At 35.1% G+C, this 72,089-nt stretch overlaps 3 protein-coding genes and 1 non-coding gene across 5 annotated transcripts; 1 reads left to right on the forward strand and 3 right to left on the reverse strand.

Moving 5' to 3' along the window:
* Positions 1–28,634: 28,634 nt before the first annotated feature.
* Positions 28,635–28,727, reverse strand: LOC145056213 (small nucleolar RNA snR60/Z15/Z230/Z193/J17). Its single transcript, XR_013685744.1, has one exon. It is a non-coding gene; the product is annotated as a small nucleolar RNA snR60/Z15/Z230/Z193/J17 (small nucleolar RNA).
* A 7,788-nt stretch (positions 28,728–36,515) lies between these two features.
* LOC145053771 (protein LIKE COV 1-like) lies at positions 36,516–39,172 on the reverse strand. Its single transcript, XM_079001867.1, has 7 exons — positions 38,898–39,172; positions 38,319–38,371; positions 37,909–38,018; positions 37,631–37,798; positions 37,456–37,553; positions 37,241–37,367; positions 36,516–36,728 (listed from the first exon to the last, which is right to left on the reverse strand). Exons 1-7 carry the CDS (start codon positions 39,036–39,038, stop codon positions 36,634–36,636), a joined length of 792 nt encoding a protein of 263 aa, XP_078857993.1. The 5' UTR covers positions 39,039–39,172; the 3' UTR covers positions 36,516–36,633.
* Positions 39,173–47,598: 8,426 nt separating this feature from the next.
* LOC145053773 (uncharacterized) lies at positions 47,599–48,231 on the forward strand. Its single transcript, XM_079001871.1, has 2 exons — positions 47,599–47,883; positions 47,952–48,231. The coding sequence occupies exons 1-2, from the start codon at positions 47,746–47,748 to the stop codon at positions 48,090–48,092; spliced, it is 279 nt and encodes a 92-aa protein (XP_078857997.1). The 5' UTR covers positions 47,599–47,745; the 3' UTR covers positions 48,093–48,231.
* Positions 48,232–48,721: 490 nt separating this feature from the next.
* On the reverse strand, positions 48,722–52,260 carry LOC145053772 (uncharacterized). Of its 2 annotated transcripts, none has more exons than XM_079001869.1 (4): positions 51,459–52,260; positions 50,559–51,153; positions 49,628–50,475; positions 48,722–49,478 (listed from the first exon to the last, which is right to left on the reverse strand). In XM_079001869.1, the coding sequence occupies exons 2-4, from the start codon at positions 51,148–51,150 to the stop codon at positions 48,858–48,860; spliced, it is 2,061 nt and encodes a 686-aa protein (XP_078857995.1). In that variant the 5' UTR covers positions 51,151–51,153; positions 51,459–52,260; the 3' UTR covers positions 48,722–48,857. The 2 variants fall into 2 exon arrangements, with proteins under 2 accessions (XP_078857995.1, XP_078857994.1); XM_079001868.1 differs by having other exon boundaries at positions 50,541–51,153; positions 51,459–52,257.
* Positions 52,261–72,089: the final 19,829 nt, after the last annotated feature.

The following is a 72,089-nucleotide window of genomic DNA, read 5'->3' on the forward strand; positions in this document are numbered from 1 at the left end:
TCATGAACTAAATGATAATTTTTCTGTTGCAGGATCTGAAAATGAAGATATATTTGAAGATGCACCATTGGAATTTGATCCTAATTTTCCACCACTTGAGAAATGGACAAGAAATCATCCAAAAGATCAGGTAATTGGTAATCCACAAGATGGTGTGTTGACAAGAGCTCAAATTCGTGCAAAAAATGAGGTACTGAATGCGAACCAAGAACTATGTATGTTTAATGTCTTTATTTAGAAAATAGAGCCAAAGACAGTGAAGGATGCTATTGAACACTTAGATTGGGTTGTTGCTTTGCAATTTGAACTGGCTGAATTTGAACGAAACAAGGTTTGGAGATTAATTCCTAAACCTTCTAAATTTTCGATTGTCGGATTAAAATGGATTTTTAAAAATAAAACCGACAAAGATGGCAATATTATTCGAAATAAAGCTAAACTAGTGGTTAAAGGGTATTCGCAACAAGAAGGAATAGACTATGAAGAAACATTTGCTCCTGTTGCAAGACTCGAAGCTGTTCGCATATTTTTAGCATATGCAGCACACAAAGACTTTGATGTTTATCAAATGGATGTTAAATGTGCTTTCTTAAATGGAGAACTTGAAGAAACAGTGTATGTTGAACAACCACTAGGATTCTTAAACGAGGAACATCCTAATCATGTCTACATTCTTGACAAAGCTGTTTATGGGTTAAAACAAGCACCGAGAGCCTGGTATGCAACTCTTACAAATTTCTTGAAACAATCTAAATTTAAACAAGGATCAGTTGACCCCACTTTGTTTAGCAAGAAAATTGGGAATCATCTTATGCTTATTCAAATTTATGTTGATGATATTATTTTTGGCTCAACTGACCCAGCATTGTCAATTGAATTTGAAAATATAATGAAAAGTCAATTTGAAATGAGCATGATGGGAAAGATTAATAATTTTCTTGGATTGAATATAAGACAGAACAGGGATGGAATATTAATCAATCAAGAAAAATATACGAAGACTTGCTTGAAAAGTTTGGAATGACAAATAGCACGAAACTAAGAGTACCAATGGCAGTGGGTACAAGATTAACTCCTTCGTTAGATGCTCCTGCTGTTGATTTAACATTATATCGAAGCATGATAGGGTCTTTATTGTACTTAACTGCAAGTAGACCTGATATTATGTTTTCGGTTTGTAATTGTGCTAGATATCAAGCTAATCCCAAAGAACCTCATTTGACTGCAATGAAAAATATTTTTCGTTATCTTAAGGCTACAATTTCGTTAGGACTTTGGTATCCTTCGAAATCTGGATTTTTCATTCAAGCTTTTTCAGATTCAGATCTAGGAGGATGTACTTTGGATAGGAAAAGTACAAGTGGTGGATGTCAATTGTTGGATGGAAAGTTGGTAAGTTGGCAATCAAAGAAACAAACTTGTGTTGCAATTTCAATTGCTGAGGCTGAATACATTGCTGCTGCTGCTTGCACTTCGCAAATCATTTGGATTCAGAGTCAACTTCATGATTATGCAATCAATATGAAAAAGATTCCCTTGTATTGTGATTCGCAAAGTGCAATTCGCATTTGTCATAATCCAGTACAACATTCAAAGACAAAACACATTGCTCTTCGATATCATTTTATCAAAGATCATGTGGAAGATGGGAATATTGAAATTCATTTTGTTAAAACAACTGAACAACTTGCTGATATTTTTACAAAACCTCTTGATGAAAAATCATTTGTTAGAATTTTAGCAGGGTTAGGGATGATTGATGCGAATTCAGTTCCAAACACTCAAGCATGAAAGTCTCGTTCAACAGTTATGAGTCAAACTTGTTCAGATGTTACTGTTCATCCAGAGGCTTCGCATGGCTTCGCATACACATCTTTTCGCATTTGCGATCATAACAACTAAGGTTAGGTTTACAATTCATTTTGTAGTTTTTAATTTTTGAAAAATCAAAAATCCAAAAAGATTTTAATTTTTTTTTTGTTTTTGAAAAATTAAAAATCCAAAAAATTTTTATTTAGTTATGTTTTTAATTTTGAAAAATTCAAAAATCACAAAAAAAAAAAATTTTGTTGTTCTTTAAATATTGTGTGCTGAGAACTTAGTACAGGGCTTAATGTGAAGAGGTCATGCTTAGGTGTTTCTACGGGAAGGTATCAAATTTTTTTTAAAACTACTTAGGATGTCCTTAGAAGCATGCTGCTGTATGTAGACCAAAAGCCTCAACAAGACTCTATGTGTGAGAAGAGAAATCCTTAATGAAATTATCTCATGAAAATTTCTTCACAAAAGGCTTATATTCGCATAAGTCAAAAGAGCTACCTTACTCTTCTCAAATGAGTTAAGAGTTTTCTGTTTTGTTCATTATAATAGAGGTACACTTCGATTCTTAACCAATATTTTTATACCAAACAATTCTTTCAATCCGAATTTTCGAAGAGATTTGTCCTTGAGGTCTTTGATCAAACCAATCAAAACCTAGACAAATCACAAGTCTGTTTTTATGATCTAACATCATGAGACCGTGATGGAAGTGAAACCTAAATATCATAAACCTTCAGGAATTGACGGGGAACATCGTTCCAGATTTTAACGAAACCTTTGTTTCTGTATCAAAATTTCAAAACTCCAAATCATATTCAATTCGCATGTGTGGTCTTGATCAAACATTCGCAACCCATGATGTTTGTTACCCAACAAGATCCAGTTAAAAAAATTTTTTGAATATGATTTCTATGTGAGTTTTATTCGCAAATCCTAGTCATGATAAATATTTTCAAAAGCCAACTTGTCACTGACTACACTGGTCAAACAAGTAATTTCATTTACAATTTCTCACCTTATGTTAAGGCTGATATGTAATGAAATTTGAAATCAACCCAAAATATCTTTTAAAAGAAGCCCTTTGATACTTATCAACAAGTATTCGATTGTAAATCACGGGAAACTACACAAGCTGTTGATTGTCTCTCTTGATGATTAACGAAGCAACCTTTGCCTGGGGTTTTACTGCATTCATGTCAAATTAAATTTTTGACATCACAGAATTCCAAATTTTTTTTTGTTTCTCATCTTATTTTGTTGACACAATGCACACACGAAATCCTTGAGGTTCTGAGTAAAACCAACTCAGGCTGATGATTTCGCAAATCTGGCATATGACTTCACTTTACGTCCCAAAAGTGAAAGAGCCTTGCCTCCATGCGAAGGGTTTTAACGGTTCAGATTCTATAACGGGAAACTTGATAGGCTGTGTACTCAAGATGGTTGGTATTCTATCTGGTTTTCAAGGAGATGGGACAGTTACTTTTTACAGCATGCTTATCTTTTACAGTATTGATCCGATTTTCAAGGTGCCACATCGGATAACATTAAATGCATCCCGCTTTAATTTCAAATCAATTTTAAGTAACCTATAAAAGGGGGATCAAGAACACTATATACGGTTACGCGAACAAAATTGTCACAAACCTCCAAAGATTCAAACTTCTTCATCTTCATCCTTTCTTTCAAACCCTAGAAATGGCAGGAACTCAATCCAACACTGATGAAGTTCTTTCTCAATCCCTGATGAAAATCCAAAGCACAAATTATCAGGTTGATCCGAATGTTTCTTCTTATCTCGAAGAATTGAAGATGCTTATCGTTGCTCTGAAACGATCCTCTCTGGCCATTACAATGTTCAAATCTTTCTCAGTTCTGATGACTTGGTTGTCATTGGCTGCATCTTCTGCTTTTCACAACTTTACCACAGATGTCATAACCTTCAACCTCATCAACAACAAACGGGTGAAACTCACGAAGAAGATGTTCGTTGAGTTTTTGGAAATTCCCAACAACCCTCCATTTTTCAAACCCGTTAATTCTCAAATCATCCATATATTTAATGAAATGGGTCATCAACCAGAGCTTGAGAAGATAAGTGACTTTCGAAAGTCTGGGTTGCCGTGTATATGGAATTTCTTATTTTGAATTTTTCTTTGATGCCTAACAGGAAGAACAGTTGGTCTGGATAGAGGGCGAATGGAAGTATATGCCATGGTTATGGGCTTGTACTACGATATCAGTGTCAATTATGCAACCTAGTTGTGGAAGGAATTTGTCAACAGTCTAGAAAACACAAACTCTGAAAAAGGAATTTCGTGTGCGAGGTATTGGAGTTTGATTCTAGAAAAGGTGTATGGAAGAGAAGAGATTGATGTCCCTAAGGATGTTGAAGTTGTTGAATTCTCTTTACATCAATTTCCGAAGGTAGTAGAAGATGATGAGGCAATTTTTACTCATGTTGCTTGCATTCCAGATGCGATGCTTCGCAAGGTCTCTCAAACTCACAAGGTCTTAGTGAGATATTTGAAAACAATTGATCAATCGATGCAGACTGGAGTGTTATTAGAGGTTGTTGCATCATCAAAGAAGAAGAAATCTACAAAGAAGGATGCGAAAGGTACATCTTCGCAACAGGCTCCGAATGCAGATGTTCATATTGAAGAAACTTCATCTCAATCGAAAAAGAAACAATACCTTCCAAGTCTGGGGTATTGAAAAAGATTCACAAGACTGAGGTGAGCAGTAAAGGAGTTACAATTCGCAGTATTCCAACTCCGGTCTCTCCAGGAAAGAAAAGGCAAAGAGCTGAAGATGTTGCGAAAAACATGCAACGTACTCTAACAAAAAGACGGAAGCTGGTGGTTCGAAATGAATCGTTTGATGAAGAGATAGTTCCAGAAACTCCACCGGTGACGTCTACGGTAAATGTTTCCTTACCCATCATTTCTGTTCAACCTACTTCGCAAATATCTACCACCACTCCACTCACAGAACCACTTGAAATAGTCACTACCGAATCAATTTCTGAGGAGGTACTTATTTCTGATACGGTTGTCAACATATCTGATACGGGGGCACCTATCACAAGTGTTGATACAACAATGCCCATCAGCCTACCAATTACCTTTCCCATTTCCACTATCATTGTTTCCACCTCATTACCACCTTTTTCACTCCCAACATCTACACTCACCTCATCTTCGATATTTAACCATGTTTTGAAACACCCTTTCACCACTCTATTTCCTTCGCAATCACCTGAAACTCCTCAGCCTACACAACACATGTCCGATGATGAAACGGAAGGAGGAGGTTTCGGAGGAACCTTTGAGGCGTTACACTTTGACTCTGAAGAGGAGGAAATACCAGATCACATGCTTATGTCTGGTAAACAGTTCAAGATTTTGAATCGCAAGTTGAATGTGATTATTCAATCACAAGCAGACTCAGGGTCTAAATCTTCTATGTCCGGGGTAGAAGTGGAATACTTGATCAAGGAGGCTGAAAAGCATATTCTTGAAAAAGTTGATCAAGTGGACAAAAATACAGAGCTTCGCATTCAAGCTCAAGTGAGTACATTTCCGGGTGTAGTAAAGGAGTTAAAAGCCGTCACAAAAGAACGACATGTTCTTTTTGTACAGGATGTGAAGAAGGTAAGAGAGGATGTAAATTTCAAGATTCATGAATTGAAAAATGAGATTGCAAAGGAGCTTAAGGATATTCATTCTCAACATCTTGAAGTCCAAAAGCAGGTTGATGTGGTGGCTACTGAACTCAACAAGGTTGTTACTGCCCCTATTCTTGAAGCTAACCACAAAGAGACCAAAGAGAAATTTGATCAACTTCTTAAGATGGTAACTGAGCTCAAACAGGTGGTTTCGCAATCTTCACCACAACAAATCCTTGTCCCTGAGTTCTTGTCTCTGAAGGTTAATACTTTAGAGCAAGCAATTCAGAAAGCATTAGCACCCATCGCAAATTTCACTTCTTTACTCCCAAAGAATTCCCCACCTGCTTTCACAGGGGTGCAAGGGGGAGAGACGGGTAAAGAAGATGCGAAGACGGTTGGGAAAGTTATTTCGACCCAACTCAAGACAACACTTCCTACATTCACAATGCCTGTTTCCTCGACAATTTTGACCACGAGACCAATAGCCAAAGGTATATCCATTGGGTCAAAAGAAGGAGAGAGTTCAAGTGCGAAACCTCCAACTAATGACGTGGGAAAAGGGAAGGGCATTGCATACGAAAAGTCTAAGGATGAGAAGAAAGCCGAAGCTGAAGCAGAGATTGAGCGAATGAGGAAGGTACAGAGCATTATGAGGCTCAGGGCTGGTGATCCTCCCACAATGAACAAAGGTGATCCTGAAAAGCTTTATTCATATGAAACAATCGAATCAAAGGTTGTGGGAGTAGAGATGTACGAATTTGAGAAGAAGGCTAAGGTGAGCTATGATATTGCTAATTCGGACAAATGCCAACTGGATTTTCCAATAAATGAGATGCTCTTCATTACTGCTCAATACAAGATCAATGAGAAGTTTGACAATGCTGATAATTATATACACATGAAGATCAGATTTCATGCTGTATTGGCGAAGAATCCGGAGGAAGTGTGGTCTTTAATGAAAATAAAGAAAGTGCTAACTATCAAGAAAGATGTAATGTTCGAAGATATGCTACAAAATTTTCGATATTTTGTCATGCGAGCTGATGACAAACAATACGACTTCACCATTGCTGATTTTCCTCTGATGAATTGCTATGATCTAATTCAAGTAGCAATGATTTTGAAGCATATGGAGGATCACAAGCTCAAGGGCTCAGAGACAGAAGTGTTCAGAGTTGGCTTCGCACATATCAAAGTCTTCATTGATAGTTATTACGATTGCTTAGCAATGACTGATGAAGAATTAGCCACGAGCTTGGGGAGAAAGGTGACAGTTCCCTGGGAAACCACATTGACCCAGTTAGTATTATCAAAATATGCTGATGGGGAAATTTTCCTTAAACCTTTTGGCATGGTGTTCTCAGGAAGGGATACAAATGGTAAACCTAAGAATTTTTTGTTCAAGGTCTCTAAGATAGAAAGATATACCTCTGCGCAATATACGAATTTATTGTTCGTATGAACAATTGCAAGAGAAACAATGAAGGAGACAAGAAGGAGCTGAAGAAGGTGATCAACTGGTATTCCGAAGTGCGAAAGGCTATCCACTCAGCTGTTCAGAGGCTTATATTTGAATAGCTTCGACTGTTTACAAAGGGGGAGATTGTAGAGTCATTTTGTTGTAAAAGCCGAAGTGGCTATGTCTTTGTAATATTCGCATTTTAGTTATTTTACTAAGTCATTTATATGCGAAACCTTAATGTTTAGACTTAGTATATTTTTTGTACAATCAGGTTCCCTATAAATAGGGACTGAGGTTAGAAGTAGAGGAGAACTTTTGCATCTCAAATATCCTTCTGCTTATTTCGTGTAATCAGTCTTTCTCAATACAAGATCTGATTAATATTTACTCTTCGTGTTCTTATTTCATAATGATTCAATTCATAATTGCATTCATAATCTCGATAACAATTCACTACACAAACGCACCATGATCACAAAAACTTGAAGATTTCTAGAGAGAGAAAGTGATTTTGAATGGGTTTTCTAGAGAGAGAAAGTAAAAATCACTTGAATTCTAGTGAAGAAAATCGAATTATGAATAGAATCAAAGATGAATTTGATTTCTAGAATCCAAAAACTCTCTAAAACACGAAGATCCAAGATCATAAAATAAATCACTAAATCAAAATCACCATCATGGATCAATTCTTGATGAAATCAAGAACACCCGCTCTGATACCAATTGTAATGGTGTTGATTATGATGGCATGTGCGGAATATGAAAGATCTAGTGAATCATCATGTAAAATCAAGAACACATGGAGTAAATAAATATTTGTAAGCTCTTATTAGATCTAGAAAGAATATACAAATGGGTTTGTACAAAGTTTCTCTCTCTAGTCTAACACTCCAAATGGATTCTCTTACATAATGGGAGTCACTCACTTCCTATTTATAGGAAAGCATCAACCCATTTACACATACAAAGGGGAAAGCCTAAAACACTACATCCAAGAGTGACTTTGCACCCTAACACTTCTTCTATATTTATTTCTAAAAACACCTCCTAATGATCATCACCTACATCGCATTTCATTGCTAAGGACTTTTCCTAATGTTCGTCGCCTGGTCATAACATGGAATATACGGTTCTTACATCGCCTGAACTCATAATTCGTCGGTAGAGTACATTGCATGAACACATGGTTCTTACATTGCCTGAACTCGTAATTCGTCGGTAGAGTACATCGCATAAATACATGTTCCTTACATTGCTTGAACTTGTAATTCATCAACTACATGTTGCATTTCTATTGGTGTTCCACTGGACTGATTAGATTAGTCTGTGGTCCTCATTTATACTCTGGTAGATGATGACATTGCATGTAAGGTTCAGGGCATCTCCTAATCATTTATCATCTCTCATCTCCCACACTACCTTTTATATATATATATATATATATATATATATATATATATATATATGTATACGGAAATATTTATATAAGAAAATAGAGTGAAATCATATCATATAAGTTCATCCAACACATATTGCAGTTAATAGGCGTACATAGCATTTAATTATCTAAATACTTCATATCTATGTGTAAGATAAAAGTAACTATACATACACTTGATAAAAGTCGATGCCTCATAATTTAGACAAAACTTCTCCTTGGTGTTTTATCTTTTCCTCTGACGTGATCTAATATGTTCATTATTAAGTCTTAGTTGAGTTCTATCAAATAAGGATTCGCCAAGCAAGACAGTTGGGAGGCAGGATCGGCATATAGCTTTTCTGAAATCCAACAACCAAGCCAATGCGACCATTTTAGACACCTCTCCCGTAAGTAGATCAATCGGTGTTATGACTTGGAATCACTGATAAATCTTATTTTTAGTTTCATAATAACGACTTATGACAATAAATTTAAGTTACACTGAAAGCAAGAGAGTGTAGCTTAACTTATAGGGGTTTTAGTGAAAACCAGGAAAATACACGGACAGGACTCCAAAACCGGAAGCTTCTATTTTGCAGACACCTCGACCCCTCAAAACCTTACTAAATACCCCTAGGAACCTTAAGAAAATCGGACAGAAGAAAAGAAATTGGAGGATTGGTGTGTAGAAATGAGCCAAAAACCAGCGAATGTATAGGCTTTAAGGGTGCGCGCCGCACCCTTCATATGATGTCGCACCATTGGTAGTCTTCCACGTGACACTTCAGTATTCATCTACATCCTCCCTTCTAGAAGATGCCACGTGTCCCTATATCATGGAGCCATTTGTCACATTTTCCTTGGGCTACGTCGCCTTGTCATGGAGAGAGGGTCGGTCACCGACCATTCCATGTCGCACACTCAGGTGTTGCAACGTCATCGTGCACTTCGTGCACTTTGCTTGCATGATTTTTTTCCATATTTTCAAAGAGGTATAACTTCTTCATACAAGCTCCGTTTTTGACAATCTTTATATCCCCGGAAAGCTGTCGACAAGATCTGCAACTTTCATTAGGTCTTCAACATCTAATTATTGCTCTAACAAAAATTCATATTTAAATTGGCTTAGACTGTTAAATTCTATGCGAAATTTTTAACTTCTTGATATGAACTCCGTTCTCAAATGTATTTGTATCAACAAGTTCATATTTACGAGATCTTCAGTTCTAATTTCAATTCTTTCAGCTAACAACCAACTGATTAGAATTTTGATTTATGTTCCCGCACTATACATTCAAGATCTTTATTTTAGCAAGTTATGTATTAGGGAATTTGTATGCCTAGGATATCAGTTGGCAAGTTCAGGGTCAAAAAGAATGTTTCAGTTCGGATGGTAGAAAAGGCCCCTGCGATTGTGCTTCGGAATGGTTCTACCTGTGTGTAGGTCAGGCAAGTTATGGGGCTTCAGAATTACAACAGTAACGTTTTGGTTTGGCAGTTAAAGGAGCGGTGATTATTTAGTACTAGAAGGTTTTGTTTGTAACATTGGTTTCTTGGAGGGTGGTTGGGAGTGATTTCGATGAAGAAATCTAATTTAAGTGGGGGAGAGTTGTAACACCCTATTCCGAATCGTTTCTTAAATTGGGGTTGTGACCCGAAGATTTGTTATCATAAGGCTTATGGCCTTTGTAAAATAGGGATTTAGACCTATTTGGGTGTAGGTAATGTAATCGGGATGATCTGGGAGTTTGGTTTACGTTTTGGAGCCAAGGGGTATATCGATAAATTGTCAGTTCAGGAGTTTTATGAATTTTGGATTTCAGTTCATGAAGTTTTTAAGGCAATGATGAGTTGATATAAGTCTAGAGCTTTTTGTTACCTTTTCTGTGGACATAAGGATCGTCGAAATCAGACTCGGAACGAAGAAGTTATGGCCTCCGGAAGTTGGTGGTTTAAAAGGCTAAGCCTTGTACGCATGGCGTACAAGCGAGTACGCAGGGCTTACTAGGCTAAAAGGATTGCGGACCTTCATAGAGTACGTTAGGCGTATTGGGAGTACGCAGGGCACACTCCATCCATATGAAAACCCTATTTTTTAGGGTTTGCACCCTACTTAAGCTTCATTATATCATCTTTTGTGGATTTTAGACCAGCCTCCATCTCCCATTACCCTGAAATTGAAACCCTAGAGTGATTTAGTGAGTTTTGAGCTTGAAAGAGTGTTTTTTGGTGGATTATGGAGAAGAAGAAAAGGAAGAGCACTTTAAGGGATAGCTTGAGCTTGTAGATCCAAGATCTTCTTCTCATTTGGAAGCATTTAGAGGTAAAAAGCTCTCATTTTGATGGTCTTTGGTGTTAGATCTAGTTTATGGTGTACTCTGTGTACTTTTTGAACTTTTGAGTTAAAGGTGAGCTTTTGTTCTAATCCATAAGCTATAGATGCTAGATCTTGTGTAACATCCCAAAATCGAGACCCGATTTTTTTATTGCATATTACTTAATAAAATAGTTCACGGAAAATATCATTGTTATCGTTTCAAAACATCAAGTAAAAATCACAAGTCTTGAAAACCATGACTTCAAATGGTAAAATGCCAGAGTATAATCCCAGGTTTCTCATATGCAGAAAGTCATGTGTATATTTGTGATGCGGTGCTACCCTGCCGACTCCTTGCCCTTGGATGAACAGGTACCTGAAACCAAAACTAAAAACTGTAAGCACAAAGCTTAGTGAGTTCCCCCATCACACCCATACCAAATAATGCATAATCCTCGGTATCTTTCAACCGGTAATTGTCGAGCATAGCCGGGAGATGGACTCCTCTTCGGTATCTTTCAACCGGTAACCGGGAACTAACCTCCCCTTCGATATCTTGCAACCGATAACTGGGAGCTACCCCCCCCCCCCTTTCGGTATCTTTCAACCGGTAACTGGGGACTATTTCACCCCTACTACCGCTAGCACATATAAGGCACAGTAAACATATCAAGCACAATAATCATATCAGACACAATAATCATATCACATATCAACACTAGATAATTATCACAAAGACAATCATCTATCCAACACTCTTACTTGTGGGCCGACATTGTGGCCGTAGACCCACTCCTACTAGGAGGAAACTCACCTCAAAGTCGTGTAGTGTCTGCATTGATCTTGGTATGAAAATCAACTCTCCTCGAATCCTCGATCCCTACACAACAACTTTTCTAACTTATCAATCCATACTCGTAACCCTTACAAGGGTCAACTCCAGTCCAAGACAAAGTCAAGGTCAACACCTTGGTCAATGGTCAATCATCAGGTCAAAGTCAACATCTGGTTGACTCGACTCGCCAAGTTGTCCCACCAACTCGTTGAGTCCTCACATCAACGAAAAGCTACAACCTCATCACTACTCGTCGAGTCTAGCAAGAGATCGAAGAGTTCTCCTTCAACCAAACATCGGGACCTTCTTCAACAAACTCGCCGACTTCATCCTTGAACTCATCGAGTCCATCTTCATCTGTATGAATGTGTTCTGTCTATGACTCACCGAGTTCTCTTTGAACTCGTCGAGTCCATCTTCATGTGGTTTGGACATTGTCTTGAAGTCGCCGAGTTCATCCTTGAACTCGTCAATTCCTTTGATCTTCAAGTCCAACACAAACCCCCTAACATGCTGAGTGTCCCCTCCACTCAACCAAAACCACTTCCAGAAGACATTGGGGAAAAATGAGACCCGACTCGCCGAGTCACCCAAGAGACTCTTCGAGTACCTCTATGATCAAAACTATCCAGTCAATTATAATGGATCTTAATGCATCGAAACCATAGATCTGACCTCCTAAGGTCCATTTCATACATAAAGTTCCAATCTTGACGTCCATGCTTGGGGTTTTTGACTTAAAAGACCATAAAAAGAAGTCTACAAGATGCATGTGGTGCTTATGCCAACAAAGTTAGCACCTTTATGCCATAAGGACCCCCAATAGTTCCAGATCTGAAGTGCAACTCCAAGCACACACACAAAATCCGATTATAGCTTCTCTAAACTCATAAAGAGGGTAGGAAATAGCCCCAAATCAAGATCTAAGAGATAGATGGTCAAGGTTCCAGATTTTTACCTTGAATGAGCTGTGAATGGAGCAAAACCTCTAGATCTTCTTGCTTCTACTTGAACTCCCAAGCATCCTTCCTCCTTTCCAACTTCAAAAACACACAAAAAGGTACCAAAAGGCTCAAGAACACACAATATAGTCTTAGGTTCTAGTTAGGGTTTTCTATGGGTTGGGAGGGACGATGGGGGCTGGGTTGGGGTGTTATAAGTTGTTTAAATAGGGTGCAACCCAAATTTTAGGGTTTCATCCAGACAATCCTACTCGTCGAGTTGGTCTCCCGACTCGTCGGGTAGGTCACTTAACCCCCCGATCAAAAGTCGAGTCTACTCGACAAGTTGGGCCTCCAACTCGCCGAGTCCCAGAGCAAAACATGGAGTTACTTGAATTTAAATACGTACCAGGAACCGGGTGTTACATCTTAGCTCCATTTAGTCCCCATGTTCATAGAAATGTCAACCTTATGGAAAATATTGGTCCATGCAAGCATTAAGTGTTGGATTAGTGTGTAAGCCCGTAACCATATTTGGTAAGTACTTGACCCGGTTGTGCATGGTCCTTTTGGGTTGCCTTCACCAAAGCAACTTGACTAGAGAAATTAAATATAGAGAGAGGTTATTGTGATTTATTAATATGTTATAAGAATAATATATTAAAGGAAAAATCATATTTGTTTAATTAATATTGGTTAATAATTAATTAGGAATTAATTTTGTGATCAAGTGTAATTAATTAAACTAGAGGGGCTGAATTGTAATTATAAGATAGTTGCAAGATAGGGCAATATTTATCCTTGTTAAAGGATGGACGAATTCAAGGATAAGGATATCCATAAAATCATCCAAGGATAAGTAGATAAGGGTTTTTTAAGGCTTATCTTGTGGTTGCTTGGTGGGCAAGCAACTGGATAAGGATAAGGACTGAAACCCTAATCTAAACCCTATATAAAGACCCCTAGGCCTTTAGAATTCGTGTACATGCTCCTAAGAGGTCCCAAGGACGAATTCCATCTCCTCCCTCCTCTATCTTAAGCCTCTCCAATTGCTTGTGGTGTTTGTGAGCCATTAGAGGCACTACACTTGTGGTGCTTGCTTTCAAGACTTGGGATTTGAAGATTTAAGTTGTTATTGCAATATAACAACAAGAGGTATGTAATCCAACCTTATATGTTAATTTCGAAAATAGAAATGCACATTAGGGTTTTATTCTTGTGTTCATGATGTTGTGTATCTAATAGTGAAAACATAGATCCAAACTAAGGTTGCATGCACACTTAGGATTGTTTTTATAAAACCCATCAGTGGTATCAGAGCCTTTGGTTAACTTGTTTTCAACTAGTTTTATTCAATTGTATGAACTTGACAAATTAGGGTTTATAGCCAATAAACCCTAGGAGGCCATAGATTTCGAGATTATGGTTTCCTAACCCCAATTTGCGAAAACCTTGAAAGGGTTTTTGAATCCTTTCCTTTCAATACAAGATTTCGAAATCTAGGGTTTGCAAACCCTTAGATTTCGAGATTTGCCTCCTTCCCCAAGATAAGATCCTAAATTTTAGGGATTTGGATAATCCCATATCTTGTAATTATCCTTTAATAGTTAAATATGGTAATTAAAGATCATGAATTATCCCATCCCTATTTTTGAAATTTATAGAGGGATTTAAGGGATTAGGATAACTTAAATGTTTAAATGGTAATTATCTTTTAGATTTAGATAATCCCTTATGATTTGATAATTTAAATTAATAGTTTAATTTAAGATAATTATTAAATCAAGAGTTTTAATAATTAAAATTTTAATTTAAGTGACATTAAATTTCGAAAATTTTAATTGAAGATTAAAACCCTAGTATTTTTGAAATGTTTAAAATAAACCCTATACTATTATATTATTACAAGCTTAATATATACATATGTATAATTAAAATGCTAGTCTTACCGTTAGTAGGCCTCATTCACGAAGCCGGTCTATAAGGTGGGTATAAGGTTGCGGCCTATAAAATGGCACTTAATGGGTGTACACTCACACCCACCGCTTGCTTGATCGGTGGAGGGTCGTTAGTCGAACGGGTAGGATAGGGCAACCTCATTCTCTCATTAAAAGTATAATAAGAAATACAAAGTAACTACATGTTTTCTAAAATTTCCCAATCTTAGTTACTTTAGGAAAAGTGAATTTGATGCAATCCCATGAAATTACACTTTCCACCTTGCTAAGAAGTTAGTGGAGCGTGCGTGGTTTACCGACACACTAATTGGTTCTAAGCGAAGGTGGCAAAGGGTGATTCGTTGTTTATCATAGTTCGATGGAGCGTGTGTGGTTTACCGACACATCGAATAGGTGATCGTTACAACGAAGGCACCATGTGAATTTGCATGGTAATTCACACCCACTTTGTGATCCTCGGTATCCCAGTCACAAACGAGAGGTGCATATCGAGATTTAAACATGCCATTGAAAAGTTTCAATGAATCTCATCCGAACCTAGGAATTCTCAATACATTTAGAACTTAGAGTTAGGTTTTTCATGATGGAGAATTAGTGAATCGTCATTCACTTACCTTCAAATTATTTGCATTTAGATTACGGCATCCCTTTTCTAAGATGTAAATATTGTTGTTGGATCCTAGCCCTAATTTTTCTTATTGGGTGATAATTAGGGATTCATATTCTAATCTATCTTTCTCCTTATCTTTTGTAGATGTCGAAATCAAACAACGCTGCCGATAGTTCCTTCTCATTGATGAGCCTTTTCCAAAAGGTTACTTTCGATGGAACGAACTTTAGCGAATGGATAAGATACATTCGCACAATTGCTCGCTACGAGGACAAGGAGTATGTCCTTGATGAAAAGCTCGAGAAGATCAATCTAGAAATCGCTACTCCGGCTGAAATGAGTGCTTTTGAGACTCATGAACGTGATGCAACGAAGGTTCACTGCATCATGATAACCACAATGAACTCCGAATTCCAAAAGTCCTATGAGGACATGTATCCATACGAGATGCACCAAGACTTATTGGAGAGATACCACCAAAACGCGAGACAAGAGCGTTATGAGATTTTCACTAACATGATTTCCGCTAAGATGGGTCATGGAGAGTCTCTTACCGTGCACCCGCAAAAGATGCAAAGGTATGTCGATCGTCTTCGCAAGTTGAATGTTGACTTTGGGTAAGACTTGGCGATCGACATGGTGCTTCACTCTTTGCCTTCGGTGTACAATCAATTTAGGATGACCTACCACATGAACAAATAAGAGGTCACCCTAAGCAAACTCCAAGGTCTCTTGAGGGTCGTTGAGAGCAACTTCAAGGACAAGTCTGTTGCACCAACTCCCAATCCACCCGCTGCTCCTGTCTTGGCTATTGGTCAAGGAAAGCCCGAGATGGTGCCTCTTCTAGTGGGACCAAAGTTGATCCCGCTAAGCCCTGTCCTAACCCTAAGGAGGCAGAGTGCCACCACTGCCACAAGATAGGACATTGGAAGAGAAGCTGCCCAGAGTACCTGCAAGCCATCAAGGAAGGAAACATCAAGCCATCTTTCGCAGGTATATACACAATTAAATCTAACGATTCTAATCATGCTATTTCTTGGGTTCTTGATACCGGTTGTGGTTACCACATTTGTTCTAATGTGCAGGGACTAAGAAGAAGTAGGGATGTGGAGCAAGGAAGAATGAATCTAATCATGGGGAACAGAAGATCGTCGCCTGTGACCAAGATTGGAGTGTATTCTTTAGTGCTTAGGAATAATTTATGTTTAGATTTGAACAATTGTTGCTATTCGCCAGAAATGGCTAGAAACATCATTTCATTTCATGGTTTATATAGACAAGGTTTTAGATTTTCTTTTAATAATGAGAATGGTTCTATTTTAGCTTATCTAAATGGTGTCTTTTACTTTGAAGCTATACCATGTAATGGAATTTATGAAACTGTTATGATTGTTGATAACTTAGGAAATGATGTTTTGAATATAGATTCTTCCAATAGTTTGGATAAAGCATCCTTGTGGCATAGTCGTCTTGGACATGTCAACAAGAAACGCATAGCCCAACTCCAAAAGGATGGAGTGTTGGAGTCATTCGACCTTAGGGAAGATGACACGTGCGAGTCTTGTTTGCTTGGAAAGATGACTAAGTCACCCTTCGCTGGTACGTGCGAAAGGGGTGAAGGTTTATTGGACCTAATACATACCGATGTATGTGGACCGTTTAGATCAACCACGAAGGATGGGAACCGCTTCTACGTGACTTTTACCGATGACTATAGTAGATATGGGTATATCTATTTAATCAAGCAAAAGTCAGAAACTTTTGAAAAGTTCAAAGAGTTTAAGAATGAAGTGGAGAATCAATTGGGCAGGAAGATCAAGATGCTTCGATCCGATCGAGGAGGAGAGTACCTAAGTCTTGAATTCCACGAATATCTCAAGGAGTGTGGAATAGTTTCACAATTGACGCCACCTAGGACACCACAATTGAATGGTGTGGCAGAAAGGCGTAATCGAACCTTATTGGATATGGTTCGCTCTATGATGAGTCGTGCTTCACTATCAATCTCTTTTTGGGGGTATGCCTTAGAGACTGCCGCCCATATCCTTAACCGAGTCCCTACTAAGAAGGTTGCCAAAACACCTCATGAGATGTGGACGGGGAAAGCTCCTTCGTTGGCACATATCAAGGTTTGGGGTTGCGAGGCTTTCGTAAGACGAGACACTCACGACAAACTTGAACCTCGAAGTGAGCGATGTATTTTCATCGGCTACCCGCATAAATCCTTTGGATATCTCTTCTATAGACCGAAGGACAATGTTGTCTTTGTTGCGAGGAGAGGAGTTTTCCGAGAGCGAGAACTCATAGGCCAAGAGGACAGTGGGAGGCAAATCAAGCTTGAAGAGATTCAAGAGTCGATAGATGAAGGAACCTCTACCGCTGGCACTCAACCCGAGGAGGAAACTCCGGTTGAACCAATTGACGAGTCCTTACCTCTTAGACGTTCCGATAGAGTTAGAGTTCAACCCCAGTTTTATGGTTTTCATATTACTACCGAAGGGGACACGTATATTAGTGATGGTACACTAATAAATCTTGATGAACCTAATAGCTATAAGGAAGCCATGGCAGGCCCGGAGTCTGCGAAATGGAAAGAGGCGATGGATAGCGAGATGCAATCCATGTATGATAACCAAGTTTGGAATTTGGTTGATCATGTGCCCGGACGTAAGACCGTTGGGTGTAAGTGGATCTTCAAGAATAAGACCGACGTGGATGGAAAGGTACACACATATAAAGCGCGATTGGTTGCGAAGGGCTTTACTCAAACTCCCGGAGTTGACTATGAAGAGACCTTCTCACCAGTTGCGAAGATAAAATCTATTAGAGTGATGCTAGCTATTGTCGCATTTCATGATTATGAGATTTGGAAAATGGATGTCAAGACCGCTTTCCTTAATGAAAAGTTGGCTGAGGATGTTTACATGGCTCAGCCAGAAGGGTTTGTGGATCTGAAGCATCCAAATAGAGTGTGTAAGCTTGAGAAGTCCATTTATGGACTTAAGCAAGCATCTCGCAGATGGAATCTCTGCTTCGATGAGAAAGTCAAAGAGTTTGGATTTGTACGAAGCGAAGATGAGTCGTGTGTATATGTCAAAGCCAGTGGGAGTATAGTAAGCTTTCTAGTTTTATATGTCGATGACATATTACTCATAGGAAACGACATCCCGACTTTGCAGGAGGTTAAGTCTTGGATCGGGAAGTGCTTCGCTATGAAGGACCTTGGAGAAGCTTCCTACATTTTGGGAATAAGGATAGTAAGAGAAAGAAGTAAGAGACTAATTGGACTTAGTCAGAACACTTACTTAGAGAAAGTACTAAAACGTTTTAGTATGGAAAACTCAAAGAAGGGAGAATTACCGATACAAAGTAATGCCAAATTGAGTAAGACTTAAAGTCCGAGTACCGAAGCTGAGATAGCTGAAATGAGCCGAGTTCCATACGCTTCCGCAGTTGGCTCAATCATGTACGCTATGACTTGTACTCGCCCTGATGTAGCCTTTGCTTTGAGCATGGTTAGTAGATATCAAGGGAACCCTGGCAGAGCATATTGGATTGTTGTGAAGAATATCCTTAAGTACCTTCGGAGGACGAAGGAATGGTTTTTAGTCCTCGGAGGGAGTGATGACTTGAAGGTGCGAGGGTATAGTGACGCCAGCTTCCAAACCTAAATGGAGGAGCAGTGACTTGGAAGAGTTCCAAACAGGAAACAGTAGCTGGTTCAACGTGCGAATCAGAGTACATAGCAGCGAGCGAAGCGTCGAAGGAGGCAATACGGATGAAGAACTTCATTGGTGACCTTGGAGTTGTACCCGCCATAAAGGAGCCCATGGAGATTTTCTGTGATAATGAAGGAGCGGTTTCCTTGACCAAGGAACCGAGGGATCATGGTAGATCTCGACATATCGACAGAAAATATCACTTCATCAGACATCGTGTAGAAGAAGGAGAACTCGTAGTGAAGAGGATATCATCAGAAGATAACCCAGCAGATCCGCTTACGAAGGGACTAAGTAGGGTTAAGCACTTGCAGCATGCTAGGAGTATTGGGTTGAAGGATGGTATTAGCATAGATTAGATAGTTTTAGAAACGTGTAATAGATAAATGTAATTGACATTTGATGATTAAATAAAGGAGTTTTATTTATAAGTAAAGCTACTATCATATGTTAATTGTTTAACTATTGTTTCAATTTTTGCATGTTTTGACTTCCAGAATAATTGAGTTTATTAGGAACAATCGAATTATTCAAATTGTCCACAATCGTTCATGTGTTGGAAGTAGATATGAATGAAGATTGTCATGAATTGGTGCGCAGATTGTCTAAATGGTATTAGAAATATCAAAGGGTTGCTGCGACGTTCATGAGTGCTTATGAACTGGTTTTGAGCATTGGAATAAACCCGCGCTTGCTGGAATCACCGTATGGAATGTGATATATAAGAGGTGATCGCAAGACGATAATATCATATAGTCTTAAAACCTAGATATATGGTTTATTATTTGCTAATTGATTGTGCATTGATAATGCAAAAACGCATTGGTAACTCAATGTTATAAAACGCATTGTTATGTATAGTTGATTATTGAATAAGTAAATACATATAAGTCGAAGTTTATCTGTAAATATTATCCTAAGAGGGTAGAAGAGATATCTTGGCCGCTCGATGATTTGATTTGACTTATGTGTCGGGCCCGGTCAGAATTAAATTGATGTGTTCGATTAAGTTCTATGTCAAATAAATCGGAGATCGAGAAACCTAAATGCTTGACTAATCATTCCATAGAATTGTCAGCATGATATCTAACAGAGGACTGTACGATCCCTTATCTAGAGGACAGGTTACTGATAAGATCAGAGTTTGACAGCGTCTTTGAGAGCTACGATTGCTAATCGGGTTGCACGTTACATTTATGGTTACTAGACTTATCCAAGTGGGAGACTGTTGGATTAGTGTCTAAGCCCGTAACCATATTTGGTAAGTACTTGACCCGGTTGTGCATGGTCCTTTTGGGTTGCCTTCACCAAAGCAACTTGACTGGAGAAATTAAATATAGAGAGAGGTTATTGTGATTTATTAATATGTTATAAGAATAATATATTAAAGGAAAAATCATATTTGTTTAATTAATATTGATCAATAATTAATTAGGAATTAATTTTGTGATCAAGTGTAATTAATTAAATTAGAGGGGCTGAATTGTAATTATAAGATAGTTGCAAGATAGGGCAATATTTATCCTTGTTAAAGGATGGACGAATTCAAGGATAAGGATATCCTTAAAATCATCCAAGGATAAGTAGATAAGGGTTTTTTAAGGCTTATCTTGTGGTTGCTTGGTGGGCAAGCAACTGGATAAGGATAAGGACTGAAACCCTAATCTAAACCCTATATAAAGACCCCTAGGCCTTTAGAATTCGTGTACATGCTCCTAAGAGGTCCCAAGGACGAATTCCATCTCCTCCCTCCTCTATCTTAAGCCTCTCCAATTGCTTGTGGTGTTTGTGAGCCATTAGAGGCACTACACTTGTGGTGCTTGCTTTCAAGACTTGGGATTTGAAGATTTAAGTTGTTATTGCAATATAACAACAAGAGGTATGTAATCCAACCTTATATGTTAATTTCGAAAATAGCAATGCACATTAGGGTTTTATTCTTGTGTTCATGATGTTGTGTATCTAATAGTGAAAACATAGATCCAAACTAGGGTTGCATGCACACTTAGGATTGTTTGTATAAAACCCATCATTAAGACCTTTATTGATCTCTTCTTGAGCTTTTGAGTCCCTTTAAGCCATGCATGAGTGTAAATTTGTCAACCTTATGTGATAAGTAGCCTTAGAGAACCAGATCTGCGAGTTTGGCACTTTTTCTTAGCCAATTAAGTGCTTACTGGAGTGAAAAGGTGGTCTGCGGAGTAGGTTGGGCGTACCCAGCTGGTACGCTGTGCGTACTGACCCCGAATGGAGTACGCTTAGCGTACGAGCTGAGTATGCCCCGAGTACTTAGCAGATGGAAATTTGGGCTTGGTGTTCTCGATTTGGGCCATTGGTTAGGTTTTCTTAGTTTGGGCCTTGTTGAGCCATTAGACTTCTATTTTGGGCCCAATTTGGAATATTAGGCTATATTGGGCTTTAGAATATCATGTAGGATTTGGGCCTTGGAAGTATTTGAGTCGGGCCTTGGCTTTGGGCCAAGTGAGATAAAGGGTAGAATGGTATTTTAATCTGGTTTTGGACTAAGTAGCTTAGACTCTTGGTTATGGGTCGGAACCCAATTAATAATTGGATGTCATTTGATGTTGATACCCCGGCGATTTCCTGGACCAGCAGTCATAGATTTATTCGAGTGTTTCAACATCTTGAGGTGAATTTCCTCACAGTTTTTGTTAGTCGAAGGCACCAATGTCAGCCCACTAGGTTCTAATATGTTAGATGTCTTTGTGACTCTTGCATGGTATGTTGGGCTAGGCCCATAGGTATGCAGGGCTAGGCCCATTTGTATGTTGGTCTAGGCCTATGAATCAGGAAGGGTTAGGCCTATTGTATGTTATATAGGTGATAATTGTCTTTGTTACTTTTGCATTTGTATGATTGGGATGGGCCCATTGATTTGGTAGGGCTAGGCCCATTATGGTGGGTTGGGCCTACTGTGCAAACTGAGCCCAATGTGAGGGCTAGGCCCAATGTTATGTATAGTATGTGGTATTTTGGGGAATTTACTAAGCTTTGTGCTTACGGTTTTTATGGTTATGGTTTCAGGTAGTTCCGGTTCGAAAGGGAAGGGTCCGGCTTCATCACAGCGCATACACCCATGTTTCCGCATTATGATCATTTTGGGATTGTTCTCTGATAATTTTTTTCCTATAAATTACTTTTGAATATTTAGAAAAAATGATAATGAATGTTTGACTTAAATATAATTAATATTTTGGTTGAATTAAAAATAAAATTTTTACCTCATAATTTATGGGACATTACATCAAGCTACTCCTCCAAGTGGTCCTCTTCTTCTTCTCATTCACAAACCACCAACAAACACTATTTCAAGCTTAAAACTCATCAAATCACTCTAGAGTTTTGATTTCAGGGTAAAGGGAGATGGAGGTTGGTCTAAAATGTCCAAGAGATGAGTTTAAGTCATTTAAATATGGCACAAACCCTGAAAATTAGGGTTTGTCCCAGCCTTGCATACATCATGCGTACTTCACATACGCCCCACATACGTGGGTGGAATCCGCGACCAACAATTGGCTAGTACGCTAAGCGTAATCATAGAGTACGCCCCGTGTACTAGCAAGGGAACAAATTGATAACAAATTTGCATCAAGGGCTAAAAGAGAAACTTACCAAAACTTGAATGTTACACCTGTTCTTTTTTGCTAAAAATAATAATTTTGGACTAAATAATAAACTGACATGAAGCTTTGGGATTTTTAGACATTTCTCTTCCTTTGTATGTAAAACCAAAATCGATCATAAAGGAGTTTTGAAGATTTGTACCAATGTCAGTGGATGATAATTTATCAATTATGATGTTTCAATGAGTTATTAAGAATATTATATGTACATTATCTTCCATATGTTACATTATATCTTACTTTTACTATCAATTTGATTTGAACTATGTGAAGGGGTTTGTTAAACGTATTAGTATATTTACCATGTGTTGTAGAACTAGAAATAACTTTTGAGTATAGTTATTGTTGAGTTTTGGCTAAAGAATGAATAGTGTTATCTCATCCCATATTGCTAAAATAATGAAAGTTTGGGAAGAGCCCAAGCTTATAAAGGAAGACAAATGTGTTTCAATGCATCTCAACCAAAATACACTTGATGTGTTTAGTTCTTTCTTTCTTCTCTTATGATTGTAACAATTTCGCATATAGTGACTCATTCTTTCTGAAGGCGTATGCTTTTTCTCTGGTTTTGGAGTTTCCACATATATTCTTGTGTCTAAATTTTTTATTATTATTGTTAATGTAAGGATTGTTGGGGATCCTTGAGGACAATTTCCAACAAGTAGTTTCAGAGCTCCGAGTTTTAGAGGAGGTCTCGGTTTTAAAGGTCCGTCTTATGTTATGTGGTTGTAGATTTGTTTGATCTTCTAAAAATCAGTAATGAATCTTTATTGGTTGTATTATTGGAAGGTGTATCGGTACTTTAAAGGTTTGTCTTATGCTTTTGTGGTTGTAGCTTAGTCTAATCCTCCACATCATAAATAATGATTCAGTTAACTATTTTGTGTACGATAGAATTATATACATGATGGGAGTATATAAGTAAGGATGACAATGGGTTAGATTGGATCATAAACGAGTTGAAACTTTAAATTTTCATTAAAAAAACCTTAAAAATCAAATAATTCATCAAATAACACAAATTAAGTGTTTATAGTCATAAAACATTATAAATGGTTAATTTCTAAATTCTACGTAACTCGAATATCATTTTTACCAACTCAAATTCCAATAACAGTTACTAACCCATAGTTTTTGATAAATAAAAAATAATCAAAATATAATGATCAACTAAATAATAACACAAAATAAATATAAATTAAAAATATATATATTTAAAAATTTTAAACGGGTTGACGAGTTGTAAATGAGTTATAAATTTCAATCATAACCTGGCCTATTTAATTAAATGGGTTCAAAATCTAAACTCAACTTGTTATTTATTGGGTTGGGTTTGATTTGGATTGACGACTTCGGGTTGAGATTGTCACCCCTATATATAACATCTAGGGAAAGTTATGCTTAGGAAATACTTGGTACCTAAGCGTATCTGTTGTGACCCACATCTCTTTCATGAGAATCCTTTGTTGGCGTAATATTTTTAGGCATGTCCACTGTGACCCACTTCTCTTTCTTGGGACTTCTTTGTTGACGTAATACTTATAGGTTTGGTACACATTTTCCTAGTATATTGGGGATATGTAAGCGATATTAAAATACAGTCCTGAATGTAGAGAAATATGATGGAAGAATCAACTTTGGTTTGTGGCAAGTTCAAGTCAAGGATGTGTAGATTTAGTGTGGGTTACACAAGGCATTAAAAGGGAAACCAACCTCTTGTTTGTCTATAGCAAAAAAATGTTCTTGCAAATGTGTATGAGAAAGGATATTTGTTTGAAACTTCATCAATTATATCAAGTAAAAACATCTTAAATCGATTGTATTTCAAGGAACAATTTCACTCTTTATATGAATAGACATACAAAAAATTTCAGATCATCTAAATATTCTTGTTAGAACTAGAGGCAATTTGTGTGAAAGTTGAATATAAGGATAAAGCATTGAGACTCATGTCTTTGTGATGTTCCTATAAGCATATGAAGTGTATTATAATTTATGGAAAGAAACTCTTAAGTATGTATGAAGAAGACTAAGTAGAAAGCATGCGACTAACTACAAGCCATGCTAGAAGATTGTTGGAGACCTCTAATATTGTAGTGTTAAGAGACGATTCATATTCTAAAAACATATGGTCGATATTATATAACTTATTTTCATTGAAGCTTGTAAGGTGGGTTGCATTTTCCATTTGAAATTACAAAATAACCTCTAACCCGAGGTGGTACAAATGATTATAGTTAGGAACATATTGTTATAGAAAATCAATAACAATAAAATATTTTAGTGTATGAATGAAATGCATCTCCTAATTTTAATTATTCTTAAATATGCTTGAATTTAAATTTTGGTGAATACTTTATGATTTTATTTTTGTTTTGTTTATTTCACTAACTATGATACATGACCTTGAAAATGTACCGATGAGTATGATTATTACTCAGGGTCGTTCCAAACATATTTTAGGCCCAGAACGAAAGAAAAAATAGACCCTTGAAATATATAAATATCATCAAGTTTTTTCATAATAATTCAATGATCGAAAGAAATTACTTGTACTATCTTCTAAATATAACAATTTCTTAAAAAAAAAAATAGGTCCCCTTAAAAGATAGGCACTGAACGGTCGCCCCTATCGCCCACCTTTAAGACGAGCCTTTTACTACTAAAACTAGGACAAAAAAATCATTTGTATCACAACAAAAACACCAACCATGGGTAGAGCATATTAAGGACAAAAAATGCTTATTGCCCCCTTATTTTTAGAAGAATAGTATTTTTAGTTTCGGCCTCTTTCAAATTAATTGCTCAATTCTGTACCTAATTACAACAATAACCTTAAAGATAAGGCAAATTCATCGAACATTCCATGGTCAAGACACGGGTTGCATGTGTCTGCCGCTAAGCTTTACCAAAACACCGTCTTAACTCATATATGTGTATAAAATAAAATAATAGTTGAAAATACATATAAAAATATTAATTATTTAAAAAATTGTCGCCTTAAGTTACGCCTTACAAATGACGTGGCTCGCCAAGGCTCGAAAAAGCTTGAGGCTTGACATTGCCGCCAAGTTACGCCTTACGTTATTTAAAACCATGATGATAACGTCAAGTTGCCATACCTTCAATGCAAGCAAATCAAATCGACTGTTAAAGGAAGCATGAAATGTTGTCGCTTTGTATCTTTCCATGCCATTTAATTTTCAAAGAAAAAAATTGTGCACGCATGCAACACGTGACTTTTCATTTTATTTTATTTATTTTGTTCTTTTTTCTACATAAATTTTGTATACATAAATGTTATTTCTAAAAATATTTATTTTAAAAAATATATATTATGTTTTATTTTATTTTATTTTATATTCTTTAATTTAATGAAATAAAAATCAATGATAATCCGTTGTAAAAAGAATTTCAATGTAACGTAGGTTAGAAATAAATTGATGCACAACAGATATGCCATTGGGTTAAACAAGAATAACAAAACTTCATATCTCATTATGTAATACAAAAAATTATAAAGGCACTGCAAAATTATAAATTTCCATTTCATGCAAAAATACGGTATCACCTATTAACGGCATGGAGCTGCTTATGTGACACCTCCGTAAGTCACTCATATCACAAAACCATTTCCTTCTTTTCTCTTTCTCTCTTTCCCTTTCTATAAGATCAGGAAAACCATTTCCCCCTTTCTCTTTCTCTTTGCCTAACAAGTTAACATGTCATATCATGAGAAAGACCATTTCTCCTTCGAGTTAGGTTGGAGGGAGTAGCTCGGCACCTTCGCTAAACAGTTGCTAAAACATGGTCTTGTTGGTTGCTTAGTGAGAGAAAAGAGAAGAAATAATGATTGTTTGATAGTTTTTGATTGAAAACGTTAACTAGGAAATGTTTGTCTAAGTATTAAATTCTGACTGAGAAAAAAAAAAAAAAAAAAAAAAAAAAAACATTGTTTGATTATACATCTAACTGAATATGCTGACTAATACAAAATGACTATTTTATCCTAATACTATAATGATTAATAATAATCATCATCATAAAAACTTCTAGAATAATAGACATTAAATATATTATTTTGGGCTTAAACAACCCTCTAACTTGCTTGTAAACACCATTTTTGTATAAAGGAGTAGGGTTAAACAAAAAACCACACCGCAACTAAAATTAACAGCAAAAACCGCAACCAATAAAACCGATGGTGAAGTTTTCTGTTTTTCAAAAACCGCAAATTTGTGCTGCGGTACGATTATTAGTTACAACTTTTTTTATTAATTATTAATATATTAAATATTAAAAATAAGACAAGTTTCATGAATGAAATATGAATAAAATACTAAAAGACAAAAGTATATTTTTTGTTATGTTTAACTTTGAAAAATGATGAAATTAGACAATTTTAAGAAATTTTTTCTTAATTACTACTGAGTTGATGTTTTTAAGATATTATTGTTTGTGATTTAAGTTAATGATTTTTTTATGATTACAAATAATATGTTTGAACTCTTAAAGCCGTTTAAACTCTAAAATGTGGTTAAAAACCACACAAAATAACTGTACCAAATTCATGCGGTTAATAACCACAACACAGAAAAAACAAAATCGCACCGCAAAAATAACCGCATCAAGCGGTTTTGAAAATGGATTAACCGCATTTGCGGTTGGTGGTGAAATTTTAACAAATAACCGCATCGAACCGCACCGCGCTCACCCCTAAAGGAGACCTGAGTTTGATTCTTATAATGTCTCTCTATACACACAAATTTTTATCCAATGGCTCCGAAGGCAATGGTACCATTGGAAAGGCTTGATTCCATTTTCAATAAGCTATATGTTCCAATTTCTTTCTCGGCCAGACGATACTTTCCGCGTCATGAGCCATAAATGTCAAACCTATCTCGGTCAAGATTGGATAGTTGGGCAGGCATTCCCCTTTGGGTGTATGTGTTTATGGATACGCTAAGACACCTTAGTTTGCAAGGGGCTAAGCCATTCATTTAAGGACCGAAGCTTTCATCTGACTTCCCATATGTTCGAGACCATTATTTCTTAGTCGTTGAAGGCAGAAGAAAAACATCATATTTTAATGATTTAGAAATGTAATATTTGAAAAAGGATTAATGTATGGAAGGCCAAGTTTCTCTTTATTTTGGTGGTAAGCTCTCTCTTAAAATTAGTCCTTTCCACTATTCCTATACATACCTTGGGTCTCCTACAGGATTTCTAAGATAGAAAAGTGTTACGGCTAATTTATTATATCAAATAGGGCCTAAGACTTGTAACTAGTTTAGCAATTTCTACCTTTTTACAATTTATTTTATTTAAATAGTTAAATAAAATTAAAAAGAGAATATTTATCTTTTAAACAGCTTACCACTTCATATCATCATATTAATCCATATCATCATATTAAGTGATCATATTAAGTTTAGATGTCAATAAAATTAGAAAATTATGAGATGGCAGTAGTGCTCATAGTCATAAACGATCAAAATATCCAGAATCTATAATGATATATATATAGACAAAATGTTGTTGATGTATATGATAGTATTTCTTTTTTCTAACAGAAAATGAATATTGTACTACTTTTCGCTAGTGAAGAAAAATTTATATAATATTCAAGCAACAAATACAGGAAAAAAATGTTGGATTTTTATTACCTATTTGTTGTGCTTCTAAAAAATTAGAAGTTGTAATTATCAAATTCGCAGCGACATTGGTATAAATTTTCGTTAAAAGGTTTAACAATAGAGAATGAAGTTCCCATAATTTTTTTATTGCTGGATCCGCTCAATTTAGATTTTTTAAAAATAACGTAGTTTAATTTCAATTTTAAATTGTCACAAAAACAAAAAAAAAAAGATCAGAAGGCAAAAAAATCAGATTACTTCTATACATAAACCTGCAACTACACAAAATTAAAAACGAAAACATGATGTAATTTGGAGTGATTATAAGGATATTTTGCTTTAAACGAAAAAAAAAAAGATCATCCTTGTTATGGATGTAATTAAATAAAACAAACACATTATATAAATAAGAAACACTATGAGTCTTTATTTAAAAATGAAGACTTTCAAGATCATTAACTATAAAATTAAATGCAATTAAAAATGGTGGATCATTGATCAAAGAGCAATTTGAAATAATTTATAAAACCATATAAAAGATGCTAAATGCCAATTAAAATAAAACTAAAATTTGAAAGAAACAACACTAAAATAACTGAGAGTTCATCAGATAGGAGCGAAAGACTAAAAGAGATGTATAATCACAGAAGAACATCATTTGAACTATGCAAATGATCATCATTTGAAGCTCTCAATTAATACTTAGATTTAAATCGAAAATTAAAACCAATGATCTAGATACGTGGCCTCATAGAGAAGATTAGATTTGACAACATAGTAAGATTCAGACATATGCTTGTCTATTATTAGAATTTAATCATCGGCCAAAAAGATACAATGAAAAATACACTAAATCATCAAATAGGATATCAATCAACAAATAGAGGAAAACACCTCTACAACTACAACGAAAGTCGAAAGGTACCTTTTCACAACCGATTAAAATGCAAAAAGAAAGATGGATGATTCACTTGATAGCCCAAAAAACATCAAATATGTAAGAACAGAGATCAGAACAACGATTTATCAAGGTGGTGACTAGTAGCGAAGGACGTATAAACCATTAAAATAGTTGCGACTGAATTTGATAGATTTGTTGGTTGTTATTTATAGAGGCGCGATGAGGAGCTAGGGTTTTTATCCGGTGAGTATTGGTGATGGTTTGGGCCACCGATTTGTAATTTGAGGGTTTTTGGATTTGTATACGAGAAATTAAATTTATTTTTATTTATTTTTTTTTTTTAAACGGCAAACTAACTAAGGGATCGTTTGATAGTTGTTGACTATGTTAGAAATGCTGACTGAGTCTATATCTGACTGAGTTTATGCTGTTTGATTATTTATCTGAATGGTTGTGATGAATGAAAAAATGACAATATTACCCTTGTGTTGTCTCTTGTGCTGGATAAAAAAATTATAAAAACACAAATTATCATATAAAATCCAAATTAAAAATACATCAATTTTGATTTCATACAAATAAATTTTAACAAATTCATAGCATATAACACTTTCTTATCTTAACAAATTTTGATTTCTTATCTTAACAAAATTCACAGCATATAACACTTTTTTATCTTAACAAATTTTGATTTCTTATCTTAACAAAATTCACAACATATAACACTTTCTTATCTTAACAAATTTAATACAACATAAATTTTGATTTCATACAAATAAATTTTGATCTCATAAGCATATAACACTCTCTTGGGCATTTTGTCAAACACGTTGTGTGCACAACTTATCTCCTCTCTTTTCTAGCGGATTTTAGAGTGGCGTTGCTCCAAAAATATATTTACAAACAGATGCACATTCAAGCATTTGAAACAAGACAATGGAATCAAATCAAGATTCTATATTTTCAAAACCAGTAGATTTCTGCACTTGGGTAAAAAAAAAAAAAAAAAAAAAAAAAAAAAAAAAACGTTACCTGCAGTAAAGAGAATGGCGTAGGAGGTGCAGATCGAGGATGGCACTATGTAATCATCGTCGGAGAAGTTGTTGGTGATGGAGGCGATCAGCAGCAGATGTCGCTTTTGTCACTTCTTATTTTCAGTCAGGAGTTTTTTTTTTTTTTTTTTGCTTACCGGGTAATTGGATTGGTTGACCGAGGTTAATTGGAATGTTGACTGAATCAGCTATATTTTGTATTCATCAAACAGCTGACTGCTGACCGAGTCAGCAGTCAACACTGACCGGACCTGGTAAGTTGAAATCAAACAGGCCCTAATTTATTCCTAAATAACCATCTATTGCTAATTAAATTTACTTCTACCTTTTATTTATTTGATATATTTTTAATACGGTCTTAATGAGTTAGTTAAAAAAATATACAATGATGACACTTATCATAATTTTATTGGGTAAGAACATTTGTAGATATAAAAAGAAAAATATTTGTTTATTTAATTTTATTTGTTATTTTTTTTATTAAAATAAGTTCGATATTTTTAAATAATTAGGGGTAATATCCTTCAAGATTACTATCAAATATTTTTATGTAAAAACTCAAAAAAAAAAAAAAGATTTCAAATTTGTAAACAAAGTTTATAAAAAGACAAAAAAAATAACCATACAAAAAACAAAGTTATTGAACTCCTAAAAAAACAAAATTAGGGTGGAGAACCAAGATTCGAACGATATTCCGATTATGAGGAGTGGTCAGGCAGTGTCTTCATCATGGGTGTGTGGGGTACCTAGCTTATGTGGTTGATTTGCGAGTTGAGGGAAAGCAGTTAGTCAATGTTCACAATTCCGATTGTGAGGGAGTTTTCTGATGTTTTTCCAAATGATTTGTTTGTTGTGCTTCCCAAGAGGCAGGTGGAGTTCTGGATGGACGTAATCCTTGGTGTTGCCATGATTGTGAATCTGTCATATCGCCTTGCGCCATCCAAGATGCATGAGTTATCCACTCAGCTTCAGGAGCTATTGTAGAAAGAGTTTATTCAGCCGAGTAGCTCGTCGTGGTGAGCACCGATCTTTTTTGTCAAAGAGAAGGATGGTTCATACCAGATGTACATTGATTACAAGGAGTTGAACAAGTTGACGATGAAGAACCGTTACCCTTTGTCGAGAATTGACGACCTTTTTGATCAGTTGCAGGGAGCATCTTGGTTTTCCAATATCGATTTGAGGTCTGGTTATCATTAGATGAGGGTTCAGGAGGATGACATCCTGAAGATGGTCTTCCGAACTCGTTATGGACAATCTGAGTTCGTGGGGATGCCTTCCGGACTCACCAATGCACCGACAACATTCATGGATCTCATTAATCGGGTGTATAGGCCTATGTTGGAGGTCAATGATTGTTTTTATCGATGATATTCTTGGTCTATTCCAAGACCAATGATCAGCACGAGGAGCATTTACATGAGCTTCTTAGAGTTATTAGGGGGCGAGGTTGTACGCCAAGTTCTCCAAGTGTGAGTTCTAGTTGCGTAAGATCCAATTTCTGGGGCACTCGTCAATCAGGATATATGGTCTATTGGTCAACCCGGCCAAGATCAAGGTGATTATACGGTAGGAAGTTCCAAATTTTTTATCTGAGATTCGGAATGAACCAATAATTTAGGGCCCCAACTTAAACCTCTTCCTGAAGCGTATCACACCGTTTCAGGGTGATACCGTCAGTAAAATCATATCGCCGACCTGGAATTCTAACTCAGATCGATGCCTGTCAGCATAAATCTTCTGCCGACTCTTAGTTGTCTGTAATTTATACCTGATTTGTTGAATAATCTATGTCGTCTAAAGGACCACCTCGGTCTTTCCCATAACCCTATGACCGACCTATCCCCAACGTATCGGTGTACGACACTTACTCCCGTAACGAATCTTAAAAGGTGGCGCACCAATACTATAGTGATAAATGTTATTGTATGAAAACTCATCTAATGGAAGGTAGGAGTCGCAACTCCCACCGAAATCTAAAACACATGCTCTCAACATATCCTTTAGCATCAGGATGGTCCGCTCGGTTTGGTCACTAGTATGCGGATTATAAGCGGTACTAAAGTGCAATCCCATACCCAGTTACTCATGGAACCTCTACCAAAATTGTGAAGTAAACTGAACATCTTGATCAGATACAATGGAGACTAGAACACCATGTCGAGCGACGATCTCGTGCACATAAACATTGGCTAATTTATCGGTCAAGGAACTCTCTTGAATAGCTAAGAAGTGGGCACTCTTGGTCAGAGAATCCACAATGGGCCAAATTGCATGAAACCCCTTAGTTGTCCTTGGTAACTTGATGATAAAATCCATGGTGATATGTTCCTATTTCCACATGGGAACCTCTTATGCTCGGCCTTGATAATCCGACAGGTCAAGACCTCTCCACATACCAGACTTTCTATCTCTTCATGCACGACCACCAATCGATAAGTCTTAAATCCCGATACATTTTTGTGGCTTCGGGGTGTATCGAGATTCTGGACTTATGTGCCTCCTCCATCATGGTCTGCCTGACCCCACCAAAATCTGGAACTCAAACCTGACCGCACTGAGTCAACAAATCACGACTATTAGTCGAAAACCTGTCAATCTCACTATTGATTCTCTCCTGCTTCCAATTTTCCTTCTTGAATCCCTCGGCATGAGCCTCCCTAATCAATTCCAGAAGCATGAATTCGATAGAAATCCTCATACACAAGCCCCTAACATAAGTATTAGCCGACTTACGGCTCAAAGCGTTAGCGACCACATTCTCTTTCTTTGGGTGATAAATAATCTCGCAGTCATAATCCTTGACCATGTCAAGCCATCTACGCTACCTCATATTCGGGTTCGGTTGATCCATGAGATATCTCAGACTCTTGTGATTTATGTAGATGGTAGACCAGAACCCATATAGATAATGTCGCCAAATCCTGAGGGCAAACAACACCGCCCCCAACTCCAGATCATACGTCAGATTTTGAACATCATGAAGATTCAACTGTTTAGAAGCATACACAATAACCCTCCCTCTCTACGTGACAATGACCCCAAATCGGTGATAGACGCATCACAATATACAACAAAATCCTCCATGCCCTATGGAAGTACAACATCGGGGCCTCACATACTTTATGTCTCAGCGTCTTGAATGTATCCTGCTGCTCAGGCCCCAACAAAAATCCATGCCCTTCCTCGTAAAACAAGTGAGAGGTACAACAACCTTGGAGAATTCCTGAATAAACCTCTGATAATACCCTACTAAACCCAAAAAACCCCTGATCTCCATAGGTACTTCGAGACCTCCCACTGCATAACTTCCTCTATCTTGTCCGGGACGATTAGAATCTCGTTTTGGTTAACAAGGTGTTCCAAGAACTGAACCTCCCGTAACCGGAACTCACACTTTGAGAACTGAACCTCCCGTAACTGAACCTCCCGTAACCTCCCGTAACCGAAGGTCCTCCTTATGTTGCTCCCTGGTCTTGAAATAGAATAGGATATCATCGATAAAAACAATGACCGAACAATCAAGCATAGGCCTGTATACCTGATTCATAAAATCCATAAATATCCTTGGTGCATTGGTGAGCCCAACAACATCTCCACGAACTCGTAATGACCATAACGAGTTCAGAATGTTATCTTCTCCACATCCTCCTCTCTGACTCTCATTTAATGATACTTGTTAGGGACAAGATTCTCAACCCTATTTAGGATCTCGAATCTTCAAGAATTTCAGGATCCTGACCATTATTATTACTATTATTTCCTAACATTTCCAACATATATATTTTTATTATTTTTCTCACGTGTGTAGAATTAGTCGACATAAGACTCATTCTCAATGAAGAAACACTTCAATCAGACAAAATACCTAGGAATACCAAGTTAATCTTAGTTGATTTTTGACCAAAACAATTTGGCGCCTATCGTGGGGCCGTAGTGTTCGTAATCCTCAAAAATCATGTCTACACAACCAATCCTTTCTTCCTCCTTTGTTCCCTCTGTTCCTCCAAAAAATATTCCACCTGCTCCAAGCGGGTTGCATGGTTAGAGGAAAACTTCTGATGTGCCAAAGAAGAATACTCATCTGGTTGCTCCATGATCCCTCGGATCCCAGGATCCTCCTACCTCAGTCTCTAATGATGAACTCTTCTCCATGATGAAGATGTTGACACAATAGGTGGCTCAACAATAGGAAGACAACAAAACACTACTCAAGGAAGTGGAAAGGATAAGGGCAGAGATCCGCAAACTTCAAGAGGTGACACCTTCAATCCTAAAACCGGGAATCCTAAATTTCGACAATCCTGGATCCATGGGGAAATGCCTAAAATTAACAATCCCAAACATCCACAATCCTGTGACCCAAGATCTTGATGAAACCTTTAATACTCCCAATAACAGAAATATTGGCAACTTCTTTAATAGTAACACTACCAGCAATAACTCTGTGGATCTTAATGCAGGAATAAGTCCAATTATGGCCAAAGAACTCCAACAATTAAGTCAGATTATCTCAAGCGTACCCAGGGTGGTCCAAGATATACTGGAAGCATTCCCCACCAGTCACATGATCTCAAGATTTATCCCTTCAATAGCTGATACCGAAGTTCCCAAACGCTTCCAAACTCCCAGCATGAAGCCTTACGATGAAACCACAGATGCAGAAGAACATATCGCACAAGATAGGGAAATAATGAAGATCATTCCCATTCCACTACACTTAAAAGAAATATGTTTATGCAAAGGCTTCAGATCGACTCTAAGAGGATCAGCCTTAAAATGGCTTCTTAATGTTCCTCTTCATTCTATTACCTCTTTTGCCAAGTTAATCTTTCAATAATCAATTTTCTTGCAACAAAATGTTTGAAAGGATCACTAGTGATCTTTATCGGGTGGTCCAGGATCCCAAAGAATCCTTAAGGGTTTTTGTAAGCAGGTTTGACAAGGAATCTCTAAACATACCAAACATCGACATGACCACTGTCGTGGAGGCCTTTAAGAGGGGTTTGAAGAAGGACTCTCTATTCTACGAAAATCTTGTGATGACTCCATGCAAACGTATAGATGAAGTCAAAAGTTGAGCACTAAGGTTCATTATATTGGAAGAATACAAATAAATACAAAAGAGGGCCAGCATACCAATTTCATATGACAATCCCAACAGGAAGGATGAATCCTCAACCCAGAGATCCTATAAGTCAAAACCGTATTCCAAACTCAATTATCATAGGGTTAACACACTTGTTGGTGAAGGGGAAAAAGAAGAATTTCCTAAAATTACTGACTATTGCTTCTTTGTAGATGTTCCAGGCCTAATATTCGTCATGCAGGATCTTGACGACAAAGCAAGATGGCCAAGAAAAGGAGAAAATCTAACAACTAGAAAGACAAATCCAAGTGGTGTGCATATTACGAGGATTTCGGCCACAACATTGAGGATTGTAAAGCCCTCAGGAAGGAGATTAGTTATCTCTTGAGCAATGGTTATCTCAAAGAGATCCTAAGAAGGAAAAAGAAAGATCCATGGAAAAAAGAGCAAGACCCTGCGAAGATCCTGGAAAATCTAGGATCCCCTCCCTCGGATGCCATGGTAATCAATGTTATTTCCGGAGGATCTGACATCTGTGGAACTTCTTATTCTGCAGCTAAAAGGCATGCCAAAATGTCCAAGACGGAAAATGAGGAAAGACCCCGAAAAAACACACCGCCACCTCTGCTATTATTTAACCCCACCACGACCATCTCTGTCACTTATACCACCACCACCTCTGCCACCAACCGTTATAATCATATATGAATACTCAGTGAATAGACATATATGTATAATCATTTATGTTTAGACATATACATATAAACATGTATAATCATATATGATTATATATTTCTACCATATAATCATTTATGATTAGGCATACCCTGCTGTTGCCGATACGCTGAAGCGTTAGAGAAACAAATGAAAAATACATAGTTGACGTTAAATCTCAATATCTCTATTTATTTTTTTTGAATCTCAAATGGACCGTTAGATGGGTTTCCAAAATACAACTATTTAACTTATGGAAATTAACTCATTATTTCATTTTCATGTAATTGATATTATTAATGCAATGTTAATATTAACATAGTAACCGATGAGGTAATTAGTTACTCCTTGATATGGTTTCCAAAATACAACTATTTAATGATAATTGATACAACAGAAGTACAAGCTATCAATTCTTTTTCTATATTGGAATCCTTAAAAGAGGTCTATGGGATCAATATTCTATATTGGAATCCTTAAAAGAGGTCTATGGGATCATATGATGCTTACTAAGAAACATATATAATGTTAAAAAAATGTCATAATAAACGGAAAGATAAAGTTATATTGGTATTTCCTTCACTTGAGTTAAATAAACTCGATAGCATCATTTGATAACTTCGTATCATGTTTTCACAATTAAACTGACTCAATAAAACATTTTTTTAATCAACCTCCATAGCGATATAACTAATTTATAACACCAAAATCAAACCACAAGAATCACAAAATTATAACCCTAAATTCAATATCAAAACATTTGTCTACATGATCTTTGTTAGATTTTTTAATCAAGTGCAAAACATGATTAACTTAAGAATCTAAACTATTCACATACTCCTCAGCTTCTGTTGTTTCTAGGTCCATACTCTTTAATGGCCAAATCAAATGTCGTTAAAATTTGTGGCATCGACATGCCACCAGATACCACAATTTCTGTACAAACAAAAAAACAACCCAAAATAAATTACTTTTTTTTTTCAGTGTTGTCTGGATAAATGATGTTTAAAAAATATTTGAGAAAATAACGACACACTTGGGGAAAATGAAAGGAAAAAATAAATAAAAACAAATTTCTTAAAAGTTAGGACTTAATAGGAAAAAACTAATTTAACTGACTTTCCTTATTAACTCATTCTTCTTGTATTAAGTAAAAAATAAACACATATGTATAGCTTACCAGATCATGTCCCTATTAAGTTAACTTAATGGGGACATGTTTTGATCTGGTAAGCTTATATATAGGTGTTTCTTTTTTATTTAATATAGAAAGAATGACTTAATAGGAAAAGTCAGTGAAAGAAGGCTTTTCCTATTAAGTCCTAACTTTTAAGAAATTTGTCTTTATTTATTTTTTCCTTTCATTTTCCCCAAGTGTGTCGTCATTTTCTCAAATACTTTTTAAACATCATTCACAAAATTAATAAAATAACAAAACGATAACTCACCAATTCCTTCACGAACAGATAAGTTTGGTCTAATAACATCTTTTGATTTCACCAAAAATATATCACCAATGTAAAGATGATTTGTTGGGACATACACCGAATACAACTCTTCATCCCCCGAATAACTCTATTTTACAAAAAAATATATATACATTAACAAACAAATCGATAATTATACAAATACATACAAATTTTCAAAACATAAAAACACACACCTGGAGAATGAAGGATGAAGTAATGAACCCAAATGCATATTCACCAACACGAGGATGCCTCATAATCACAACTTCCTTAAAAGCTCGTGTATTTTGATCTGCATTTTTAGATTCAAATAATGTTTTTTTTTATTATTATTAAAGGGTAATAAGAGTTAGGGTGGGGCCCACGAACCAGGAGATATTGCAGCACTAATTTGCTTAGAGGCATCATAAATATGGCGAACAAATGGCATTCTTTTGATAAACCATTCACCAAGGCTTAAGACAGATGCACCCAACCATGAAGACATGAAGATCCCCACCACAAATATGAATGTTACCGAAGTTATAAACCCAAGACCTAAATAAAATTAATTTTATAATTTGATTAATTAGGATCAAAATGATGAATATCATGAAACTTTAACATTGAAATTTGGTGTAAATGAATAGCATAAAATGTATGCTTACCAAATATATTTATGCCAAGTTGAGCATAGATAGGAGAGAAGAAACCATCCACAAAATGTATAAACCACCATGTTATGTAGAAAGTAATAGCTAATGGTAATAGGATCACACTACAACAAAAACAAAAAGAAAATGTGATCATATATTCATATCTAATCTATGGTTGTAGGTTATTATGATGATAATGAAAAGGGCATTCACGTCTTTTTCACAGTTGAGATATCGAGAATGTGTCCTTATTCACCTTTTTCGGTTGGTGGGATAAAGAATTGCAATTCTTTTTCCAAGGACATCAGTTTCAGTTACAGTCCAATGCACGCAATACACAATACAGAATACAGTCTGTTCTTTTATGTCATATCATGTCATGTCATATAAGTAAAAGGATTAGAAATGGGAATTATGCATACCATCCAGTCATGAATTTTTTAGATGCCCAGCTTTGAAGAACTTTGGAGAAAGTCTACATGAAAAATGTAATGTATGAGGTAAGATGAATGTAGAAGAGACACTAATAGGACATAAACATAAAATCAATTGTACATTTTGAAAATCTTGGAGCATAAACTGGGATTATTACTAAAAATTGACGATATGAACGAACGATTGGTTCTTAATTTGGACCAAATAACCAAAATACGACTTGCAATTGAGTTGTTTTCAAGAGACGTGTGACAATGAATGTCTATCCGTAGTCAAGATCCGAATTTTCAATTCAATTCGGCAATGGAACTAAGCACAATTCAGGATTTTCCTTCGTTCTCATAAACCCTCCTAAAAAAACTCTTGATCAAGACCTAATTTTGCGTTTCAGAAACCAAATCAAAGCAATTAGTAAACCTAAAAGCATAAACATTAAAAGGTGTTTCGTCTAAAAGTAAAAAACCCTGATCAAATATTCAATTGGGATCAATAACCAACCAAACCAAAATGAAGCAATCAAATTTAACAAAATACATTCGAAAATGCAAAAGGGTATGAAGGAAAACCTCACGGCCGGCGTGATGAGAGAAGGGAGTTGCAGAGGACGGGGGTTTTGGAGATACTTGTTGGTCATCAGGGGTGTTGGCGATGGGTAGAAGCAGCTCTCGATCTCTGTCTCTGATGACGGGTGATATTTGATCACCCATTTTTCTGCAAAATTTCCGAGATATCCTAATAATCTTGAACTTAGAAGAACGAATTTTGTATCGAGAATCGCTGAGAAACGTCTTCGGGGCTAAATAAATTTGGAGTTGCGTGTCGAGAGGTTGAGAATTTCTGTTAAACCCTGAATATATATAAATATACTTTGAGCACTACGTTAACACTTCTTTCAATATCAACTTTAATGTTTGGTCCTTCACCAAAAAATTTATCTCCTTCTCATCCAAAAACTATGCCTACAGAGTTTATAAATATGTGATTCAAAGAAATCTTAAATTTTATATGATTTACGTTAAATAAAATACCAAATGGCTGTTTGATAGTTATTTATTGAGTCAAGATATGATTGAGTTAATGTATGACTGAGTCAGACACAACTATAAATTAAGAGACATATCAAAGAATCCATAACTAAGTTAGAGGCTTCTAAGTGTGATATTAAACTACATATAGTTTTTTAACCGAATCGAACTAGAACTGGTTGGAACCAAATAGTGGTATTTGATCTGGTTTTTAGTTATTAGTTTAAGTCTTATTCGGTTTTTGATGTTTTTTGTTCTGGTTCCGAACATTTTCTTAGATAGCACATATCATAATAGAATCGACCCGAACTGATTTGAATCGAATAGTGGTATTCGGTCCGTTTTTTAGTTCTTAGTTTGAGGCTTATTTGGTTTTCGGTTTCAATCCGATTCCATATACCTATATTAAATAGTTTGGATATGACCAAGTCAAACTTAACCTATTACTAGACTCAATAAGAAGCATATCAAACAAGCCTTGTCCTATAATATAACACATTAATTCATATCAAGACACCAAATGATATTGGCCTTGCTAGTAGGCCAAAACATCATAATACATTATTGTCACGTACTTAAGTTCAAATCCATTCCATGCCCGTGCGGTGAGGTTCCCCGTAAAACCTCGAGACCAACCTTCCTACATACACATCTCAACTAGTTTAACTGACTAATTGTGTCTAACCCCTATAGCTATTAATCCCCTTCACAGTCAAACCCTCTTGCGATTGTGACTCGGCTTGATGGAAACAACTAGACTAACAATGCCATATATGCATATGCATCCCGCTTTGATCTCAACGGAAAGCTAAAAAGTGGCATGGTCTTCCTCTCTAGGTTTCCACGATCACATCATATATGGGTCGTGACATTTTTTCCTACTACTAAAATGCAACATTTCCTTGTGTCATATTACAAGAACTTATGCAACGTCAAGTTTATCAACATATTATATAGTCATACACAAAAACCCACTATGGCCATCTCATATGATCTCTGGCCTATTAGGATGGAGCTTCTACTTCTTTGCCCCTCGAGTGTGGATCTCTCTCGATGTCACCCCCTCGAGTTAGAAGCAACTTGTCCCTTCTCTTGAACTTCACAAAGTGAGTACCATATAGTATGGTTTTCCATAGTTCCACACTTAGGATCTTCCCAGAATCCCTTTTAACTACACATCCATGAACCACAATACTATATCACAACCCATTGGGTCAGATTCCTTGGCATATGGACACCCACAATATTTCCAAAAATATGGAGTAATCCTCAGTAAGTTACCTATACTTTTGGGCGCTTCACCCTTTTGTCTGCCTCTACGGACCTATGAAAGTGTGCAACATTGGTATTGTCTTATGTCATCTTTCTATGATACCAATTGTCACATACTTAAGTTCATAACCATTCCTTGCTCCTACATCGTCCCAATTTTCCTTGTAAAACCTCAAGACTAGTCTTCCCACATATATGTGTTACGTATAATATTCACATAGTGTACACATATAATTTTTCAGTTAAAAGAGAATTTAGTTAAGGTAAATATACTAGGGGCATGTATTATTAGGTAATTAACTCACCTCAGTTATTATGGATACCAAAATTCACTTCTAGAGTTGTTTGGATGTCTAAATGGTCACCTAAAAATATCACTAATTAAGTAATTAATTGTTAGTCACCTTATAATCCTCCAAGTTAAATTATATATACTTTAATATCACATTGTATACCTTACATATCATGCATAAGTGGATTGACCTAATAACACAGAATGAGTTTAAACCTCTAATAATCTTTTGCAACTTGTATATTTTGATCCCAAGACTGCTAATTCGAACTCTAATGAATTAGGATGCTTAATTAGAGTTTAATGCTTTGTTCCAACACTAACTTAAAAATATGATTAACTTCAAGAACATCCCTAATTCATCAAATAAATAATGGTCTTTACTATCTCCCAGTTAAAACTTTAAAACTTAAGGTATGGCCACTAAATTGGAATCTCTCCAATTATTTGAACTTAGAACACTATAATCCAATTCAAAATCATTAGAAAATATTAAATCCAAATTCAAAATTTTAATTAAGTAGATCAAAGATGATCCACCAATGTTAGAGCTCATAAACTTCATCGAAGTTTCATAACATAAAATCTAACCATCATGGTGATTTTAGCACATGAACTGGGCTTGGAATCATTGAAACTAAATCTAAAAACACTCACAAGCCTAATCATACTTCGAAATTGTTTCATTTAATAATGGATGAATTCATAAAGCCATGTGTAACATCCTGATTTCGAGATTAAGTTTAAAATTTATTAAAATAATTATATTAAATAATAAATATATAATTATTTAAATAAAAAGAAAGTAATGAAAATATATTTAAGTTCTCAATTAGAAAATAAAGTTTTATGATTTTAAATGGAAAAATATCTAAAAGTGGGGTAATTTTGATAAATTAGGAAAACCCTTCATTTTGATCAAGGCTTAACTTGAATAAATATTATGGACCATATTTGTTACAATTATTTTTATAAGGGGTTAAATTTGTAAAATCAAATTAAGGCTAGTTGTTAAAGTCCATTGGTGGTAAAAGTGATAAAATATAGAGTTGAAGGGTACTAGTTAACAATTGCATAAGTTAAGAAACTATCTTCTCCCCAACCTGTATTATCCAAATCTAGATCTAGAGATTGAAAAATACCTATGGAGATTTGGAGCTTTTGAGAAGGTTTTGGAGTGGAAATCACAATCTTTGTGTCAAAGTTGAGCTAGGAAAATTGAAAAGATACAATTAAACCTTATCTTGTTCCTAAATTCAAGTTAGGGTTAGGAGAAATCTTCCAACACAAAATTTAAGCATGTTAAAGATGTTTGATTGAGGTTTTGAATTATTTTGATCATTATATTTCTAGTCTACTTCAATTCTTAGCATTTCAAACTTGATTTAAACATAAATGAATTTTTAAAGCTTCAAAACACTAACAATGATGGAAATTTGAATACAATTTTGTTCTCATAAAATTAATGTTGTTTCTAAGTTTACTTTGATGTGTATAAGAATTATTTAAGGAATCCACAATTTGTTAATAGTTATGCTAATTGATCTAATGGATATTTTCAAGTTGACATTTGGCTTCAATGGAGTTTGTCAAGCTCATTTTCAAGGTTTAATCTAGTCATTTGACCATTAAAACTCATTGAAATGTTTTAATCTTAAGTGATTCAGTCAAATTGAAACATGAATTTTGATGATTTGTAATTAATAGTGGTTTTGTGTTATACTGGAACTCATGGAACTTCATTTGAGTGTAAACAAGTTTTACATGTTATTGATTTAATGGATCATCACTTTTGTTCATTTATCTTTGTATAATTATGCTTTAAAAGGTTAAAATCAATTTAGGGTATCATTTAACTCTATTAAGAAAGTTGGAATCAATGTAGATGAATTTATGAGGTTAAATGAGGCTTAAGGCTTAATTTGGGAGTTGGACGACTTCTATCAAAATCATCCAAATTTTCAAAACATTAAGACGTTGCAAATTAATTCATTAATGAAGTAAATTGTAATTAAGTAGTAAAATATGTTATTAGGACTTATTTCACATACACTTCTAATGTGGAGGGTCTTAGAAGGTTTGAGAGTAGTGAAATCATTGTACATTACCTAAACTTGTCAGGAATATGGAAATGGATAAGTTCGGGCACTAACACGATTTGTGTTTTTCTCAAGAATCAAAGGACACAACCCATGTCCTATTCTATCTTGAAACAATGAAAACATCATACTTTTATTTGATTGATCCGTTTGACCTCGGACCAATTTCATTGTTCTTCCAGTGACTTAACTAGCTTATTTATAATATAAAATAGATTCGTCGTGTTTTAATTAATTATTAATAACTTAATAAAGTTTAAATAATGAGCATAAACTATTTATATATGAGCATAAACTACTAGCCTAATATGAAGCTAATGTGAGTAAATACCAAGAATACATGTCCTGTATAACTACTTTGGGTAGAAGTTTGACTTATTTATATATAATGATATTCTTTATTTCTATGCGACTGATATATATAATTTCTTGTATTCATGAAATATATTTTGAAAGTGTTTTCACTTGTGGAATATTATGTTTGGTTTAAAAAATTTGTTTAAGCATCTTATATGTATATGCCAATTAGGATGGATCGACAGAAGTGCTTCCTGGATACTTTTGGGATTAACTCTCATTACCTCATGGTTGACGGTTATGACATAAGTTGCCACATAAGCTATAAAGTTTAGGGATGGAATTTTTCAACACATTAACTATAAAAAGAAAAACTTTGTATCAAATAGAAAGCAATCGACTCAACACATAAGGAATGTCAATACCTCTCCTTTCCAAATTGGTTATAGTAGGCAACTTATTCAAATGTTTGACCATGATAGTGACTAACTTATTCCATTTAGCTGGAATTATGTCCACTATCAAAGTGAGTGTGTCGGTTTCTATTTGGTCCTTGGTTGGAACTCGGTGGGATTTAGATATCATATTTTTGACATGTATACAGATTAGTTAAGTGATTTTTGAGGCTTCATTTACATCATATTGTCAAGACTTTCTTGGAAGCCACTTACTATATGCTTTAGTGGATTCTTTAGTTGGTTCGGAATGCTACTATCTTCACCAAAGTGAAGCATATGATATTCAAATTTTGGGCTTCTAATAGGTGTAGGAATGTAAAACCTAATAGGGTTGGGTGGCTTTATTATCATATTTTGTTTAGAATGATGTAATTTTTGGTAGTCTAACTTCTTGCTATATTTTTAATGAAATCTTCTTATTTAATGAATAAATAAATAAATAAAAAGCACTCAACGAAAAAATCCATGCAAAAAATATGCAAGAAAGTATGAAAATTTTAAAATCTTAATGGTGAATATTAATCATCTAAGGGGGGGCACACTTAAAGCGGGTCAAACGGTGAATGATTTTTTTTGGAAACGGCAAATGATATATATATATATATATATATATATATATATATATATATATATATATATATATATAAGCTACATGATTAGCAAGTAGCTAAGACATGAGCCGGTACAAAGATGAAAATATGGTGTTTAACAAAATGGAGATATACTCCACTCAATCCACCTAAATTTTACATAAGAATTTCTATATTTAAACCACACGTATGTTTGAGAGACCACCTCATCTGTAATTTTTGCAGGATTTGTATTCATCTGTTTGAAAACCTTATTGTTCTTGCCACCCATATGAACCATAACATTCTATAAATTACTGTATTTATCCTTTCCTGTTTGCGTCTACAAGTTTCCTAACTTGTCACAAATCTGATGACACTGTCACGTTATTGAACGTGGTGATAGGGATGTCACACCATTTGAAGAACCATGACCTAGCCTCCATAGCGAATTCACATCTAATCAATAAGTGATCACATGTCTCTTTCTCTTTATTACATAGAGGTCATATATCGGTTTCAACTTTTATACCCCTTACCTCCAAGTTTGCAGCCACCATTATTCTATTCATCAAGACTCTCCATATAAAACATCTTATTCTCAGTGGGACAACCTTTGACCAATTGATTTGCACATCAGAGTCTGGTTTAGGGGCTTTTGATTCTAGCAACTTCTTTAAGGTACTCACCGTGTATCTGCCATCCGAATTTCAGTTGAAACGAAAATCATTACCAACGAGAATCATATTGACATCACAAAGTAAAGAGCATAAGCTTTGCAAATCATTTGCAACCTCATCAACCATATGTTGTGTTTTCCAATTTCATGTAAAGCATCTTGTCTATGACTGAACAAAGCTTTACTTTTTCCAAAGCATAAAGGCGAGGAAAACGTTCTTGGAGTGTAAGAGGTCCACACCATCTATCCTTCCAAAACAAGAAGCATGTGTTTGAACCGGGGGTTATAGAAAATATGTCGTGGTGGCTAACATCATATTCAGACAAGGATCTGATTGCTTTTGCAATATTGCACCAAGTTCCATTTGTCGTTTCCTTTGCAATACTTGTGACTGTTTTTTTTATTAATTGTGTATGCAATTTATGCACGTCTTCCATAAGCTATCAGGTCCATTTTAAGTTTCCACCACCATTTTAAATGTTAATATTATTAGTATGTAATTTTCTTTTCTAATTTAATTTAATGTATTTTTTATTTAGTGATAATTTTAATTATTAATATTTTATCTTAAATTTACTTATTATTATTTGTGTTAAAAATAAAGATTGAAGTTAAAAAATTAACATAGATGTAAACAAATAAATTAAAAATTAAATAGAAATAAAATGATGATGACTGATAAATTGTGGCAGTGGCTTTTGAATTTGTTTTTTATTTTTTAAAAGCTTCTCCTTCTTCTTGCTCGGACTTACACAAGCTGATCAATTATGTGGACAGGGGAAGAAATCTTCACAAACTTGTGATTTTTTTTAAATGACAAATAAAATTTGTGATGTATGTTATCTATACCACTCTTTGGTTTATTGGGAAGCCGTATAATGGAGTTGTTGTGAAAAAATGATAGATGAGTTGTCATAGAAATTTGTGTGAAAACTTTTAATTGGTTAAAGCATAGGTTTAAATTTTGTAATTTAGATTGATCGGTTTGGTTTACGTCTTCTATTTTAAACTTTTGTCGTATGTGACTCAAACTCTTTGCGTAAGTCTTCTTTTTTACTAATATATTTCTTGTTCTCCGTTCCAAAAATATAACAACCTCAAACTGACAAAAGACTTTGGTAACCCATATTTGACTAGGGGTATGATAAAAAAATAAAAACCGAATAACCAAATCGAAGCAGATGATGTTTGGTTTGTTTGGTTCAAATTATGTGGTTTTTGGTTAATTCAGTTTGGTACTTATTTGGTTTGGTTTTGGTTAAATTTTTTAGTATTATTTTGGTTAAAGCGAAAAAATTGAATAAACAATTATATATATATATATATATATATATATATATATATATATATATATATATATATAAACAGGTAATATAAACATACGGTATGAACACAAATATTTTATTTAAAAGTGATAATTTTTTATTACATAATAACCAATAATAAAATCTAATAGTTATTTTTCCGTAAGAAATTATTCACCAAAAAAACGATTGATCACTGCCGCTTTGCATGGATGCACATCTTGAATATATATATATATATATATATATATATATATATATATATATATATATATATGAATTAACATTTTATATATAAATTTATAGATTAGTTACTAAAAAGATTTTCATAACTAATTATTTAATTATTAAATATTATAAATTTATAATTGTCAATTAGCCTCCAATTATTTCTTTCATCTTCATATATGACTAAAACTATATTAACCTATCTGTACTTCTAATGTGTTTGTATCGGCTCGACTCTTCAAGACAACACATCCTGAAAAATTGAATATTATATGTTATATATTAGTGAATTTTCTCTATTTAGTAAAAGTTAGTATTCTTCTATTTTAATCTTTAAAAAGATTACGTGTGAAATTTTATTCGGTTTACCCGGTAAGCCGAACAAAAAAAAACATAACCAATAATAAACCGAAATTGATTAAACTAATCCATATGCGGTTTGGTTATCATAAGATTTAAGATATAAGAAAACCGAAAAATTGAATTGATTAAACCGAAACCTAAAAAAACGACCGAATAACACCCTATACTTGACCTTGGAAATGCTCATGACAATATAAAATCAATTTTTACTTTATAACTTTTGTCAAGGAAATGTTTTTTTTTTTAAATGTATTCTCAAAATACATTTTGCCCAATTAATTTCATTTGGCAAATTCAACAACAAATAAAGATTAATTAACACTTACGTTATGTTTCTGTTCCTGTTCCACATGATGTTTATAAAAATAAAATCTAAATGATATGTAAACACGTAACAAGTCTGAAACTTAAATGATCATTCTAAACTTAATCAAATACGATGTTGACAAATATTTATGTCATTTCACATGTTACTTATTACGTGTCATAATTCCCTTTGAATAATGAAAATAAAATAAAAGTGGTGTACTTTATATACAAAAAGTGACAATCATAAGTCATGGGTGTCATCTTGGATAACAACTAACTTGATGGGTACATGTTGAGACTCTTGTGAAAAACAACAAAACATGCCACCATACAATTGCAGTGGACCTCTCTTATACGTCTAAAATCCGTCGACTAGAACTTTCATGTTTGTTAAAGGACTTATGGCCCCTAATTTCTCATCTACAATCACACTCTTTTCCTATTTTCCAATGATCACACTATAAATATTAAATACCAAGAATCTTGATTTTCATGGGCAAAATCAAGAAACTATAGAATATGTTGGAAGGGAAAGCATATGTTAAGGACACAGATATGCCATTGAAGATGCAGGCTCATGCCATGGATTCTGCATCTCAAGCTCTTGATATCTATGATGTTGTTGACTACACCTCCATTGCTGCTTACATCAAGAAGGTATCTTTTTTTCTTGTAGATCTTTCTCTTTTTGTGAAATAATTTGTGGGGTTTTGATGAATATGCAGGAATTTGATAGGATTTATGGAAGTGGATGGCAATGTGTTGTGGGTTCAAATTTTAGTTGTTTTTTCACTCATTCAAAAGGGTCTTTCATCTATTTCTCATTGGAGACTCTAAGTTTCCTTATCTTTAAAGGTGCTTCTTGATTTTCATAATCAAGCATTAGGGTTTTTCATCTTTATATTATGTATAGAATAGAGATATATTGTCCCAAATCACTAGCAGTATTTAATTTTGTACCCTTTTTATTTGGCCATGATCTTAATTTCAGATTAGTTGAAACTACTCAAGTAGTACTCTTTTACTTGAATAAGGGAAAAGCACTAGGAAATCTAAAAATTTTAAATTTTGCTTAATATACTAAATTTCTCTATCTAAGTTAGCGTGTGATTATGGGAAACATCAAATTTAATAAGGAGACGAACAATTTCAGTTTTTTATGTAAGGCTAAATGCAAGAAATAATAATGCACTTTAATTTGTTTGCATAGTATAACATTTTGTTTTCATTTATTTCTGTTTATTACTTTCTTTTATAAGAATGTACTTTATAAAAAAGTTATTTCTATTACTTCGTTTTTATTTCTTACTAAGGCATTGCATTTTTGAAAAACCTACCCGATTATAGTATATCATGCTTTAAATTTTTATCTTTTTTCATACATTAGAGTAACATAAATTCTTTGTGATTGAATGACACATCAGGGTAAATTTTTAAATTTCAATGTTACAATAAAAAAAATCGAAAATAAGATGCTATAATTAACAAATCAACAAAAGTTCACAACTATTTCTATCATTTAACTTTTTTCTTTATCTACATACAATAACATTATATCCGAAAATATACTATGATAATATCATTAGATATTCCATTTTCTTTATACTATAAAACGTTACAAAAGAGACTTATCACGATCTAAAACCTATTTCTAATACAAGTTCCATAAGCATATCATCAATTAATTTACTTAAAACGATCTTCTCCAAATCCAACACAGCTTCCTCAACTTCATCTAGAGTACAACCATCTTTCCAACCACTACTCCATGTTCCTCCCATTTTATTTAAACATAAATCTCTTTCTAAAAACTCATAAACCTTATCTCCATTCGAACTCTCATTAGAAAACTTACTATAATTTCTTAAATTTTCAACTCCTTTCACAATCTCCCTCATTAACTCGTCTTCTTCTAAACCACAATTTCTTGATGCTAATATGGAAATTGTAAGCCATGGATTTTTCCTTCGGTTTTCATGCTCCAAAAACTCGTTTACACAGTCTTGAAAAACCCCAGAATTTGTGGGCTCGAAATCTTGAAAACTGCTTATAGTTTTCAAGATTTCGGAATCTTGAAAACTACTTAAAGTTTTCAAGATTTCGGAATCTTGAATATTGCTTTCAGTTTTCAAGATTTCGTCTTTTGGTTGATTGATATCAGAAACACCCGTTTCTTCCATATCATTTCTTGTCACTTCAGAATCTTGAATTTCTTGCTCTTTAGGCGAATCAATATGTAAAACTTCATGAATCTGCAATACCATGTATCAATGTTAGGATTAAAAACATATACTTTCTAAAAAAAAGGGTTATTCTTCGATCCCAGCATCCCCAAAGAGCCGAATCCACATTGGAATTAAAACGTGCCAATTTCTAATATCTAAAGTTTAAAAGAACTCACAATGGTAGACGATGGCTCGTTGACTTTGTTGACCACTTTTTCCAACTTCACATTCTTCTTTTGATTACTAGACTTGTTGGAAGATAAACCTGAAGATGATATTCGTTTTGTGATGGGATTCGTGAGAGCTTTTTTCTTTGGCTTCAAAGAATCATTTTTCGAAACCGAATTTGTTAATTTCACATTCTCAACTTGTTTCTTCTTTAATTGTGGTGCAATCTTTTGAATCTTATCTATCTTTTTCTCCATTTCTTGCTTTCTTTCTTGTTTCATAACACCTTGAACACAACCTTTCTGCTTATTACACCCCGATTTCTCTCTACTCTTCATTGCTTTCTCTTCCGCTTTCGCCTTTTCTTGATGAAGCTTTCTAATCGAATTTGTATTCACATTCACATTCACATTTCCTTTACCTTTTTGGGGCTTCATTAAAACAATCGGTGGCACATCATCATCTTCAAATCTTTTTTGTTTAATTTCCCGTTTGTTGCTTCTCAAAAGCCCTTTCGTTTGCACCATTTTGATGATTTCATCTAATGTCATATGTTCTCTATCCATCTTTTGAGCAAAAAAGTTCGGTTTCTTTCCATTTGGCAAATCAACATCAAAAAATGGCCTCATTTTGCTACTTTTCAACTGATTAATAGGAGTAGAAGGAATTGGTTTTGAAGGAAACTCATCTAACCCCATAAGTTTTGCAATCAAGTTTGACCCTTTTGACTTATCCTCAGTAGCCCTTGAAGATAACGACTCAGAAGATGTAAACTCATGAGTCGAATACACCATTGAAGAAGATCTACTTGAACTCGTTGAAGCCATATCCGGTGACAACTGCAATTTCCTTTCACCTGCAAACAGTATCATTATCAGTAACAGTATCAGTATCGGTATAAAGATTTAAACTTTTCATCACCTGCTAGCTCCCTGCTACCTGCAAAAGCACTTTCTTGAAAAGACTTGTTTGGCAAAAGATTTTGTTTTGAAAGCCCATCTCTAATCACATCTCTTAGCTCTGAATAACAATCTTTTGAAGACCCATTTTCTGATTTTCTTTGCTTTTCAAAACCCATATCATAACTTTGAAAGCTTTCGAATCGATCTGAGTTGATTTTTCCAACAAGAACTTCACTCGACTTTTCTTGTTTTTTCTTCAACTTAGCCATACATGAAGCTTCTTGCAATTTCCCAAGCATCATGAGAGATTCTTGAAGATCAAGAGCGCCTTTTAACAAATCTTTAGCTATATCTTTCGGTTGACTTCTGAAATGACCTCCGTTTGACCAAGAATCGATAGCTTCGTTTAGCTTTTGAGCTCCATTTTTGACCTCGACAAGCTCGTACGAAGATGGGGCTTTACTAGAAGACATTTTTTCTTTTTCTTTTTCTTTTTCTTTCGAATTCTTTAACGTTTTTGTAGGATGAGTTTTGGAGATTCTGATTGTTTTCCCTTCGACGACACCTCTTGGATCTTCGCAGGTGACAAATGATCGATACACAACTGATCTCAAGCGTTCTTGAGGCATATTCTAATTAGAACAAAAAAAATGGATTGAAGAAGTCAGGAAATTTATAAAAAATTAAGAAGAACCCCGTTAGGGGTACATTTGTTGCGCAATCTGTTGAGGATTTTTAATCGAGAAAAAGACAAAATTCGAAGAAATTGTCCGGCTTCATACCAGTTAAAGACAAAAGCAAAAAAAATTTTGAAGAATCATCAATTGCCGCCATTAAAGAATCAAGTTCAAACAGTGACAGATCTAAACAAGAAGCCAAAAAGAAAGCTAGAAGTGAATTAGGTTAAATACGCGTTTGATTGAAGAAGAAAACGTACCTTTTTTCGAGTGTTTATTTGCTACCAGACAGAAGTAATCACCATCGACTAAAACCCAAATTCTTTCTCAAATGTTTAACTAAAAGGAAACACCCAGATGAAGAAAATTGAAATTGAGGTCACAAAACCGCCATTAATGACCACGAAATTAAGTTTCTCACATGGTATCCGTTAGTTCGGTGATGAGAAAAAGAAAAGAGAGCAGACCAGATCCACACAGAAAAAACAAAAGAGCAAATGAATCTTGACTTTTTGTTGCGAACCCACCCCGAAAACACTACTGATTTCCCCTTTTCCCACCATGAAAACAAAAGGAAAAAAAACAGAGTGTATTGATTATTGAAATCAAGATTTCAAGAAGGTAATGAAATTGTTTTCAATCGGGTTAAACAATCGACACCCAAATCTTTTCAGTTGCCATTGATGAAGGCGAGAACTTGAAAAATGGCTAACGAGAGGAAGTTTGCAGGTGAAGCAACGTAGTCGCTGAAGATTTAGCAGCGATTTGAAGCAAAATGGTGGGGGAGTTAAAAACTTAAAAGAACATTATTAGGTCAGGTGAGCAATAATTGAAAGTTTTAAGGAAATCTGTGATCAATGTTCTCATGGGTATCATCATGAATTCAGAGCCCTTATTTTTAGGGGTATCCCGAGAAATTATACTTCATCGAAATTAAGCAATACTTCTATATTATAAAATCATATCATCATGTGATAAAATCATCATCGTTTTGGCTACTCGCATGTGATTATGAAGAAAGAGTGAAGACCCTCTAAAAATATTTAATGTGAAAATATCTAAAGCTTGTGCTGATTGATTACACAACCGTTATTTCCCCATGAAAGTATTGTATTAAAAAGTAAAAGTATTTGTATTAGAAAAATGATAGCGTAATTTTGTCTAGATTCTTGAAATTTTTGGTTTTCTATTATTATATTCATCTCTAACGCTTATAATTCTTTACTTATTATTCGAGTAGTTATCTTAAATGATGTTTTAATTGACTAATCAAATTATGTGTTCTTTAGAATTAAAGTACTTCAAATATGTTTTGATAAGATCAAATTGATAAACCAAAGAATATTTTGAGTGTGTCATGTTGGATTTTAAAACTTTTTTTTTTGTAATAGATTTATACATCTCAACCACTATATATATCATCATACTAGTTGTTAATTTATTTTTAAAATATAAAACATAAATTATTTCTATTTTAGTTATTTTAAAAAGTATTTTGGTAATGACTAATTTCTTAGCCCCAATATTATTTCTAAGATTAATTAACAAATCAAGCATTATTGTTCGACTTTGAAAATTGTGAAATAATTCATTGAATCATACGTCTTTTATGTGAAAATGGACACGGTTAAACAATACACCAAAACTTTGTGATGTGAAAAATATGAAATAGTCCATTAAATCGTACATCTTTATGTGAAAGTGAACATGGTTAGAGGATATACCAAAACTTTGGGATGTGAAAGATATGAAATAGTCCATTGAATCACATGTCTTTATGTGAAAATGCATATGGTTAGACAATATGCCAAAACTTTGTGATATGAAAATTTGAAATAGTCCATTAAATCATATGTCTATTTCTATTCGAGATGACCAAACTGGTCAAAGGTTGTTGCAACATGAGCTAGTGCTTTGGGCCCAATAACCTGAGGTGCCTAATTTCCTTTTTTTTTCTTCATAACCCTAATATATCTTTACTATCTTATAAAAAGAAATTCTACTATTTTTAAAAATAGATTGAATATAATAATATTATTTTTTTAAGACGTTCAAATCATTAAGTTAATAGTATAAGTAGTCATCAATAAAATAATATTAAATTTTTAACATGTGTTTTGAATTCTTATATTTCTCAATAAATTCTATCTTCTTCCCTAAATTTCGGATAATTCAAAATTTGAAACCATCAGAAAATACATGTTGATTCAGATATCCCTCTTGCAGAAGGCTCTTTCTTAACAGGTTTTTATTTTAATCCTTACTTGTAATTGATTTCATCATTTTTAACTTTTTGTATTTTAATCTTATAAATATATTGAGTGAAGACTTTATTATATCAGGTTTGTTCCTAAAAAGGTTTTTACTATGTTTCTTTAATGTGTTGGCTTTGCAGGTTCAAAGAACTCAACCAAGAGGGCCAGTTAGAGCATTATATTATCATTAGTTTATATATTTTGGCGTCTTACTTTTGCAATAAAGAACGGTTAAACACAAGAAAGAACGGTTAAACACAAGATTTGACATGATTAAGGTAGTTTGTATATTTTTCATCTTGTTTAGTCTAAAAATGAAACCTTTTTCATCATTGGTCCTTATAATATCAAGTTTCATCACATGGACTTCCTGATTACGGTGATTATTGTCCTTATTATAAGGTTCTATATAGATTTTGTTCAATATTTTAAGGTTCCACGAACCTAAATCAATATGAATCCTTGAATTACATACCATCGTTGAAAATGTTTTAATTTGTGACCAAACTTGGTTTAAAATCACAATGAACAAGTTAACACCTGAGTATTTTGGCCTTCTCAAAGGCCTATTTATCGACTTTTGAATCACAACACCTAATATTCTAAAGGTTTATTTTTGTAAACTATTATTTATATATTTTAGCATTTTACTTAGTAGGACATTAAATTAATAAAGGAATTAAAAAAAAGGAAAAAAAAAAGGACGATAAACAGTACAAGTGGTTTGGGTATGTATAAATGGAAGTAATAACCATTTAGGGGGTGTTTGGCAAAAAAGTTTATTGCTTATTAGTTTATTAGCTTATAAGTTAATAAGTAAGTGTAGGGTAACTTATGAAAAAATGACGTATTAGAGGTTCCCCACCGGAATAAGTTATTTTAATCCAAACACTTTTTTAACTTATAGTGATGTGGAACCTAATAAGTTGTTTTAAAAAAAGCTTAGCCAAACACCCCCTTTATATGGTATGGTAATGCTCTTAAAAAATAGATGTCATTTAATATTCATTTCTCGAAATGAATCCAAAATGGTTTTAACTCTAAAGAGATCAAATTATTCGCCGCCCGCCGCTTTGCGCGGGTAGACGGCTAGTATATATATATATATATATATATATATATATATATATATATATATATATATATATATATATATATATATAACTCATCAATTATATGTGTAAGGGACCATTAGAATCATCAATTGTATTTGTAAGGGACCATAAAAAATAGAATAAAATGTCAACTACCATTATTTGGTGTAAATGTAAAAGATATCTTTTTTTTTTTGGCTCTTAAAGTAAACATTTATTAATTTGTAGAACAAAATACAATCTAGAAAGATAACCATTGGTTATGATTAAGCTTATATGTATATATAAAAGAAGATGATTATTACGCAACATTTTTTATCTACACAACTTGTGTTTTAAAATATTGTATTGTACAACTCTATAAAACATAAATTGTTGTGTACATTGAAAAATTATATGTATAAATCGTTTTCCATATATAAAACACTAGAATTTAGGTATTTGAGATCATGAAAGTTCTCAAATGTCATGCCCCTATTGAAATTGACTATAAGTATCAATTAAATATATATTTGTTGTCGATCTATATTTTCATTTTTATTATTGAATTTATGTAATGCCCGGTCTTCAAGTAAATTTTCTTAAATTCTAAGTGGATATTGATTTCGTACATGGATCGAGCACGTTGGGCGTACCATGGAAAAACTTGGACACATGACTTTCCCCCTAGTACGTTGCGCGCACATATGGTATGATGGGCATACGTAATCTAGGGGCAAACCCTAAATTTTAGGGTTTGGACCCTATTTAAGCAACCTTATGCCCCAAACTTCTCTCATTACCACCCTCCATTGTCCCTAAAAGCACTATCTCAAAATCCTAACCCATTTTTTTAAGAGAATTGATCCTTGTTTGTGCTTTGGTGTGTGCTTGGTGCATTTTGAAGAAGAAGAAGCTTGGTGAAGGAGCATTGATCAAGTTGGAGCTTATAGATCTAGGGTTTATTCATCTTCCTAGAGGTATAAAGTTTTGGCCTTGGCTATATAATGCTTAGATCTAAGACTAGTTGAGATTTGAGCATATGTTGGTCCCACGAATGAGTTCTTATGAGTAAATGTTACTCCAGAAGTTTTGAGTTGTTCATTTTGATGTTTATGAGGTTCTTAGTTCATAAAGTTTGCATCTTGATGGTTGTAGATCAACCATGCATGAGTTAATGATCATTTGATGGAAGCAAAATGTTAAATCTACGGTTTGAGTCTCTTTGAGCCATGTAGAGGCATCAAGTTGGTGACACTGTCGTTTAAGACATTCCCCAAGAGCTAGATATACAAATTAGACGTTTGGACTTAAAGCATTAAGTGTTTAATGACGTTTTGGCAAGTTGGAGCGTATGTAGGGCGTACGTAGGTGTACGCTGAGCATACATGGCTAAAGCCCTGTTTTCCCTTAGTAGCATAAGATGTACGTGGAGCGTACTTAGGTGGTATGCTTAGCGTACTCACTAGGACCCTTTTTAGGCTTTAAGTCTTTTTAGGCCATTATTGGGCCTTAGATTTTTGGACCATTGTTGGGACTTAGGTTTGTGGGCCATTGTTGGGCTTTAGGTCTCTTGGGCATTGTTGGGCCTTAGGTCTTCTAGGCTTAGGCCATGGGTTGAGGGGCCCATTAAGGGAAGGGTAAAATGGTCTTTTACCCTAGAAGTCGGGATTAAGGATTTAGACTCTCGGTTATGATTTATAGCCTAACTGTAAATTAGGGTTTATTATTTGTGATTAAGTACAAGGATTTTCCGGTTCAGCAGCTCGAGTGTTATTTGTTTATCAGCAGATCGAAGTGAGTCTTCTCACAATGTTTTAGCGGGTTGAAGGCACCAATTCCAGCCCATTATTATTATTATAATGCTAGCTGTCTGTGTGACTCTTGCATGTATTTTATGTGTTTGTATGTATGTTGAGCGGGGCCCGATGCCATGCGAGGCCTGATGAGTGTGTTGGGTGTGACCCATTGCATGTTACTGACAGATTTGTACTGGGAGGGGCCCATTGTATGTATGGTATGTGGTATTTTGGGGGAAACTTAATAAGCTTTGTGCTTACGGTTTTTAGTTTATGTTTTAGGTACTTGCGATTCAAAGGGGAAGAGTTCGGGATGATCATATTGCACACACCATGTTTTCTGCATTATTGACTCTAATGTATTTTGGACATGGATGCTATACTCTAATTTTCCATTTTGGTTTTCTATGAACAAGTATTGGTTGGTTGTTTATCTAATATAAAATGAAATTTTTGGTTATAAATTTCGGGACATTACAATTTATTTGATATTATCATGGATCCATCTAATTGATATGTAATGATATAAAATCAAATAAAAATGGATTAAAATTGACTAGTTCCCTTAGGACTTTTTTATTTTCCTTTTACTTGATATGATTATTAGATATGATACTTTAAGTGCTATTAGTGGAGTTTATTATATGTTTAAGGTTGTGTTTGATGTGTTAATTAAAAAAACAAGAAAAAAAAAAACCGTAACACCGTAAATTTCAAAACAATTTTTCACATCTTTAAAACATATTTCCGTTTATCAATATTATAAAATCTCATTGTTTCACAAATCAATCCATAAAACATAGCCCATGATCATAATGTATAAAAAAAACTTCTCATGTGTGTGCTGATCATACTGGCGCCTTCCTGCGATCCTCGTTGGTACCTGAAACACATAACACCAGACGCTATAAGCATAAATGCTTAGTGAGTTCCCCAAAATACCACATACAACATATATTAGCCACTCGAGGCTATAACTCTGTATGACCCTCTGGTCAAAATGTCTCAATGGGACCCTCCAGTCCCATAACTCTATGGACCCTCTGATCCTAACTCTGTGGACCATTCAACCCTAACTCTGTAAACTCTGAATCACATATAACATAGAATCACATAGATAACACGTAGCATAAAATATACTCTATCATATAACTCTAATTACCACTCTAGGTAAAGTATAGTGAGAAGACTCACCTCGGGTAACGTGGTAAACCTCGAACTTTGAAATACTGCACTAGCCTCCGCCTAATCACATAAATAATTACTCTAATTAATACAACTTCTACAGGCTAGGCCAAACCCTCTCTATAAGTTCTCTAAGAAGGGTAAAAGACCATTCTACCCTCTAATGGCTCATAAGTCCAAACACTGACTAAACCCTAAAAGTCAACCAAAGTCAATAGTTAAACTTTGACCTGACTCGTCGAGTGCACTCGCGTGACTCGACGAGTACATGTGTGTCCTCTGCGCCCCTGGTCCTCACTCGACTCGTTGAGTCAACCATTCACTCAACGGGTCATCACAGGCAACTCGACTCGACTCGTCGAGTCCCTTATGGGCTCGGCGAATTCCTCCCATGACAACACTCATCTAACCTCTTGAGGTCAAATCTGCTTCTCTAATCTATAGATCTGACTTCCCCACGACCAATAACCACGTAAATGTCGAATCTTGATCCACATGCAACGTGTACAAGGCTTATTTTGGTGAAATTCCTTCTCATATGGCAACCTAGTCTCCTTTCCTCCATAAACCATCATAAAGCAGAATGGGGAAAGCTCTCTGGACCTCTATAGATCCAGATATGAAGTCTAACATAGCAAGGGACCATAAACTCCACTTATCAAACCCAAAAAGGGCTATAGAAAACCCTAGATCATGGATCTTAACCCAAAACAGAAGGGGAGTTCGATTTGATACCTCAAACGTGTAGATCTAGACTTGAAAACCCTGGATCCACAGCTCCCTTGACCTCTTCTTGCTGGAAATGACTTCTCTTTTGCTTAAACACACCAAAATCGATCAATATGGCCTTAACTCACTCAAGCTCTTAAGGGACACTCTTTCTGGACAGGTAGCCGCACAAGAGGCCTATAAGGTCCTTTAAATAGGGCTCAAGCCCGAGGAATTAGGGTTTTAGCTTACAACGCGGACTCATCGAGTCCACTCTTCCTGACTCGTCGATTTCGTTCATTAATCCAGTCAGCATTTGCGGTCCTACTCGACGAGTGTACGACTCAACTCGTCGAGTCCCTCTGTTTTCTCATAAATAAATGAATAATAATAATACATGGAATACCGGATGTTACAATTCTCCCCCACTAGAATCAGACTTCTCCCTCGAAGTCTCACTCTACAAACAACTCTGGATGCTGCTCACGCATCTCTAACTCCGGCTCCCAAGTCAGCTCAGACCCTCTTCGATGTTGCCACTAGACCTGCACCAGGGGCACCTCCTTGTTCCTTAGAACCTTGATCTTCCGATCCATAATCGCAACTGGCCTCTCAACATAATTTAGGCTGGCATCCACCTGAATATCCTCCGACGGTACCACTGCCGTCTCGTCGGCTATACACTTCCTCAACTGAGACACGTGGAAGGTATCATGGATCTGACTCAACTCCGCAGGTAGCTCCAGACGATATGCTACTCTGCCTATCCTCGCAGTCACCCTGAATGGACCGATATACTGGGGCCCCAGCTTACCCCTCTTCTTGAATCAGATCACTCCTTTCCAAGGAGATACCTTCAGGAGTGCGAAATCCCCCACCTGGAACTCAAGATCATATCGTCGCATATCCGCATAACTCTTCTGGTGACTCTGGGTTGTCAACAGCCTCTGTCTGACCTGTTGAATCTGCTCAGTCGTCTGAAGCACTAACTCAGTGTTGCCCATCGCTCGCTGCCCGACCTCTCCCCAGCATATGGGAGTCCGACACCTCCACCCGTACAACAACTCAAAGGGATGCATGTCAATGCTCGAATGGTGGTTGTTGTTATAAGAAAACTCAGCCAACGGCAAATACGTGTCCCAACTTCCTCTGAAGTCCATCACACATGCTCGTAGCATGTCTTCGAGTGTCTGAATCATCCGCTCACTCTGACCGTCCGTCTGTGGGTGGTATGCGGTACTAAAATGCAGCCTTGTACCCAACTCCTCATGGAATTTCTTCCATAATCTGGAAGTGAAACACACATCTCGATCTGACATGATCGAGATCGGCACTCCATGTCGCAATACCACCTCCCTCACATATAACTCTGCCAGCCTCTCAGCAGGAAAGCTCTCACTGATAGCAAGAAAGTGAGCGCTCTTTGTCAGCTGATCAATAATCACCCAAATTACATCGACTCCCCTCGCAGTCCTCAACAATTTGGTGATAAAATCCATGAAAATTTGTTCCCACTTCCACTCGGGAACCTCAAGTGGCTGCAACTTGCCATGAGGACGCTGGTGCTCGACCTTCACCTTGCGACAGGTCAAGCACCTCTCTACGAACCACGCGACATTCCTCTTCATACAGGGCCACCAATACTCCCTCTTCAGGTCCAAATACATCTTAGTGGCCCAGGATGGATCGAGAACCTCGATCTATGCGCCTCCTCCATCAGAATGGTTCGTGCCCCACCTTCATACGGCACCTAAATCTAACCCTGAAATTGTTGGATTAGTGTCTAAGTCCATAACTATTTTGGTAAGTACTTGACCCGATGGTGCATGGTCCTTTTGGGTTGTCTTCACCAAAGCAACTTGATAGGATGAATTATGGAGAGAAAGGATTAATTATGATTTATTAATATATTATGAGAATAATATATTAAAGGAGAAATCATATTGTTTAATTAATATTAGTCAAGAATAATTGATAATTAGTTTTGTGGCTAAAAGAGATTAATTAAACTTAAGGGACTGGAACTGTAATTATAAGATAATTGCATTTGGGCTATGGATCACCTTGGAATAATAGGTTGGACGAATTCTATGGGGAAACCCATTAGAAATCGCCCAAGGGATATTCTAAAAGGGTCCATGGGTTGCTTAGGGCTTAAGCAGTCAAATTAGGGTTTCCTAGTTGAAAACCCTAATAGCCTACATGTATATATAGTACCCTTAAGCCCCAAAAACGTGGCTAAGAGTTCCACTAGGGTTTCTGGACGTTTTGGGCAACCTCCTCTCTCCTTATTCTTCATCCTCTTGCTCTTGGTGTTTGTGAACCATTAGAGGAGTGACAATTGTGACTCTAAGCTTTTTAAAGTCATTTCAAGGAGGTTTTGTGATTGTTATTGCTATATAACAATCAAAGGTAATTCTCTAAACCCTAATTTCAGTTTATAATATATTAGATTTGAGATTGTAAGTCTTGGATACAAGCATGTACAATAGAGAAACCTAGATCTAAGCATTAGGGTTTGCATGAGCACATAGGATGTTCTTATGGCCAAAACTCATCAGTGGTATTAGAGCCTTGATTGGTTTCTATTGTATGTGATGCTATGTTGAATCATTAACTGAAAAACAATTTTTTGGCTTCTGCCCGACCTCACTCGGCGAGTCAGTGGATGAACTCGGCGAGTCTGTCTGACTCGGCGAGTCCAGGGGTCAGATAGAGGGAATATCGGGATTTCTTGCTGTTTTGCTGAATGATTATTACCAAAAACGTATTTTTATGATAAAATCCAATTTTTATTATATTTGGATGATTATCCTTCATAAAAAAAAGATAATTTCTAATTTTTTGAATAACAGTTTCCTTATATGATAAATATGGATTATTTAATTTATTTGGTAATTATCTTATGGGATTAAGTCAAATATAGATAATGACAAAACTAATTGTTTAATTTTTATTATTTGTTATTTGATCCTTGTGTTGTGAAAAAGTTTCAATTGTGCCCATGTAAGTTTTATGTTTTAAATTTGAACTTAAAGGTTTTGTTTTGAAATTTAAATAGTTAAAACCCTAATGTTTTGAAATGTTTCAAAACTTACCCTCAAGTTTTTGAATTTAAAAGTTGATTAAAGGTTTAATTTAGAAATGTTAAATTCTAAAACCCTGGTATTGTTTTGAAAAGTTCAAATCACACCCTTATGGTTTTATTAATTAATTAAAGTGTGTAATTAAAAGAAGTTTAATAAATCCATAAAGTTTTGGTTCACAATTAAATTAAATTAAAAGTATAATTATTAAATTTGACCACCTAGTATTTTAAAAGTGTAAAATACACCCTATACTATATATAACATTAAAAGTCTAGTATTATATATATATATGTATGAGTAAACAGTCAGTCTTACCGTTAGTAGGCCTCATAAGTCCAAACACTGACTAAACCCTAAAAGTCAACCAAAGTCAACGGTCAAACTTTGACCCGACTCGTCGAGTGCACTCGCGTGACTCGGTGAGTACATGTGTGTCCTCTTCGCCCATGGTCCTCACTCGACTCGCTGAGTCAAACCTTCACTCAACGGGTCATCACAGGTCGCGAATCGCGGGGCAACCCGACTCGACTCATCGAGTCCCTTATGGGCTCAGCGAATTCCTCCCATGACAACACTCATCTAACCTCTTGAGGTCAGATCTGCTTCTCTAATCTATAGATCTGACTTCCCCACGACCAATAACCAAGTAAAGGTCGAATCTTGATCCACATGCAACATGTACAAGGCTTATTTTGGTGAAATTCCTTCTCATAAGGCAACCTAGTCTCCTTTCCTCCATAAACCATCATAAAGCAGAATGGGGAAAGCTCTCTGGACCTCTATAGATCCAGATCTGAAGTCTATCATAGCAAAGGACCATAAACTCCACTTATCAACCCCAAAAAGGGCTATAGAAAACCCTAGATCATGGATCTTGTGACATCCCCAAAATCACGGCCAGAAAAGACCGGTTTGTTTATGCTTTGTTTAAAAATCAGAGTTACATTTTAAATGAAAGTGTTGCGGAATTTGTCCCAAAACAAAAATATGATAAAGATTTATCAAAAGCATTTCCATAGAAATGTATTTCATTAAAAGACTCGGGATGTCATGTTCATACAGATCAAAAGCATAAACAGTACAATATAAGCCTTACTACATTATTTCATATCTACAGGCCTATATCCGTAATCCCTCGTCCAAAACATCACACCTATGCTCATGCGCCACTACCTGTAATACATAAAACTGAGTGGGTCAGGCTTGGGAGCCTGGTGAGCACATAGGGTTTTCAACCCACAATAAATAAGTTTATTAATTTCATCGATCAACAATAACCCGATTACCCGTTCCCATTATCCTCACTTTACGTCCCTAAACACCTATCATAAGGGACCTAGCCTAAGGATCATCATCGGGACGGACACTAATGCTAAGGGGATTCCTCAGCAATAAATGTCCTAAAGGCAACCATGTGGGGGATGGAGTACACCGGTGAACATATCGTTCACAAACACCTACAGGTTGCGAGCATGCTAGTGTTCCACTGGACTGTCTAGAAGAGTCTGTGGTCGTCATCCATACTCCGCTAGATGACAGAATCAACAACATCAACATCGAGGCCTCTCATCATTTTATCACACATCACCTATTGCATCTACCCATGTTTTACCCCAACATTTTCGTAGATATAAAATACATATACAGTTTAAATCATTGAAAACATGTATAACAACGTTCATCTAGCATAGATAGCAAGTATTCAGATAATATGCACACATAGCATGTAATTTATATAAAATACTTCATATCTATGTGTAAGTTGAAAGTAACTATGCACTCACTTGTTAAGGTGATGATTCCAAAATCGGGCAGCGCTTGCTTCTAACGATTCTATTTTCCTTCGACGAAACCTAGCATTATTATCGCTAAATTTTAGTCTAATATTTACCGTGACCAACTATTAGTCTTAGTATTATTATTATTATATAAACGTTAAACAATATTTTCCAACCACTATGTACAGACAGGGGCCAGACATAAAACACCGGAGGGCAGGACCATTTTGGCATATAGCACTTCTGAAATCCAACAACCCTATGCGGCCCTTTAAACCAGATTCCCCGTACCGCGAGTAGTTAAAAAAATATTATAACAACACTTATATAAGTTATAATAATAGCTCAAATATTTATTATAAGTTCATAATAACAATACTAATTTTAAATATAAGCTATATTAAAATAAGGTAAGCATAACTTACTTACAAGGGGGGTTTAGCTAGGAGTCGGACTCTGCAGGGGCAGAACTTCGTCGCTGAATCTTTCTAAGAAAGATTCGTGCAGCGCTTCCGCGCTCACCTTACTATACTAAGCTACAGAAAGAGAAGTCGAATCACGAGGGACCGAAATGCTCGGGGGATAAGGAGAGAAAGACTCTTGAATCAAGAGAATGGTGCAAGAAATATGAGAGCCCAAGGCTCTTATTTATACTAATTGAATTTTCAAAAACTACCCTCCATAATTACTTAATGACCTTTTAGTTATATAAACAACTAAACACCCCTCTATAATACTATTATAAATGGATTTAATGATATTTGTACTAAACTAATGTCGAAAGAACTCAACATTAGTCTTATAATGACCGCATCGTCGATACCTTTCTAATGATATATACATATGTATATATATGTGTACGTATACATGATTTATACTTTATTTTAATACGTAAATATGCTATTATAATTTGTAACTCGTTCATACGAACTCCGTTTTTGACGTTCTTTATATCCACGCGTAGGTGAAGACGTACTCTACAACTTTCGTTTAGACTCCGTCGGCTAATTTTGACTTTATTTTTAAAGTTATATTTTTAACAAGCCGGGATAGGATTGGTCTGTTTAAAATCTCATAACTTCTTCATACGAAGTCAGATTTGGGCGTTCTTTTTATCGATGTTCTTAGTTTAACATATTCTACGACTTTCGTTTAGATCACTAAGGCTAAATCTCGCTCTATCGTAAATTCACTATTCACGCTTCCCGGTATCGTGCCGGTTCTGTCGTGAAACTTTGACGGGTCATAACTTCTTCGTTATAACTCGGATTTCGGTGTTCCTTATATGCACGGAAACCTTGAGACATATTCTACAACTTTATGTAGAGATATCGGGATTATCTCACACTTTAATTTTGACGCTCATTTTTATTCTTTATTAATTATACATTTATAATTAAATAATAAACACATATAATTCACATAATACTCAAATATTTCATCTTTATTACTTCAAAAAGAGTACAAGAGTTGACCTAGACTATTACATTGACAAAAATGCTTAGCCCTGAAACCCGGGCGTTACAGATCTTAACCCAAAATAGAAAGGGAGTTCGATTTGATACCTCAAACGTGTAGATCTGGACTTGAAAACCCTGGATCCATAGCTCCCTTGACCTCTTCTTGCTGGAAATGACTTCTCTTTTCCTTAAACACACCAAAATCGATCAGTATGGCCTTAACTCACTCTCAACTCACTCAAGCTCTTAAGGGACACTCTTTCTGGACAGGTAGCCGCACAAGAGGGCTATAAGGTCCTTTAAATAGGGCTCATGCCCGAGGAATTAGGGTTTCAGCTTACAACGCGGACTCGTCGAGTCCGTTCATTAATCCAGTCAGCATTCGCGGTCCTACTCGACGAGTCTACGACTCAACTCGTTGAGTCCCTCTCTTTTCTCACAAATAAATGAATAATAATAATAATACCTGGAATACCGGATGTTACAAAAACATTAGTTTTTCGCTTATAAACTGTTAGGTGTGTCAAATTCAAACAATAATAGGGATACAATAGACACCAAATACACTATTATAATGCACTAAAAAGTAGTACAAGGCAAGCATGGTCGATCCTCAGAGACACAGGAAAAAATTATCTACTTGAATAAGGTACTTTGGTTATAAGGGGGGGGGGGGGGTGCATGCAAATTCTTAAATAATGTAAATAACATTCTATTTTGAAAACATGCAGAAAATCAAATATATTTGCAAACAAGTTGTTGAGATGGTTCCAGTTCCAGTTGGCAGTATTGTCATTTAACTTGATTATGACTTGATGTAATTCATGATTGTTATTCTAAGTTGGCACTGAAAGATATTAACATGCTCTAACACCTATTATTTTTCAAATTATCTAACCAAAACACGCTCTTTGATTAGATTTAGCTTTACTAATTCAACCTAAACATACTCTTAGATTGTATTGAAAAACTTCATTAAGCTTTTACAAGCTTCCCAACAATGTTCATTTCTTCTCATGACCTTGGAACATAAGATATATGTTATATATTAAATTTATAGAACGATCAGGTGCCCTAAAAATTAATTAACAACGTAAGAATTCAATTCATATAAGTGGTCAATCAAACATAAATCAAATTCAAGGATTCTAGTTTAAAAAAGAACAGAATCACTAGAATATAATCATAAATCAAACATCAAGCCATATGTATCAAATCAAACAATCAACATGTTTTAAACAATAACTAAAAATTAGGGTTTCTTAGCCACACATGACTAAGAACAAATCAACAAAAAAAAGATGGAGTTGGAAGTGTTTAATGTTTACAAAAGGAAAATCAAAAGTGTTTGCAATGATTTGGTATCCTCAAAGACCTCCAAGAATCACCCAAAATTACCCCCTTTAGTTCCAAAAACGTTCATCTCCAATAATGAGCCAGATTTCTTTGCTTTAGCATAAAAAAGTAACCGCTCACGTGCTCATGGATGAAACACATGGTCAGACTTAGACCATGCATTTTTAGCATGGTCATGTGTTTTTGGCATGACCATGTGTTTTGAACATGTATTTTTTCAAAAATAAAATAGAGTTGTGATAACCACGCACGATCTAGCCCAAACCATGCGTTTTTAGCCCTATTGTAACATCCCAAAATAAGGTATCATCTATCTTTCCTTAATCTTTCTTATTATGTCAAAATTGGTCCTTAATGTGTGAAAGGTGGCGAGTTGGTATGCGGGGCATACACATGAGTACGTACAGTGTACTCATGCACTAAGAAGGATCGTGAAGGCCACCTAGTACGCAGGGCATACCCCTAGGTACGCTAAGCATACTAGGCTCAGTATGCAAAACCTAATATTTCTTGTGTCCCTATTTAAGGAACATGATGGCCTCATTTCTATCCACCTTTATCAGCCTCCAAACTTTCCTAAACCCTAAATCTCGAGTGTATGCTTGTGGGTGTGATTTTGCAAGCTTAAAGTGATTATTGGCCCTTGTAGTTAAAGAGTTAAGTTTGAAAAAGAAAGAGGAGGAGTTTTCATCCAGCTTAGAGATCTAGAAACCACCCATCTTTGTGCATCATTTCTAGGTATAAAGCTTGTACCTTGGCTAGTATTCTCTTAGATCTCTTTTGGCGCAAGATTTATGAGTTTAAGTCCCCAAGTTTGGATCTTTTTCGAAGTTAAGACTCTTTAGAGAGTTTAGGTTGTCCTTTTATGCTTTTTTGGGCTCTTAGATCAATAAAAATGGTTGCTTGATCCTTCCTTTGACTCCATGCATTTGTAAGGCACCGTAGAATGAATGAAAGGTTGTTCTAGCCTCTCTTAGCCATGAAAAGGCTTAAAGCCCATGAATTTATGGATTAAGAGACCTTGATTAGCCCAAATATGTAGTTGAAGTATTTGTCTTAACGGATTAAGACCAAAAGAAGTTAGAAATGGACGCCCGAGGAGTACGTCGTGCGTACTCTCATCTACGCGCAAGGTAGATCTGAAAGTCCCCATCGCATGCATAGCCAGTAGTACGCCCAATGTTGTTACATCCGTTTCCTTGGGTGTTTCGAATTAGAGTTTTGGAGGATTAAAGATTTGATTTTTGGAGGAAAAGGGGTCCTCACGACATGAGGCATGGATGCTCACAATGTTAGAAGGTTCGCGTGAAGATTTCATCCAGGTCTGGGCTCACGACATGCGCAATAAGAGCTCACGACGTAAGGAACATTGTAGCCCAAGCCCATGAAGTTTTAGGGTTTCCCATGTATTTAAGCCACCTTAATTCGGTTTTGGGGTTCATTTCTCAGCATCCACCTTCCCATAACTCAAAAAGCCCTAACCCTAACCCATTTGGTGGTTCTGGATCCATTCTTTGTGATTTGGTGGCTAGAAGAAGGAGAAGAAGAGGCCCTAGAGTGTTGGTTCAACAAGAAGACTTCATCATTATCATCTTCTGCACATTTTGGACCATTGTAAGTGTTCAAGATCCAATCTTTTTGGGTTCAAATTTCTAGATCTATGTTCTAAGCTCCTTTTTGCATGTTCATGTTGGATTTCATGCTTGGGTCCATAAAGTTGGCAACTTTGTGGATCAATGGGTGATTCTCTATGACTTGGTCTTTTGGATCTGAAACATGGTCATAAACTATATATTTTATTTGATTTTGGGGCCATTTCTTGTCATTTTGACCTAAGATAGGTTTATGACATGCATGGGGAATGCATGTCCATCAAGTAATCATTTTTATTAGCCTTTGGAGTCATTTTTAGCTTCTGTTAAGTACTGGAACTGGTTGCTTCTTGCGAAGCTTTGCTTGCTTTTGTAACCTCTTTGCAGTCTTTTCTATCTCCGTATCGATTGACAATGGTGTACATGTACGGAAAGATCTTTACATACACAGTTAGTAACACCATGTCCCTGGAAACGCCACCAATTTGTTAGGTGTGTCAAACCCAACAAATAATAGGGGGACAATAGACTCCAAATACACTATTATAATGTACTAAAAAGTAGTACAAGGCAAGCATGGTCGATCCTCAGAGACACGAGAAAAAAGTTTATATATATTTTCACAAGGTACTTTGGTCACAAAGGGCGGTTTGTATACGAAATCTTAAATAATGTAAATAACAATCTACTTTGAAAACATGCAGAAAATCAAATAGATTTGTAAACAAGTTGTTGAGATGGTTCCAGTTCTAGTTCTCAATGTTGTCATTTAACTTGATTATGACTTGATGTAATTCATGATTGCTATTCTAAGTTGGTACTAAAAGATACTAACGCACTCTAATACCTTTTATTTGCCAAATTATCTAACCAAAACACGCTCTTTGACTAGACATAACTTTACTAATTCAACCTAAACACGCTCTTATATGTATTGAAAATTTTCATTAAGTTTTTGTACAATCTTCCCACCAATGTTCATTTCTTCTCATGCGCTCGGAAGTGTGAAAACATGTGATATATGTTCTACAATAAGGAAACCTATTGTTTCTTGTGCCCTACAAGTTAATTAACTACACAATAATTCAATTCATATAAGTGCCAATCAAACATAAATCAAATTCAAGGATTCTAGTTTAAACAAGAACATAATCACTAGAATAGAATCATAAATAAAACATCAAGCCATATTTATCAAATCAAACAATCAACATATTGTAAACAAGAACTAGAAATTAGGGTTTCTTAGCCACACATGACTAAGAACAAATTAAGCAAAAAGATGAAATTAGTAGTGTTTAATGCTTACAAAATGAAAATCAAAAGCGTTTGCAATGATTTAGTATCTTCAAAGACCTCCAAGAATTGCCTAAATCACCCTTGTGGCTGCAGGAACCGTTCGTCTCCAATAATGAGCCAAATTCCCCCTTTTTAGCACAAAAAAGTAACCGCTCACGTGCTCACCGGTGAAATACATGGCCATACTTATACCATGCGTTTTTAGCATGGCTATGTGTTTTTGGTTGGATCATGTGTGTTTTCGAAAACAAATGAGAGTTTCAATTGCGTTTTTAGCCCTATGATCATGTGTTTTTAGCATGACCATGGGTTTTGAATAAAACTGTGTTTTTTGCTAAAACTTCAACCGGTCTTCAAACTTGACTCCGTCTTCGTTCTAACTTCGACCCACAACACATCCGGTCCATCTTCACTCCATGAACCATGTTCCCTCATCCAAGCTCTATGCTCCTTCATCCAAGCTCGTCTCCAATGCTCCAAGCTCCATAATGCCTACAAAAAAAATCAAAATTTAATAAAGTACCAAATATTCCTATTAAAATATACAAGTGCCCAAATAGTTAAATAAATGCAAAAATTATGAAGTAAACCGCAATGAAAAGACAAAAATAGACGTGCAAAATAGATGCATAAAATACACCTAACATAAACTAATTTATCAACAAACCATCTCAAACAGTTTATCAAAAACCTAGCTTGTAAGCTAATTTATAAGTTATAATAAACTATTTTTGTTGTCTCTATCAAAAACTAAATTACAATAAATAAAATATACATGAGTTTATACACGTTAAACTGAACCTAAGTGTTTTGGCATATAAATAGTCATTGCTATTTGATTTTTTTATAGGACATTGTATTATATCGTTACCCTTATTCATATATGTAAATTCCACGATAAGTTTTCGAAAACAAAATGTTGAAAAGAAACCATAAATAATAGACAACTAAACCATAAAAGAAAAGAAAAACCCAAACGTTTGATAAATGATGTAAGCTAAAAACATATTATTATTATTATTATTATTATTATTATTATTATTATTATTATTATACTATAGTCTATTATTGATATAAAAAGGCATGCCTCCCAGAAGAAAAAAGATTTGTCGGTTTCTATGAAAAAAGGCATTGCACATAGACCGTATAAATTAGTGTACTCAAAGTATCAATACCGCTATACAGTGAAAAGAACTAATGCTTATTTGCAAGGTACAATAGTCATATAAATGCATTGTACAATAATAAACTTGAATTACACCCTTTCAAATTATTTTGAAAGGATTTTACCCCCTTCAAAATTCAAATTTCTGGTTTCGGCCCATAAAATTAGTTGGCTAGGAATCTAATAATGATTTATAAGTATAAAACAATATTATGATTATATGCATTATGCAAAGTCCAAAGTACAAAAAGAAAGTATTTAACTTTTAATTAATATTCTTTATGAACCTCCTCTCCCTTTCAAAACTTAAACCACGAGTTGTATTGTAATTCTAAACCTTCTCCGTTTACTAATTAACATCGGTGTCTATTGTGTGTATACAATCTTTAAGTTTCTTGCTGAAAAATGTATAAGGTCATATTCTTTTTATCTTAATATAAAATTAATAAAGAAAACATTAAAAAAAATAATATCTAAGAATAAAATATGTCCGATTAAAAACGGGTCAATTCATTCGGTTCATAATTGTTTTGGTTATGTTTAGTGATACATTACTTTTTAGAAGACTAACATATTCACTCATTGTTTCTAATGAGACTTGAATCTTCAATCTTTAGCTAATGAGCATCTTTTCGTCAACTTCTGATATTGTTAGAATATAAACCCTTTTGGTTAGTGAAATGTTATACTTTATCTACTGTCTAATTTCGATCCAAATTTTGGTGTTCGAAATTAAATTGAAATTTAGAAGTGTAAAAGTTAAAATGGAATAATATTTTGAAAATTGAATGGAATCACAAGGGTCTTGCTTGGCTAAAATTAGTATAGTTTTTGGGGTGGAGCCATAAATGTAATTAAATCCCCACCAATCTTTTGTTTGCCTCTTTGTCTGTTGGCCATCAATTTTCAAATCTCACTTTAATTTATGACATCAAATTTGAATTCCAAGTTCTAACTTCATTTCTCAAACCATTTTGCTCTAGTCAATTTTATAGTGTTTTAGTACATATTAAAATCAATTAGGTTAATTTCTTATACGCCTTTTAATAAAATGGCTTATGAGATCGTAAGTATTTAAATATGGTTTTTGGAGATTTTCGATTCATCTTCTTATAGCTATTCTTAATTTTGCCAATTTAAGAAGTTAAGAATAAATAAACCCAAAGGACCCACTATAAGGTAAGTATGATGAAAATGACCCATCAAATAATAACATAAAATGTATTCAAATACTTAAATATCATCTAAACTGTTTGATATATATATATATATATATATATATATATATATATATATATATATATATATATATATATATATATATATATATATATATATATCTTTATTTTACTGATATTGTAGTTTTTATATATTGCTTAAACATTATTTCTCTATAATTTCTTTTAAATTATAAAACCATTTTTTTTAAGTCTACATTCATTAAATTATATTTTTAAATTACTTCATTGTCCACAATGAGACTTGACCCCTCAACCCCTTAAGAAGGACGGAATCATGCATATATGGAAAGGAGGTATCGCCAATATCTTAAAGTTATGATCCCCTCACTAGCGGGTCGCGGCCGGTGGTGGTGATATATTGATATGCGGTTTGCTTAACTCACTTCAACCATTCACTCATCATGCATTGAGTAATTGTACTTCTAGCTTACGTCTTGTATCAAAATAATTTTGTATGTTTTTAAATCAGTTAGTATATTTTAATATTTTGTAATTTGGTATTGTATAATTGTAACGCCCGTAGATCCGGGCTAGTCAATTTAGAGATAATAGGGGTCGAAAACGACTTTTCGACAAAAGATTATTTAGAATAAATAATCTTAACCAAGATGTATAATATGTCTCAAGGGTTCTGTACATATAAAGAGCGCCAAAATCTGAGTTATAACGAATAAGTTATGACCCGTCGAAGTTTAGCGACGGAACCGGCACGACACCGCGAAGACGTAAATAGTGAATTTATGATAGAGCGACTTTTAGCCCTAGTAATCTAAATGAAAGTCGTAGAATATGTTAACCTGAGAACGTCCATAAAAAGAACGCCCAAATCTGACTTCGTATGAGGAAGTTATGATTTTTCGAAGTTTCGGCTTAGCGGTGTACAGCCCGAAG

Source organism: Lactuca serriola, chromosome 5 (genome assembly GCF_051521515.1).
Source record: "Lactuca serriola cultivar US96UC23 chromosome 5, Lser_US96UC23_V15, whole genome shotgun sequence".
Taxonomy (NCBI): Eukaryota; Viridiplantae; Streptophyta; class Magnoliopsida; order Asterales; family Asteraceae; genus Lactuca; species Lactuca serriola.

Excerpts from the sequence above, each read along its gene's own strand:
- LOC145053773 (XM_079001871.1), top strand. The coding sequence starts at position 47,746 with ATGTTGGAAGGGAAAGCATATGTTAAGGACACAGATATGCCATTGAAG. Across the intron at positions 47,884-47,951 it reads TTGCTGCTTACATCAAGAAG|GAATTTGATAGGATTTATGG; the intron begins GTATCTTTTTTT and ends ATGAATATGCAG.
- LOC145053772 (XM_079001868.1), bottom strand. The coding sequence starts at position 51,150 with ATGCCTCAAGAACGCTTGAGATCAGTTGTGTATCGATCATTTGTCACC. Across the intron at positions 50,476-50,540 it reads AGGTAGCAGGGAGCTAGCAG|GTGAAAGGAAATTGCAGTTG; the intron begins GTGATGAAAAGT and ends TACTGTTTGCAG. Across the intron at positions 49,479-49,627 it reads ACGAGCCATCGTCTACCATT|ATTCATGAAGTTTTACATAT; the intron begins GTGAGTTCTTTT and ends ATGGTATTGCAG.
- LOC145053771 (XM_079001867.1), bottom strand. The coding sequence starts at position 39,038 with ATGGGTGATCAAATATCACCCGTCATCAGAGACAGAGATCGAGAGCTG. Across the intron at positions 38,372-38,897 it reads CTCATCACGCCGGCCGTGAG|ACTTTCTCCAAAGTTCTTCA; the intron begins GTTTTCCTTCAT and ends TTTTTCATGTAG. Across the intron at positions 38,019-38,318 it reads AAAAAATTCATGACTGGATG|TGTGATCCTATTACCATTAG; the intron begins GTATGCATAATT and ends TTTTTGTTGTAG.